At 41.0% G+C, this 60,948-nt stretch overlaps 1 protein-coding gene across 1 annotated transcript; it reads right to left on the bottom strand.

Moving 5' to 3' along the window:
• Positions 1–374: 374 nt before the first annotated feature.
• On the bottom strand, positions 375–53,947 carry ACBD6 (acyl-CoA binding domain containing 6). Its single transcript, XM_063428311.1, has 8 exons — positions 53,501–53,947; positions 51,659–51,723; positions 48,205–48,301; positions 28,576–28,664; positions 26,498–26,603; positions 25,192–25,281; positions 11,139–11,169; positions 375–755 (listed from the first exon to the last, which is right to left on the bottom strand). The coding sequence occupies exons 1-8, from the start codon at positions 53,702–53,704 to the stop codon at positions 565–567; spliced, it is 873 nt and encodes a 290-aa protein (XP_063284381.1). The 5' UTR covers positions 53,705–53,947; the 3' UTR covers positions 375–564.
• Positions 53,948–60,948: the final 7,001 nt, after the last annotated feature.

Genomic DNA, 60,948 nt, shown 5'->3' with positions numbered 1-60,948 from the left:
TCAGTGTCACATTCTAAAAATGTAATGTAAAAACACATGTATTCAACTCAAACCAGTGTCAAAGTCTCCTCCATTACAAAGGCAATGGCAGTACTCCTGCAGTAAACAACTTAGAGTTGGCAGATGCCTGTGACCTGATAAATACACGAGGCCTGACCCTACAAATGTGGAACCACTAGGCCAATTTTGAGTCCCAACCGAGGGGTTAAGAAGCAATGCTGTAGAAGGAACTGGCACATGCAATTTTCAGCCTTTCATGCTGCACAATTACCTGTGTCAGTGAAATTCAAGAGAAGGAAATACATTTCTCTTCATTTGCACAAAACTTAAAATAAAATAACCGCAATTCTCAGTTTAAAATAAGACAACCAGAATTTTTGCCAGTTCGTATTTTATGCTCCGAAAACGAGCAAGCTAAAACCAAAACAAAAAAAAGCACTCGACTTCTTCATATGTTCTTACATACAGAGTTACAAAAGGAGGCAATCAAGAATGAAAGAAAACAAAAACGAAAGTCCTAGAAAATGACTAGATGAGGCCTCAGGTGAATTTGCAGGATGAGATTTATTTTGGGATTTCTGAAAGGCTGGGGGGCTTGTCGTGTTCGCCGTAGGAGGAGTGCTGTAGCAGCATATTAGAGATTTCTTTGCTGTCTGTTGCCTCGTGTGGCTGAAAACCATCGTTGTCAACGAGAGAAGGGTCAGCACCATGGTCAAGGAGAAGATCGACTATATCCGGGAACTCACAGGCAGAGGCTGCAGTGGAGAGAGATTTATTAGAGCATGCAACATCCCATAGACAGAAGTCATGTTAATGCTGTGAGAATCTTAAATAAATCATTCTACAATGAAACCAGCGGTTTGTTTTTTCTTGAGTTTCTAAGCATAAAAAAAGTAGTCATTTTAGTTATACGTAAACAATTTCTATTTGGATAGTGTGCAATAGAACAATGCCATGATTAATTAATAGAATTCCCCATTACACTACAAAGGAATAAATAACCCGTTTTACCATTTGTTGACTGTATCCCCACTAAGTCATTGATGGAGAAGCTGTACACGTCTGCTATTTGTGCAGTCTCTCTCATGATGCTGGCTGAGTATCATGGGAAATGTAGTCTATATCTAAAATGACAAGGTTAGCCATCACTGCCCAAATCGGGCCCAAACCAAGTCGCTTTTGAGCTACTTCTATTAGGTGTTAAAAGGCTTCAATCTCAGAGACACATCTACTTATGGAGGGTTGTTTGTGCTGAACTAGGCTGCCCTTAATTTAAAAACAAAAAACAATTACAAACTGGCGTGTAAATTTCTGGATTTAAAGGGACACTATAGTCACCAGAACAACTATAGCTTAATGTAATTGTTCTGGTGAGTATAATCATTGCCTACAGGCATTTTCATGCAAACACTGCCTTTTCAGAGAAAATATCATAGTATAGTAGGCAGCACTGCCGTTCAGCGTCTCTACTCTCTGCATGAAGACGCATAATTTTGCTCCTAGAGATACATTGATTCAATGCATCTCTATAAGGAAGTACTGATTGGCCAAAACAGAGTTTGACCTGCCCCATGCCGATTTCAGCTGGGATTGGATAAAAATTGATGTCACCAAGGAGGCGGATCGTGGGGCGGGGCCAGCATTGGCAGACCTATACAGCGCTGGAAATAAAGTGAGTTTTCACCTTTTCTAAGGTAGCTAAGCCACCAAAATGGTGGATTAAACACTATAGGGTAGGACATACATGTTTGTGTTCCTGACCCTATAGTGTTCCTTTAAGTAAACTAAAGGACAGGATCACAACTTTTAAATGTGAAATTTCTAGGACAGCAGTGGCGAGACCAGCACACGGCAGGACAGTGGCGTACACACGATCCATGGGGCACTGGTGTGAAAACTGATCCTGGTCGCAGGGGTCTGCAGTGCGGCCGGGCCCGTGCGAAAACGGATCCCGGTCGCAGGGCTCTGCAGGGCGGCCGGGCCCCCTGGAGTGACGGGCCCGGCCCAGCTGCGACCCGACACACACATACAGACACATACATACCAACACACACAGAGACACACACACACAGAGACATATATACAGACACAAACACACAGAGACACATATATATCGTAAAGCACTACGGAATCTGTTGGCGCTATATAAATGCCAATAATAATAATAATAATAATAATAACAACATACAGACACAAACACACACACAGACAAACATATACAAAATATTTTAGTCACCCTCCTGTTTCCTACCTTTTAGATGCAGGAGGGTGACTTCCGTGGGGTCCAGTGGTGGCTCAGCCTGATGGGAGTCAGAGTTCCCACTCTGACTCCCGCGCGGCTCCTGTTGTAAGCTGGGAGGAGTGACGCGCTACCCCTCTTATGTTACTTAGTGCCCCCACCCGTCGCTCATGGGTGGGATGCAATAGGTTCCCTTCCCCCTTGATACTTAGGGCCCCCACCTGTCGCTCATATGTGGGGGGCCGGGGGGGGGAGACAATAGGTCCATCCTTGATACTTAGGGCCCCCACCTGTCGCTCATATGTGGGGGCCGGGGGGAGACAATAGGTCCCCCCTTGTTACTTAGGGCCCCCACCTGTCATTCATGGTGACAGCACGGCCTCGAGTGGGGGGACACTATGTACTCCTCTTCGCTCATTAGTTCAACAGGAGTGTTTTTTTTTTCTTACAAAGACATACCCCTACTCGCGATATAGCAAGTAGGGGCAGAATTTACGAATACTAAGTAATCTTTACTTAGTATTAGTAAATTTGGCTGATACCGTGGGAATTAGGGAGCTATCTACTAAGCAGCAGCCACAGTAGTTTTCTAATGAAATTTCAAACCGAACTAGAAGTACCAAATGTGCCCCTAACATGAATGAACAAACTGTTCTCGTTCTGTTAGGACGAAAATCAGTAGTTTCGCCAGTGTTCTGTCTATATGGCAGGACGTTTGGCAATAGAAAAGAGGCATTGCGAGATCACGGAGGAAATTGTGGGAAATTGCTCTAGCCAGAGGAAATGGAGCACACTTTGCTACTCCGCTGGTCAGGCGTAGGACAAATACATAAGACAAAATAGTTCCTACTTTGTCTTATGTTTTAAAGAAAACTAGAGCAGACAGGAAGAAATGAAGAACAGATCCTGAGAGAGGAAGAGGAAGCGAATAGGGAAAGGTAAGTTCGGCGTGTCGCTTTAAAGGATTTCATTTACAGTGGAAAATGTTTCCACTTTATTTTTCTGAATTTCCATTTTACATTGCTATGCTTCCATGAAAGGATTAACGTGTGTTTTTGATCAAATCATTTAGGGTACAACTTGAATTCCACTTATTAAATTCCATAAACTGCTCATGAGAAATTTGTTGCTTTAGCTATCCTCGCCGGTTTCATCAGAACTGCTATATATAGACACACCAGCACCGCCTGGGATTTAACTCATAGCAGATGACATCTTTAAAAGGCTCCTCAAACATTACTTCAAATATTTTTTTGGAAGGTAATTATGTTTTATCTAAGAAAGGCTACCACTTCAAAACCAAGATTACATTTCTTTTTAAAAAGTGATGACATGAGGGATGCATTTTCTCCAGCCTCCTCCTGCAACAGATGGGGACAATTCTGATCTCAACCCCTCTCACAATACAAAAATAAAACAAAACATCTAGAGACAGCCAATTTCCACTGGGAAATGTTGAGAGCCATTTACAGCCCTCTCTCAGGGCAACTCATGAATGGAGGAGGCAACCAAGAGGGAGGGAAACTGATGGGCGACCTTGGATGGTCTTGAGAGGAAAAGACGGATTTACAGACATTTTACACGGAGTCTGACCTCTGATATTACCCGTAGCTGTCAGGTGGCTGATAACTCATGTGAGAAGAGCAGCAAACAGCACAGAATAAAAATATATACTTGGGGGCAGGCAGATGCTGAGTGGGAGTACTTTAAGCAGACAGATCATAGTATGTGAAGATTGGGTCACGGTGTTAACGGTGTGTATAAAACACCAATGATCTGTGTCTGAAGCCCTGCTACAAATCTGAAAATTAAACTCATGCCCATTTTTTCAACACCTCTTTCAGTGCAACAAACCACATATTTCAGATTGACCAATAGAAACTCCCTCAATAGTAACAACCCAATCTTTCCACCATGGCCCCTGCAATGTGGCATATTACTGATTATACCGGGCTTGGTGTTGAATGAGAACTATTAGTGTACAATCCTGGCAAATTCAAAGAACGGGACACAAAATTTGTTTAGCACTTTGCAACTCATATACCTCTAGGAACATTTCAGCAAGACAAACGTTTCATATCCGTCCAAACAAAATGAGCCCAAAAATATACCGGTAATAAATAAATAAATAAATAAATAAATATACATATATATGGCGGTCATTCCCGCCAATGGAGCAACTAAATGACCTCTATTTGTCTAAATATACATAAGGATTAAGGAGAGAGCACAGGTAACTTTTTCTTTTCTTTGGTTTCTACTATATATTGGGGCTGATGTGTACTGTAGTCATTGCTGCCGGCCCAGTAGTGATGGGAGTGAGCGCATGACTTATCTTTTTGTATTTGTATTTACTTTGTATCACACAGCCTTGTTACAATGCTGCCGCCCATCCCATGTGTTCCCTATTAAGGGTTAATAAGTATATAAAACATACCCATCTCTGTCTCATTAGAGATATCTTTGACAGAAGCTTAAGGAAAGAGGGTGAAAGGTCAGTGTTGAACCTGCTTTAGGGTCAGTTTAGGACCCGTTTTAGTGGGGTGTGCCTTGATGTTGGCAGGCGGGCATTCCCTCCAATGGCCATTGGAGCAACTAAATGATCTCCATTAGTGATGTCCCGAACGGTTCACCGGCGAATAGTTCCCGGCGAACATAGCTTGTTCGCGTTCGCCACGGATGGCGAACATATGCGATGTTCGGTCCGTCCCCTATTCGTCATCATTGAGTAAACTTTGACCCTGTACCCCACAGTCAGCAGACACATTCCAGCCAATCAGTAGCAGACCCTCTCACCTCCTAGACAGCATACAATTTAGATTAATTCTGAAGCTGCATTCTTTTTTTTTTGGTGTGTGTTTATTATACATTATCCCCCATAGCCAGTAACCTGTATTTATTATACATTATCCCCCCATAGCCACTAACCTGTGTTTATTATACATTATCCTCCCATAGCCAGTAACCCGTGTTTATTATACATTTTCCTCCCATAGCCAGTAACCCGTGTTTATTATATATTATCCTCCCATAGCCAGTAACCTGTGTTTATTATACATTATCCTCCCATAGCCAGTAACCTTTGTTTATTATACATTATCCTCCCATAGCCAGTAACCTGTGTTTATTATACATTATCCCCCCCCCCCCATAGCCAGTAACCTGTGCTTATTATACATTATCTCCCCCACAACCATTAACCTGTGTTTATTATACATTATCCTCCCATAGCCAGTAACCTGTGTTTATTATACATTATCCTCCCATAGCCAGTAACCTGTGTTTATTATACATTATCCTCCCATAGCCAGTAACCTGTGTTTATTATACATTATCCTCCCCATAGCCAGTAACCTGTGTTTATTATACATTATCCCCCACATAGCCAGTAACCTGTGTTTATTATACATTATCCCTCCCATAGCCAGTAACCTGTGTTTATTATACATTATCCCCCCATAGCCAGTGACCTGTGCTTATTATACATTATCCTCCCATAGCCAGTAACCTGTGTTTATTATACATTATCCCCCCCATAGCCAGTAACCTTATCGTTGGACCTAGGCAGCATGATGTCTTAGGCCGGCCCAGAGAGTGAGTGAGTGAATAATATAATATATATGTTCAGAAACATATTAGTAATATATGTAAATCGGGTTCATGCAAAGAGGGTATTAAAGAAAAACACACTTATTGCATCAAATTTACAAAGCCAAACTTTTAAAAGCTTTCCTCATTTCTTTCTCGGGATGAGGAATATATCGGTTGTAGACTGAGGATTTCCATCTGCCCAATCTTTTAATAATATGCACTGGAGTGTCAGTGTTGAAGGAGACCGAAGCTGCCCCTATTCTAAATGAAAGACCCGAGACATGGATACAACCCAATCTTAGGAGTAGTGTTCTGATGTAGAAGATGAATTTAGCCGTAGTCAGAGGGATTCAGTGAGAGTAGTGGTGAAATGTGTGTGGCATGACTGAGTGTGGGTAAGTAAGAGTCAAGTATTTTAACTGGGCACTAGTTCTAGGTGGGATAAAGTGGTATAGCGGATGGATGAGTAGTTTGGTTCGTTTTAGAGGTTTGTAGAGAAATATATAGTGATCATGATTTTTAGTGATATCCAATATTTTTAAGGTGGTCTCAAACAAACATAAGATGCTATGTAAAATTTGTGGGAATATCGAATAGTCGTGTACAGTAAATCAGAGAGGGCTCAGAATATCGAACCATCGATCGGTAACCTGGATGAAGTAGGGGGTCTGTTTTATTAAATACGCGGTATATGCTTTTAATGGGATAGGACGTTAAGCAAGGTGTGTGATTGGGATAAGTGGTTGTGGCTGTATTTACCTTATCCTGGGACCGACCTGTCTCCTAAGCTTGAGCCGCGCGTGGCTGGATCACTCCTGCCTCCACACGAGCCGCATGCGGCTTGATATCCTCTTCTGACTTAGCCGCGTGCACTGACCGCAGTGATCAGTCACGTGGCCCGCCTGGCACTACGAGCACGGTTCGAGTCACGAGCTTGCTCTTAAAGGGGCAGTGGGAGCAAAAAGTTGATTCAGGCTCCCATTGGCCCACGTCATTCCAGCACCCCCAAACACAAACGTTTTGGGGGCGTAGGCATGACGTGGGCCAATCAAATATTAAAGGATATTTAAACTTCCCTAGCCCTATCCACTTTGTCCTATCGTGGTTTCTGTGTCAGTACCCTTTAGTGCGTTCCTTGACCTATTTTGTTTATTTTGGTATTGACCATGGCTTTGTTCTTGACTCTGAATTTATCTTTAACCCTTTCCTGTCTTGTTTGCCCGTGTGACTGATTACCATCTACCCGACTCTGGCTTGTTCTCGTTTTCGTAGTCTCTCTGTTACCATGACCTCGTCTCGTTTCTGATTACGCTTTATCTCTGTCTGACGTTTAGTCTGGCCATTCTAAGTCCAGGTAATAAGTTATATCCTAGTCTTGTCCCTTGCTATCCTAAAATCTGCGTGTTGGGGTATTACATTATGACATTATGATAGGACCATGGGCCCTGCAGGTATAGGACAGCAAATGGCCTCCTATGAGGCAATATTTTAAGAACAGGATCCCCGTATGGACCAGATTGCCCAGGCCCATCAGACACTTTTGTCCAGAAATGCTTATTTGGCCCCTGAGACACTGGTATGCGTACCATCTCAACCCGTACCTCCCATTCCAGAGGCATCTATCCTGACTAGAGATGTCCCGAATAGTTCGCCGGCAAATATTTCCCGGCGAACATAGCTTGTTCGCGTTTGCCACGGATGGCGAACATATGCGATGTTCGGTCCGCCCCCTATTCGTCATCATTGAGTAAACTTTGACCCTGTACCTCACAGTCAGCAGACACATTCCAGCCAATCAGCAGCAGACCCTCCCTCCCAGACCCTCCCACCTCCTGGACAGCATCCATTTTAGATTAATTCGGAAGCTGCACTTTTTTTTTTATTATTATTATTATTATTATTATTTTTATTTCATTTTTTTTTAGACAGAAGTGTGTTATATTTGAGCATGCTAGGCTGAACGTGCATATATCATGGCTAGTTGCACTGAGGCTATGAGTATATAGCAGTACATTGTTGTGAAAGATGGCTGTCATGTTTAGGGTGTAGCTTGCACGTTATCAACTGTGTATTTATATCAGCAGCTCCACCACTAGTTATAAATCAAGTGTGAGTCGCCCCATGAGATGAGACTTGTGAATAACATAATACATGAACGGTTAAGGTAAAGGCATGTAAGGAACTACGACAATAAACTCTTTAGGAGGTGAAATAATGACATGTTTAAACGCTTGCTACTTTACGATTAGTTAATGTGCAGAGAGCAGTTCATGTGATCAAAGGCATGGTGTGGAGGATCGGCTATAGTGGGACATGCTTCGCAGGCTGTTTACTGCTTGTGCTCATCCGATCCCTTCTGGGCGCCAGGTGCAGATCCTGGGAGTCCCTGATACCTGGAACAACAACGGCAAGTCTCTGGCTGAGTGCCGGGTTCGCGGCTTGAGGTGGTGGAAGCTTGTTTTGTCTGGTGGTCGGATATGTCCCGGTGGTGCTTCACGGCCCGGTGCGGGATTGTGGTGGCGAGTGCTTGACGTGGGGCAGGCTCTGCATTTCTGTTTGTGCCTCCGGTCCCGTCTTCGACGCCTTTTGCGTTGGTGGATTTTAATGGGGACTGCTTCGCTTAGCTGTGGTGGAGCTTGTTGGGGCTTCCTGCTTGTTATTTGCTTCAAAAATTGATTAAAGAGTCTGTCCGGCTTAGACTCAATATCCTGCCATGCTTTGCTGGTACCAGGAGGACACGCGGCTGCCGCCATATTGGGAGAGTTGCAGATGAGTATGTCAGCCTGGGCGGCTGTGCTCTGTTCGTCCATTAGCTCCAGACAGCCTCTCAGAGGTGGACCGGGATAACCCCCACCGGTCCGAGGGGGGGGGGGGGGGAGGGGTAACGGAGCTCCTGCCGGGAAGTAGCTTCTACTGGGCATCCCAGGATCAGGAGATCGGCCGCCTCTCCCGCCGGTGAGCACCAGGCCACACTTGCCACGCGGAGGTAAGTAAGACTCTGTCGAGTTGCTGACCGCTATTAAGCATGTCGGGTCGGTCAGGTAGGAGCAACATTGCTGGGTCATCCCCTTCTGGGGTGAAATTCGCTTGTTGATAGCTGCTTAAAGTGAGATATTTAGGGAGCTCGCACGAAGTGCGTCTTTCCTCCATGACAGCTAGGCCCTGCCCCCCGGAAGCTGCATTCTTAGTGAGAGGAGGGACAGTGTAGCTGCTGCTGATTTAATAGGGAAATCGATAGCCAGGCTAGTGTATTCAGTGTCCACTACAGTCCTGAAGGACTCATCTGATCTCTGCTGTAAGGACAGCACCCCAAAAAGCCCTTTTTAGGGCTAGAACATCAGTCTGCTTTTTTTTTGTGTGTCAGGCTCACAGCGTATACTGTGCCCACTTGCCCAGTGCCACCACTCATATCTGGTGTCACAATAGCTTGCATTTAAAAAAAACTAAAACTTTTTTGACTGTAATATAATAGCAGTCAGTTTCCTTCACACGTGTGCATTTCAGGGCCTGCCAGGGCACAGTGTCACACCAGTGCAACTCATATCTGGTGTAACAGTAGTGTACATTAAAAAAAAAAAAAATACAGGGGGCTTGTTGTCACCTTTCGGGGACCCTTGGTGTTGTACGTGGCTGGGTGGAGGAAGAGACCTTCAATTACATCAGTGAGGACAAGGAACGGGACATGGCTAGCTTTGTATCCAACCTTGTGCAAATGGGGAATTTGCGGTTGTGCAAATGGACTGTTTGCGGTGCGTTAAACGGGGAGTTTGGTCTGTCACTGTGAAGCGGGCGTAACCCTTACACTACCTGATCGATACAACATCATACCTGATGTTTTTAAAGCACGTTATTCCAAAAAAATTAGGAATGTTAGGCGATTTATGCCCTTTATGGATTAAAACCAGACTCTGCATCAACTATGTAATTTTCCATGGGAGTTTTGCCATGGATCCCCCTCCGGCATGCCACAGTCCAGGTGTAAGTCCCCTGAAAACAACTTTTCCATCAATATTGTGGCCAGAAAGAGTCCCTGTGGGTTGTAAAATTTGCCTGCCCATTTAAGTGAATGGCGGTTCGCCCGTTCGCGAACATTTGCGGAAGTTCGCGAACGGAAAATTTTATGTTCGCGACATCACTAATCTCCATTTGTTTAAATATACATAGGGATTAAGGAGAGAGCGCAGGTAACTTTTTCTTTTCCTTGATTTTTACTATATATTGGGGCTGATGTGTACAGTAGTCATTGCTGCTGGCCCAGTAGTGATGGAAGTGAGCGCAGGACTTATCTTTTTGTGTGTATATATATATTATATATATATTTCACACTTTTTGCATATATATATATATATATTTCACACTTTTTGCTACTCAAAGCACAACAGAAGGCTATACTTCCCAAAATTCATCACTGCTAATGCCTGCTCATCTACCCTTATTAGCCACCAAATCTCCCACAGACACCATGGTCCCTTTCCTCAACAGTCAAGATCCTTCCACGATGCACTCTCAGAACACCTCGTCTGCAGCCACAATTTCTCCCACTTAGACCCCTCCCTTCACTCAGTCACTTATACAACTCCCTTAATATCTAACAAACCATCATCTACAGCAATGTCCCATCCCTCTCAATATAGAATAGATGATTGCACCCTCAGCATGTATGCCCTTATTCCTTCAACAGCCCAAATCCTCAAGCTATACTTCCTCAGCCGTGCCCTCTACCACAATATCCAACCTATCCCCTCAGTCTCAATGACACCCCCTTCAAAATCCAATGTGCTTCTAGCAACTATCTCACATTGTCACCTGATGCCTCCTAGTGGCATCCTCCTTCAGATAACTGCCGCATGCCTCCATGCCCCAGTTATACTCACTAATGTACCATGTTCCCTTCTCACACCACAACTACAGTATAGTAAACTAAAAAAACTAAACAAAAAACATCCCTGAACAGCCACAATGCATTACATAATATTCAAGTCCTCTCCCCCAATAGCTGCCGTAATCCCACTATACCAACAATGCCCCCCCCCCCCCCCCCCCAGTCTGGAATAAATGCCATCCCATTTCACTTGCAAATGGTTGATGGAATTGTTAAGGCAATTCGATATTAAGGCTTCTTGGTTAAACGAAGGATTAAAACAAGGGATAACTGTTAAATTATGGATATTTGAAGGGGTACCTGGGTAAAATAGAGCAATGTTTAGAAGATGAAGGGGAAAAAGTTTGAGAAACATTGAACTGAAAATACTGCCATTCAATTCATTATAGATCTCACACTGCACTAGTGGAAGGATGCTTTACTTACCATAATGCAGAGGTGTCTGTCCTTCAGAATCCTAGAAGAGAAAAAAATCCAACAACACTGATCAGCCACATTGTAAAGGTCAATCAAGAAAAACTAAAACATATTTCTCCTTAAGAACATTTTTTTTTATTTTTTTTATATGGTTTATTTTTTTTTGTTAACATGTTTTGGAAAGAGTAGAGGCAATTCCAGTGAAACTATTTTGTACGGGGAAAGGCAAATGTCATTCCATTACACAAGCTTAGTGACAAAACTTTTTACATTTATTATTTTCGATTAAAATATTTACCAGGAAAGATACATTGAGATTTCTCGCATTTTCAAGTATGTCCTTGTGAAGTAAAATGTGAATTTAGTATAATCTAGAGTTTACGAACTAGCTACCCCTATTAAAGGGACGCTCCAGACCCCTAAAGCACAAGAAGTGTAGATTGCAATATAAGTTGTCAATTACAGTCAGGGAAAAAAAAGAAAGTACACCTTTTTTTTTTTTAATTCTACGGTTTTACATATCAGGAGGTACTCTGTCCCTCATCAGCAGGGCTTAAAATGATTAACACATGAAATAATACACTGTCATGATTTATTTAGCAAAAGTAAAGACAAAATGGAGAAGCCATGTTTGAGAAACTAAGTACACCTTTACTGCTTCCAAAGAATTAAGAAGCCAAGTAGCAGACAGGTTCTGCTAATCAAATGCCTTTGATGAATTGATCATCAGCAAGTGTGACCACCTCTTTAAAAGCTGAAGTTTTAGCAGTTTGCTGGTGTGGAGGAGTCAGGTGTGTGTTAACACAATGCAAAGGAGAAAAGACCTCAGCAATGATCTTAGAAAAACGATTGTTGCTGCCCTTCAAACCAGGAAGGATTATGAGACCATTTCCAAACAATGTAAAGTCCATAATTCTACAATGAGAAAGATTATTCAAAAGTTGAAAACATTAAAGACAGATGACAGTCTTCCCAGCAGTGGACGTCCCAGCAAATTCACTTAAAAAGGTCAGACCGTGTAATGCTCAGAGAAATTTATAAAATAAACCAAAAAATACGAGTTACATTTTAGATCTAGAGGCCTCGGGTAGCATGTTAAATGTTAAAGTTCATGACAGCACAAACGAAAAAGACTGAACAAGTACAGTTTGAGAGGTTGCCAGGAGAAAGCGTCTTATTTCTAAAAAGAACATGGCTGCACGACTTAGGTTTGTAAAGTTGCATGTGAACAAACCCCAAGACTTCTGCAACAATGTTCTTTGGACAGACAAGACCAAAGTGGAGAGGTCTGGCCATAATACACAGCATCATGTTTGGAGAAAATCTACAACAGAATGGCTGAAAAAGAAAGAATCAAGGTGTTGCAATGGCAGAGTCCAGACCTAAACCCAGTTGAAATGCTGTGGCAGGACCTTAAGACAGCTGTGCATAAACCAATGCCAGCAAACCTCAATGAATTGAACCAATGTTGTAAAGAAGAGTGGGCCAAGATCCCTCCACAACGATGTGTGAGACTGATAAAGTTATATAAAAAATTATCACTTCAAGTTATTGCTGCTAAAGGTTGTTCTACAAGCTGTTGAATCATAAGTTGTACTTGGTTTTTCCAACACGTCTTCTCCATTTTTGCTTAATAAATCATGACACGGTGTAATATGCCATGTGTTGTTCATCTGAGGTTGTATTTGCCTAATTTTAAGAACTGCTAAGGAACAGATGACAGTTATGTCCTGATATGTAAAACCATAGAATTCAGAGAGGAGAGAGAGAGAAGAGAGAGAAGAGAGAGAGAGGGGGGGGGGGGGGGGAAGAGAGTGTGTGCGCCTTGTTACAGCCCCCATGGCTGTCAGTCAAGCAACTGGCCTATTACTTCCTGGTTGCCTTGCAAAGGCTTCTCATTGAGTTGCATTGTGAAATCTGTAATTGGTCAGCTACAAAAAAGAGGAGAGTGTGCAAAGGCTTCAGACAGGAGACAAGATATACACCCAATGGGGGAAATAAAAAGCAAGGGAGGGAGCAGAATTTCCCTTTAATGGAGATCTCCTAAAGCTTCATAGGAGTTGCAGTACAACAACGATTGTGTGTTGGCTATTCCTAGCACAATCCAAGAATTCTTAATGCATGTTGGGGCCCTGGGGGGTGGGGCACATGTTTGGACGTAGCTCTGTGACACATCACTAGTTCAAGCTGCGAGAAAAGGCAGATTTTTCCACTTTATAAATCCTGCCTTAATTACGACACCAGTCACATTCTGTTATTGGCCGACAGGTTAAGAGAGAAGTAATTAAATACTGGTACACCCATCTGTATCTATGATTTCCCAGCCAAATGCAGATATCAAGAGCATGAACAGGAATCATTTCAAGAGTGCAATCTCATGTAGTTTATTTAAAAAGGGAATGGAAATGTGTTTCATAAAGGCATATATTTCAAATTTCATCAGGATTTTAGTCCACTATCTATGGGACACGTATATTACTTTATGGAAACCTGTCCAACTAAGCAAGTCTCATTATCTGAAATTACCATGACAACACAAATATATCATCCTTTTGATAAAATAAATCATTCCACTACATCTGTAAAAATATATAAAATGGAAAATAAAAATAACAATGTTCCATCATAAAACAGAAAATAAAAACCAAAATCTGTTAATTTATAACAAAGCAGATGATTTGGAGATTTCCAGTCAGCTGTAGTCACAGCTTCGTTATTTTAGCCTGAATTTTGCAGTTATGTATTTAATTCACATCTATTTACTGTTTAGTAAATAAACCCTCATGTATTAGCAGCAAAGCTTAGGAATTGGAGAAGTTCTCAGCCGAGTACTGGCCACCACTTTAGTTCATAGTGAAAACTAAACTGACAGCGATCTTAAGAGGTTGGGTCCCAGGAGGCTAGATGCAGAGGGTAATGAATACAAGAGATACACAAATCTGCAGAGAGTGCTTCTGTGCACCACCTGACACAGCAAGCGACAAGGGGACAGATGATTGGGATGGGAGGAGAGGCTCGTGTGAGCCCCCACACAGGTTTAGCATCTGAGGCCTGCCACACGCTACTGATTAGATTAACATCTTAACTACCAACAGATGAATAGCGTGGGCCTGATGGGATCACTGAAGGTAACAAATGTCTTGCACGGTCTCTGGAATTATCCCCTTGTTGCCATGGATATGGCCCATGAATTCCACTCCATATTGTCACAAAAATAGTCGTTACATGAAGAATAATGGTACAGAGAAACATGACAGCAAACACAAATTCATTCTTACTTAAGCTTAAAGGGTTACTCAAAGCACCACAACCATTACAGCCCGCTGTAGTAGTTATGATGTCAGGAGTTCCCTGGCGCCGTTCCCCGGCAATGGGGCATTTTCCAACAGTTTGTCCTATTACCTAGTTCAGGTTCCTATCCTCCCGGGTGAGATGCACCTAAATCCTGCCATTGTGATCTTAAAGGGTTATTGCAAATATAATGACCATTTCACTGATTCGAATTAAAAGAAGCAATTTCCCTCCGGGTGTCGTGGAGATCATACTGTGTGAGAGGATCTGGGTGAGCATCTTATGTGAATCTGTTGGATCTGTAACTCAACTGAAGCGCAGATAATCAGCCTGCGTTTTTTGGGTGGCTTTGATTTTAGCAAAGCTTTTCGCGATAAATTGCAATGGGTTAGAATTGGGGGCATAGAGGGAGACTATTGTGAAAAAATATTGGTGGAGCAATCCAAAGATGATCAAGAGATGGCCTGTTTTGTTGGTGTACTTTGCATCTAGCATGAGTGACTAGTCTTTATGCCAGAGTATCGATAGACTGCAACTCTTAGATGGTGAGTAGGCATGATGAGGGTAAAGGATGGGGGGGAGGGAGGGTAATGACAGTTTTGGTAAATATTTTTGCAAAAACTAGTTTCTTGGACACAGAAAATAGAGGCGCCAGTTTTTTTGTTTTGTTTTTGTTTGTTTTTAAGTCGTGGAGGAGCAGACTTCTTTTGTGTGGGGTATTAAGACCCCTGCAATTAACAGAGTAAACCAAACTGTAGCCATATTAGTGGATACATGAAGTGCAGTCATTGTCATAGTCTTGAGATGTGACCAGTCCACGCTGCAGGATACCATGGACCAAGGGAGCAAAATAAAATAAAAATGGCTTTCAGATGGGTAGGAGAAGGCCATAATGGCACGACAACATGGTCGTTGGGAGAAGAGCGAAAGTGGGCTCCAGATTGTGGGAACCAGACATTTGGAAATGTCTTGAAACATAAGAGGTATAAGATGAACAAAAACATAACTTAACTAATACATGCAGTGTATGACTCTTTTTAGAGGGTATCATGTCCAGTATAATAGAATCTGTAGGCAGACATGATAACAGTATTTGTAGGGTAAGATGCTTAAATTTAATGCCAGCTTAGGCCAGAGGTAGATCATATGTGGGCCTGTAAGAGAGTAATGAGGGGAATTCTGTTGTGATGAAAATATTACACCTCAACGTTGTAGATTGCTAGCAGGGTGTAATAGTGCTATAAACTGGGTTCAATGCCTCATTGCAAGCATTAGGTCCAGAATAACAGCGGTGTATACAATTATTACTGCATACTGTTGGTTTATGAGAACCAACTATAGAGTGGTCAGCAAGTGTAGGGTAGAGTGTGTAACTGGAATGTCAGAATAGGCCAAGGTTAGGCCTAATTTATATAATAATAATAAAAAAAAACATTCCTAAAGGCTATAGTTACATATTTATGCAGTAACACTAAGTACAGGAGCCCTGGTGGGCTTCACCTGGTGGAGGTCCTGCCATGTTACACCAAGAGCCTAGTGAGGTAACCCAAGTGCTATGCCACCCTGTAGGCATGAATAGACTGGGTGACCCGAGCAAGCTCCTTTCGTCTCACAATCATGGCGAACAATAAATTGGATAACAAGGATAGACTGGTGAAGGGGTCTGGTATGAGCTTCAAGATCATAGAAGACTCACTAGAACATCTTGGACTGAGTCTTTCGGCAGGTCTCGAGGCTTGGGGATTCTATGAGCCCTATCAATACGCCACTCTGTTACATGTAGAGCAAGTACTAGAAGTTTAAACAGGGATGTCAAAAGGTCATGAAGGCCCTCGTGGAAGACAGATTCAGGGATCCCACAGATTCTTATGTTTTTCTTGTGGGATCTCTCGTCTGCAACAGCCACTGGCATTCGGATTCTGGTGCACGTTGTTACGTGCACTCTAGTTTCCAATGAATGAGGTCTGTCCTTTCTCCCCCAGGGTCTGGTTGTCGTAGTGCACTGCACCAAACAGCATCTCCTCATAGAGATGCATTCAATCAATGCATTTATATGAAGAATGTTAATCGTCTCTATGCAGAGAGTGCAGATGCAGAATGTGAGTGCTGCACATTATGCAGCATTGACCCAGGAAGCACCTCTCGTGGTAGTCTGAGTGACTCCCACTAGAGATGTCCCTAGGCAGCAATGTAAACACTGCCTTTTCTCTAAAATGTCTGCATGGGCATACTATACACACCAGAACAACTACATTAAGCTGTAGTTCTTCTGATGACTTTAGTGTCCCTTTAACCCCTTAAGGACCAAACTTCTGGAATAAAAGGGAATCATGACATGTCACACATATCATGTGTCCTTAAGGGGTTAAAGGTTACTTGGAGTGTGGCCCTGGTCCTGCAACATTTTATGACTTCTTTTTTGGGGGGTGAAAAGGTGGTCAGATGGTTGAGAAAGAATCTCAGACTCACATGCAGTGCACAATTGAGGGGAGGACATAACATTTGGTTGCCCTGTTGCCCCCACACATGTTCTTGTTTGGGTTGCAGCTAACCCTTTCAGCAACATACACAGACTCCAAGCAAAATGTAGACATTTCTCGCCAACGGGTAGGTTGGTGAGTAGGTAGTGAGATTAGGACACCCCTCTCCTTTTAATACTAGTGAGCAAACTGTAACCTGCAGACGATACGAATATTAATTATTTGTAAATATAAACCATGAAGACTTCTTAATTAAACATACTTAATACTAGTAAAAGTAAATACAAGTAATACAGTTAATCCAACTTGTGGCAGGTCTTTCTTTGGCCTTGTGGAGGCACTGTAATGTTCCACTGGTTTATTGTGCTTCGAAGGCATATTGCGGAGTCTCTGTGCTGAGGGGACACTGTTGGTGGTAAAAGGTAGCTGTACTGCAAGATCAACAAGCTGTTAAATAGTCATTATGGCCCAGTATTGCACAAAGCTAGGGAGACATTTGTCTGCTCCCTACAGTGTCCAGGACATGCTCCCTCAGAAATTATTTTTTTAAGCCAGAAACCGCTTGTTAGACCCCCAAAAAATATGTGACAGGGGAGGTTCAATAATTTGGATTTCCCAAATTGCATGCACAATGTCAATTTCCAAAGGTTTAGCATTATCAAAACAATTTACGGCTTAGTAAAAATCAGAATCTACTTCAGTACCATAGTACTAATAAATATTAGAAGAAATATGTTTTTTTGTTTTTTTTAAATATATTTCAAATACTAAAAATAATGCAACATTTAACATTAATCTGTAATGGTCATTCCATTAGAAGCCACAAAAAAAGAAATCTGGAGTAAAAAAAATGAATAAGGATTTTCACATCAATATATTCTCATCCAAGAAGCAAAATGTGCAGGCAGGCTCAATAAATGGATTGTTAAATGGTACAATATAATATTTTAATGCATGGGAGGATTTTTTTTTGGAGGAGGGTTTATTGAAAAATGAAAAACCATTATATTAAATGCACACATTTATTGAAGAACACTTGGATAACAAGTTCAGATAGGTTTAAAAATATGATCTGTGCAAAGTGTAAGGCGTATGTAGCAGCAGCCCATTTAAGCATGTTTAGGTGAGTGCAACCACTCCCCCCCCCCATGTTTTTTATATATATATATATATATATATATATATATATATATACATACACATACATATACATATACATACACACACACACACACGTCATCTTTGATCATGTGGATCTAATTTTTACGCTCCACGGCAGAAAGATTTGGTTTATCAAAACGATTTTCTTAAAAACTTAAATTTCGGGTCCTTTGACACTTGCCCGTGTGGCAGTTTGGCTTGTGTGAATATGGTCTATTAAAATATTTCGATAAACAATTCGCACAATCAAAAAGTGTACAGCAGTTTCCAGCTTAAAACAAGAAAATTGTCAATAAACATTGTCAATTTTTTTTTTTTTTAAAGTGTACAGCAAAATACACACACACAATATCAATATTATGTATTTGTTTTGCAGTACACTTATATGGCACATATTCCAGACATTTAGCTCACAGTCTGCAAGAAAATGTAATAAAAAAATTGAAGAAAAAAAATAAAAATCTTTATTTATAAATTATATATATTTAAATAGACAATCTATGTAGATTTTTTTTTTTTTTTTACTCAATCTGTGAATAAAATAAAAAAAAAGGCCAAAACTCTGAATTCCGAAACAAACAAACATGTGCTAGTGGTTTGCTCGGTTATTCGTCAGTAAGGCGCGTCAGAGATACAGAATTCAAGGAACCGCCAATTCATGTGCATTTTTTTTCTTTTTCTTTTATGGACAGGAGTGGATGTGCAGAAAGACATGGATCAGTAAGTTTATCTAAAGCTCTTTTAAACTTTTGCATACGCAAGTCATCTGATAAAACTGAGGCATTCATTAAAAAAAGCTTCTTAGATCACATTTTTCAAGGTTGAATCTCTTCAGGGAGACACAATGACAAAAATGTTGATCCTGAATATATTGGGAATATCAAGAGTGTTGATGGAAACAGTGTTTCTACATTCTAATTCTTTGAGTGCTGCCGGGCAAGTCAAGTACCCAAATGTTTGAAACTGGATAAGGAGATCAAATGTATAAAAAAAAACAAAAAACATAGAAAATGGAAAAACACCAAAAATTTGTAGAAACACACACACACAAAAATATAAATAACTTGACCACAAACCTTAAATCACTTCCCTTCTCAGATCTAAATCCAGGGCACCGAGTGGGGGCCTAGGATCTGTGAGATGAGGAATAGGACAGGTGGGTCCTGAGAAGAGCAGACTGCAGCTTTTTTAAATACATACAGAAATAATTAAAATCTAAGGGGTTTAGAAGGGTTAATCTGCTTTGTATAATCTGAAGCATAAAGCCAGCACAATCGCAGCTCAGGACCGGCTGTGCCATATCAGAGGCGGGAGCAGAGCGGGTGGGGGAAGATAAAGGGTGTGCAGAGGATTAGAAGAGCCTGGAGAAAGGCAGGGAGGCCTATTAGTGCTCACATATTAGCAGTGAGATTAAGTGGAGGGTTAAATGCTGTCACTGGTAAAGCAAAGTGTTTGGACGAGAAGGTGGTTTGAGTGTAGGTACAGGGGAAAGGATGTATTCTGAGTATAGGCACAGTGCAATGGAGATCAGAAGGTATACAGCTAAGTAGGATGTGGGGGGGGGGGGGGGAGTGGGTACTGCCTCCTACTTAGGAGTTTCTGCATCAGGTTGAAGGGTCAAGCGGAGAATAACTTTCATTCTGTGGCAGCAGAGTGCTCAGGGTTTGCTGATGGAATCATGGAAATTGGATTGCACCCATTTACCGTTCTGAAGTAAAGGACTGTATTCATCCTATTATGGGGACATTGCAAGATCTCTTCCATTACTCTCCCTCAGCCCCCACACAGGTTCTTGTTTGGGTTGCAGAAAACCCTTTCAGTAACATACACAGACTCCAAGCAAAATGTAGACATTTCTCTCCAACTGGTAGGTTGGTGAGTAGGTAGAGAGGTTAGAACACCCCTCTCCTTTCAATACTAGTGAGCAAACCGTATCCTGCAGACGATATTAATAATAATGATCTGTAAATATGAACCGTGAAGACTTCTTAATAAAACATACTTGATACTAGCACAATTCCTGCATTAAAATGCCTGGGATAGAGAAACCGGATTACAGGTAGACCACTGCCGTCATACACAGTAAATCCAATTTGCATTACACACAAACAGGCCACCTGATATATTTTTACTTGTTGGGCTTTTTTTTTCTACCTCTACATCAGTGAAGGCAGTTAGTAACAAAGTTATTGTTTGTATAGATTATAGATCAGGTACGGGATGCTGGGGAGCATTCAGCTACTGAGGAACTACAACTCCTATGATCCTTTGGTTGGCCAGTCAAAGGCTGACCAATTGTTTAGGAAAATAAATGTGCTTCTATACAGTAATGGAGGTGCTGCAAGAGGAGCATGGGTAACACTGCACTGATTTTCTAATATTAACTTTTTGGATCACTGGAATCTGATTGGGCTTAAATGCACTATAACCATTTAATCTTATTGAATTGGTTATAGTCCTCGGGTACTGCCCCTCCATTTAGTGTTAAAAAAACATTTTCAGCACGGTGATAGGCTGAAAGTGGTAACCTGACAGCCTCAGCCGCCCATTACAGATAAGGCTAACACTCCCTCATTAGCCCAAGCAGCACAAGGGGGGTGGGCTGCTGGGTACGGTTTAGCATTAAAACATAAAAAAATGGTTTCACGCTGAATGGAAGGGCAGCGCCAGGGGATTCCAGACACTAACCAGTTCACAGAGCTGAAGCAGTTACAGTGCCTACAGTGTCCCTTTAATGGTTTGTAGAGGGCACGTTGTAATGCACTGTATTGTAGTGCATAATCAACCTTTGGCACTCACTATTCTCATGATGCTCTGCTAACTGGACAACTAGATGAACATCAGAGATACAGTCCACAAGAGCTAGATGGCCATACACAAGTCATTATTACTGCATTATTATTCAGACATTAGTTTACTATCAAACTGAAGGCTATGCCACATCTGTATGCAATATATGCATTCAAGAGCTCATGGAAAAAGAAAGCTACAGCGATAAAAGTGCAGAAAAGGGATAGGGGTTGAACTACAAATTCACGTGTGTCATGTCTGTGCAGGATACCTACCTCTAATAACCATGTATAAAAATAATAAATAAAAAGAAAAAAGTGCTGATGGTTTTACGAAGCTCTTGTGGAGTGTCACAGTGCCTGTTTTGCAATTGCCTGTTAATCCTCTCAGAGGGTTTCCTAATCTGCCTGTGAGATGTCAGAACAGAGCTCACAGAGGAGGAAAGCACAAGGAGCTGCAATGGTTATTGGAGTGAGGGTCTGTACTAAAAGGATCAGGAGGTGCTGGCTGAAGAGGGGAGGAGGGGGGAGTACTGGGGATAAAGCTGGAGGTCTAATCAAATCAGCTGAGAACGCTGCAGTCTCTCAGCAGTAACCTTGCCAATCAGAGAGGCAGCGGAAACATGCCTAAGCACACTAATCCCAGGGTGTCCTTCAACCCACCCAAATCACACAGCAACCCCAGTGTGCCTTTAATTCACACAATTTCATGCTATCTTTATAGATCCAATACAAGCAGTACAATTTATTGCACCTTGTGCTTCCGGAGGCATAGAACCGGTTAACCTGCCTCTATTAACCATGTCACACTACAAATTCCAGTAACCGTAAATGCGTAATCTTCTATACACACGCTCACATAGAAGGTGACATTACCAAACCGTGGCACACGGGACAGCTTTATCATACAGGGAGAGTGTGGCCTCCCACCTGTAGGTCTAGCTCTGCCTGACTGCATGCTGTGAAGGTAGATGGGAAGTGGCATGCAGTCCCGGAGAGACATTTATGGTTATTGATCTGTGGTGAGAGCAGTGGGGAGGGGGAGATTTCTGCCCTCAATTAACTTATGAATCTGAATCCGATACAGCCAGAGCTCTGACCTCGTAGCTTACTCTGCCTGCACGCATTACAGTTACCAAGAACCCCTCCCGGACATTACCCTATCTGAAAAACAGACTTATATCCTGACTGATAGCCGGCCTGTGGCATCACTCACATACTGCCAATACCAATTTACTTGACTAATATGACATCACGTATCTGTATAAGAACAGATGCCAGGCTGTGTGGGGGTCTTTCCTAATATTTAGTGAATCATGCCATGCTAGCCTTCAATATACATCAGTCAACATATAATTAGCTTGACCTTTTTTATATCATACTTACCAATTACTAGTGTAAATCTACATAAAATACACAGAGAAAAGGCCTCGATATGAGAACCTTTATAGAAAGCTGCCTATATATTGCACGGGAATTTCTCTGCAATGCCAGCACAATCAACAGATAGTTACCACTGTGTCCACTGGCACCAGGCATTTATAATTATAAAATGTGTGTATTCAGGAGCATGAGGCTGTGGGCATCTGTCTGTGTACATAGGAGCAGATTGCAGGGTGTATATCTCTCTCTTTATATCTATCTGTGTGTGTACATAGGGGCAGATTGCAGTGTGTGTATATCTCTCTTTCTATATATCTGTGTGTGTACATAGGAGCAGATTGCAGTGTCTCTCTCTCTTTATATCTATATGTGTGTGTACATAGGGGCAGATTGCAGTGTGTAGATCTCTCTCTCTCTTTATATCTATCTGTGTGTACATAGGAGCAGATTGCAGTGTATATCTCTCTCTCTTTATATCTATCTGTGTGTACATAGGGGCAGATTGCAGTGTGTGTATATCTCTCTTTCTATATATCTGTGTGTGTACATAGGAGCAGATTGCAGTGTGTATATCTCTCTTTATATCTATCAGTATGTGTACATAGGAGCAGATTGCAGTGTCTCTCTCTACATAGGAGCAGATTGCAGTGTCTCTCTCTACATAGGAGCAGATTGCAGTGTGTATATATCTCTCTCTCTTTATATATATATCTTTATATATATATCTGTACATAGGAGCAGATTGCAGTGTGTATATCACTCTCTTTATATATATGTGTATGTGCATTATATTTCTATGAAAGTCAGTATAAATTCATACATAGAGGGCAATAGAGATATAGTCCATGCAGAGATGCTGGTGCTGTTTAAACGCACATAAAAAGTGAATATATCCATCCACACAGTGCAGTGTAGGAGTGCATATGTGCATATAAGCCTGTGTAAGCATGGATGTGTATAGGTTGCAGTGTGAAAGACGAATGAATCATTAAAAAAAAAAAAAAAAAAAAAAGTAAATGGAATAGGTATGCATACATATGCCTTATATATAAACATATATAACCCATTCATTTTAATGATGGACCATCACTGAAAATAAATAAATAATTTGTTTAGACGCTCTCATGATTGCCTGCTTGGGATAGTGGAAGTAGCTCAATTTTCCAGTGTGGGCCCACAGGTTGGGAACTACAGTTTACAGATTGTAAACTCATCGGAGCAGTGGGCCTGGTTAATGTGCGCATGACTTGTATGTAAATGAGCTGTGTAATATATAACCTCATGTAACTAATCAGCAAATATTTCATCCGAGTTTGGCCTTTCATGAAGCGTTTAAATCATACAAGGGTTTTATTCACCGAACATTGAGTGGGCTTATTCACTAAAGTGAGAAATTAAAGATCAAAATAGCCAAACTGGAAAAACAAAATTCTCTAAGTCCGCTGTGCTTTCAGTTCAGCTAATCTGGTCTTAAATTTAAAATTCACTTTGAAAAATTCTAAATGTGGTACATAAAAGTGTCAATTGCATCTACTGACACATGTTGGCTATTCCAGCCTGACTTTCAAAATCAATATATTTTAATTCAATACAATTCAGTATATTTAACATACAGAATCCAGCACACTCACTGAACACCAGCTTCAAAGCTCACAAAATGTAATTATATATATGTATATATTTTAGAAACACCTGACCGTGGCAAAAATATTGAGGAGATTTAGTGGTACAATATTTGATTACACATTGCATAAGCCAACCTCAACGCCAATGTACACCAATGAGTGCAGCCTTCCGGGATAGATGGATAGATAGATATATACACGCACACTATTGCTTAGGTAAAGGCACTATTATCTCATACACTAGGAGATTTGTAAAAAAAAAATATATATATATATTTTGCCCGAATGGGCATTTTGCTGCAGTGTTCATTTTACGATTGGCATTGAATATGTTAAGGGAGCAAGTAGCGCCGAGAGCTGAAGGTCTCAGTGCGCAGGACGTCTCAATGTCTCAACTGCAGGTTGTTGTCAGTAATGAGATGGATTTGGCAATGGATTGAGCGCTCAATAATAATGTTGTTTGTGAGAATCTGTCCCAATGGAGACGCTCACTCTGCTATTTATTATCTCTGGATTGTCTTCCACTGAGAGCTTCTACCCCCCTCCCAACTTCCATCTACTCTTTGGTTTCCTCCACACTAATGCATATTAGGGTATATTCGCTAAACAGCGAAATCTAACAAATTAAAAATCTAACTGTAAAAGTCAAGCATAGCACTGGCTAGAGCAGTGTTGGAAACACTTTATAGTTCAGCTGTTTTGGCAATTCCATTTTTCACCTCTCTACAATTAAAATTTAATAAACAAACCTCACTGTTTATAAAATCTTTTGGTCGTGTTTTAAATTGGTGGCTTCAAGACTTAAACTATTTAAACTTAAATAATACAACTAGAAATGGCTTTAGATCTTTTTCCATTTGTTTTAGTTCCTGTTATCCAACCAAATGTTGTAAACTTCAGTTATCTTTTAGTTATGAATCCACAAGTGAATCAGTGCATTATCAGATTGCATAGCAGATATACAATTTATGGTCGATATCTTGGCTATTTAGTATACTTCAAATATTTCCATGAGGCCTGCTGCCATTACATTATGACTGTATATCCAGAGATACTGACTTATTAATGTTATCCTTTGGTGTATATGTTAAAATGTTATAAGAAAAAAAAGCCACTCCATTCATTTTGGGGCAATATTCTGTTGGTTTTTATGTATGTCATGCTCAAAGCCTGTTCTGTTCATTTTTTCACGTGAGTTTGTGTCTGTGTGTTTTTTTACTTCTGTACATCAGGTATATCCCTTTCCACACCCAAGTAGCTTTCCAATACCTTCATGCACTATATTTAGTGGATTCTTGTTGGACGCAGATACATTTTCTCTCCTGATTCTTACCTGCATATTAATGTGAGCATTATGAAATAGAAGAACTGACACTAGCTCCCCGAGGCCCCGATCGCAAGCCCAGTGCAGGAGGCTTCGTCCCTACAAATGAAAAAAACAGCAGGTTACAGCAGATTCACTCTAAGAATGTGTATCTACCTACTTTGAACGAAATGGTAATTTGCACAAATATGGAGCACCTAACCACCAATTCTAGATTCAACAAGAGCAACATGCCTGATTTTCAGAGCAAGTATTTAACTGGGTGTTAAATACTTTAATGCCTCAAATCACTTGGTCTATACATTGTTGGTCTACTCTAAACAATCTTGGTCACACAATATCTTGGATATAAGTTTATCAACTCAGCTGTGAACACAGAATATTAGTGGACATCTTCCATACCATACTGGTAGCAGAATTATGTATGGAAAAAAGCAGCAACTAACTAAAAATACCAACTCACTGAAATACATGAAATTTAATACTACAATGTTAATAGACTCGTTACAGCATATGCCAGAGATTTCACTACAAGTCAGTTTCGGAAAATGTAATTGTAATGTAGAAAAACGTTTTTAAGAACATGCAGCTACAACAGGCATCATTAAATGCACAGTCTTTACATCCTTTGGTGTATTAACCCTTAAAGACCAGGGTTAGGTAAATGCATTGTTAAACGAGAGTCCTGATATGTTGCTCACTTGCAAAGGGTTAGGTGGGGGGATGATCAGATACTGGGTAGCTGAGTGCATTGCACAGACCTTTAGTAATACTATGACTGTCAAAAGAATGGTGTACCATCCGCACAGGAGTAAATTCCCTGTGTCTCGGACTTTGAATTGGTAATTACAGTCCCATTCTAATACACTCTGTGAGCGAGCCATACTGACAGACGTAGAGGAGGGGGCATCTAGAAGTGCAGGAACACGCAGTCCAAGTGGCAAGTCAAAGGAACAAGATATAGAACAAAAATATGCTGGTTGCAAGCAGAATATGGACAGGTTTAACGTTAGTAAAATAAAAAGGCGAAACACCTAGTTTTATTTAATACAATATGCCTAATATGTCAAGACACACATCAAATGTGGTTACCTCGAGCTGCATTTTCATAGGAACAGTTATTGCACTGGTCAAAACCACAGTAATGCCAAGAGCCATCAAATACATTGCAAATTGTTGGTAAACCAGATGGGATGATGTTTAAGGATGAGGAAGTGAATGTAAAAAACACTTTCATTGGGTAGAAAATGCAGGCTGATAAACAGAGAGAGTTTACGAGACCGGCATGGCATGGAAATGAGACCTAGTCACCCACCTCCTCATCTGCTACGTTAACGTCAATAGCCCCAGTAGCCAAAGCTTGAGAGACTCGTGTGATGTCATTTTCTCTGCAGTAATCAAATATGTTCTTATCTTCCTCCCTAATAAGTAAGAGGAAAAAAGAGTGTTAGCAGTAAGCCCACAATGTTATATACATAGTTAAGGAAAAGTAGATTGCAGAATGTTCAGTAAGACCCAAGTACAGAGAAATTGTTGTGTAGGACATGTACAAAAATAATTTGTTAAAGATATGCATATAAAATTTAAAGTCAGTTTTCGTTAGCGCACAGATTTCATGAAGCGTTCTACTGTAAATCATTTTTATTTCACAATCAAAGACAGTAAATGAAATATACATTAACGAAGAGGGGATTGGACAGAGATTAGGTTTGGAAATAAACGGGCAGACAACGGCAAGGTTAAGTAGTGGCCCTCACACAACTTCATCCTCTTGGGAGCTAGTCACATCACCTGTAATTATTCTTGGTCTTTAATCAGCCGGTGCTCTGCGGCACTCAGGGGCCAAGAGCAGCAAAAGCTCATTAAGAGCAGCGTCCGCACCCCTCCGTTGTGCACTGAGCTTTTAATTGCTTAGTGTTATTAGGCAGCAGTGCGAGAGGGATCATTTTCATAAGAATGGGGTAGAACGGGCAGAGGGGGGCTGGAGTCCCCAAGGTGTGCAGCACACACATACCCTGCGCTCATGCAATTATTCACACCAGCTGAGCTGCTCTATGGCTGCATGATCTCAGTGCTGAACACATTGCAGGAGGTATGGGGGGAATGTTACCATAGGGGATATTGAGGCACACTCATTGCCAAGTTGAAAAGGAAGTATGTGTGGTTCACAGATTTCTTTGCTTCTTAACTACAGTTGTCTGCTTCAGAGTTTATAATGGCGTATCTTATTTTAGTAAATGTGAGCCTCAGATGTGGAGACCAGTTTTACTGAACTTTATGAGATCAAGGTAAAAGCAGTTAAATCTGAGGTCCTCCTTTAACCCCTTAAGGACACATGACGTGTGACATGTCATGATTCCCTTTTATTCCAGAAGTTTGGTCCTTAAGGGGTTAAGCTCTCGGTTACAGATATTCAGTATAATATTAGTGACATAGGTCTTGTGTACCCTATGCACACAACAAGTCACTATGATGCTTGCACATGCTGTGCAGGATCACACACAAGGCAGCCAATTTTAAAACTTCCATAAAGAGATTAGGAAAAACTCAATGTTGGCAGCAAATATAAGAAATTGGTATAAACTGGTATAAAAAAACCAAGACTAAAAGGGCTTGGAGTAACTTTATCTCACAGTGTACCATTAACACATGAGCATTTCCTGCTGTAGTGTTATGTTTCGCATTGTGTAGCCACATTAGTGTGTCTAAAATTCTAAATGGACCCAGTAGGGATCACTTGAATGAAGAATTGTACTGTTTTGGGGAACCAGAATGCAAAATTATTAACATATAGTGTAACGCACAAATGTGAAAGTTGTGTATTACACTATAATGCACAACTTTAGCATTTCAAAGGTAAATAACCGAATACAGAACAAAGGTAATTCAATTACAGATTCAGATTGTGCACATGACAAATCCAACATGTGTGTGCCCATGTCTGTGGATGATATGGAATCTGCAAGTCTGTGCACATTTCTTTAAAAGCAAAAGTCTAACTGCCTGACCACACAGACTGACCCTGTGATACTTTATGCCCAAACAGTCCATTTATCTGGCAGAGTAACTAATCAATTACAGAGCCCATCAATCATCGTTGGTGGAACTAGTCGGGCCTGAGATGAGAGGAGAGGACAGATGGCTGCACGAGTGAGTAGGATTAATTCAATTCTGATAGATTACTGCAAAGCCTCATGGGATAGAGGAGAGCAAGAGGCATAGTGGAATGTGGGAGACCTGTGACGTGGAGAGAATTAAGGAACTATAGAAAAAAAAAATACATATAATATATAAGGAAGCTGTGATGAGATCAAATGCAGAGAAAACACAATACACAAAAGACAAATTTGGAAATGGGTTAGATCATCTAAGGAGAGTCTTTACGATCATTACCTAATAGTCTCTTGAGCATGGTAAAGACAGCTGACTACAGGACCTCCAAATGTTTGCGTTCTTACATCTTCAACATTTTCCTCCAGTGCCTGGTATAACAAAGAAAAATAAAAGTAATCCCATGAAAAGGGCTGCTAAAAGAACATAAACAGAATAACAATTACTGACAATACCCAACTCTCCCTCTGCATTTATCCTCAAGTAGTTGCAAAACTTCAGGCTTTCAATATCTACTCACAGGAGCACAGGTGGACCTGTCAACGAATTACATTAGGGATTGATCGATATTGATTTTTTTTTCGAGCTGATACCGATCATCTGTGAACTTTCAGGCCGATAACTTACCGATACCGATATTCCCATAGGAAAGCATTGAATAATGCGTTTTCTATGGGGAAATCCTAATGCGCGCTCGACTATTTCCGCACACGCATATTAGGCCCCCCCCCCGCGGGGAAGGAGCCTAAGCAGCGCTGGACCCAGAACAGGTAAGTGACAGAAGGGGTTATTAACCCCTTATTCACCATGGGGGGGGGGGGGGGGGGGAGAGGGGTGCGCTATAGTGCCAGGAAAACGAGTTTGCTTTCCTAAGATGGCACTATAGTTTCCCTTTAATTTGGACTATGTGCTGCCAGTGCCAAGTTAACCCATTGGCCATAATGCAGAAAAACATGTGTCCACCATCTCATCTTCTCTGTATGATTTGTATGATGACCATTTCTCAGCTCATTTTAATTAATATTTCTCCCAGCAGCAGCATATATCCAGTACCAAGGGGGGCTTGTTATTATCAATTGTATAGTGCCAATATATTACCCAATACAATACCCAGGGCTTTATTATCATTTGTATAGTGCTAGTATACTACCCACTCCCAGTGCTTTATTATCATTTTATAGTGCCAATATACTACCAAGGGCTTTAAAATAGTTTATAACATAGTTCCAATATGTACCCAGAGCTTTATTATCATAAAGTGCCATCCACCACACCACCACCCCCCTCACTGACTACCAGGGGCTTTATTATCATTTATAAGATAGTGCCAATATATACCCAGAGATTTATCATCATATAGTGCCATATACACCACCACCCCCCTCAGTGACTACCAAGGGCTTTATTATCATTTATAAGATGGTGCCAATATATACCCAAAGCTTTACTATCATATAGTGCCATCCACCACCCTCACTGACTACCAAGGGCTTTATTATCATTTATAAGATAGTGCCAATATATACCCAGAACTTTATCATCATATAGTGCCATATACACCACCACCCCCACCAACTGAGAAACTTGGTTTATTGGAGTAAAGAAATTTACCTTTTACAGACCAGAAGGATACAATTGGCAAACCAAGTGGCTCAAAAGCGGCATAGCAGACTAGACGGCAGCCAGAAAGCACTACTTCAGACCCGGGTCTCCAGTTCCTCTCTAAAAGTATTGTGATTCGCACGCCTTGTTTTGTCGCGCGGAGTGTTGTCACGGTAACCGACGGGAACGCTTTGACAGCCAGGGTTTGTGAAACATGAGACTTGGAGAGGACGACAGATTGAGCGCGCGCTGGACTCATTATCGGCAAGATTATAGGCTGATACCGATAATTTTAAAAACCCTGAATATCGTCCGATAAGATCGTCAAAACCAATAATCGGTCGATCCCTTAATTACATTATTATTATTTATATAGCGACATCAGATTCCGTAGCGCTATCAGATTCCGTAGATCGATGATCCACTTGTGAAAACCAGAAATGTTTGGAGATGCTTGGGGACAAGCATGGACAAATAATATCCTAAATCAGTCTTGACAGCTCTCACTACAAATTATTGAAGGCCACCAAATCCAAATAAGGGCAACATATCTCCAACGTATAGAATAATTCCCTTTGGTTTAGGGATCATGCCAAGTAACACAACATCATCCAAATTCCCTGGGACTAGTTTTAACATTGTTGAATTATTTGGCAAAGGACCAGTATATGCAACCAGATCCCTCCATCTTAATGAAGTGGTCAGAGAGGGGGGAGGGCGGGGAGTGGCCCAGGAGTTTTAGTCCTGCAATGTAAAACACTGATGTTTATTAGATACAGCACGTTTTTCATTGCAGGGCTAAACACACATCTAGTGGCTACCTTCCTGAATTGGTTCTTCAATCAATGATTCTGATATTGATCATTTGCTTGGACAGTGGCGATATTTTGATGTTCATGCACGTCCCCAATTCTTCTCTGCTAGAAGCATTAGATTGGACGAGTGCAACAATTAAATCTGGGTAAAGATATCCTCAAAATGTGAATTCTTCACAAAAGTTCAAGCCATGTAGGAAGAGACAGGAAGCCCTTCCATTCCATTGTAGATCAGAAAAAACCTGTACCAAATTATCATTTGGAGCAAAAATGGTTACCAACATGGCTTACTTACCAGCCGATACAAATGCTACATGTATTAACTACTAGTGGCCAAGTCACAAGGCACTCCATTCTTCAGTTTACAGATAATTCTGCAGATTTTTATGTACATCCTCATCACTTCTGACATCTCACGCTCTGTTTTGTTCAGCTTCTCTAGACATGCTACTTATGGTCTAATGTAAATTTTTTTTTTTCCATTGCCCTATCTTATTCTGGCTTACGTCAGCTACAGGGACATGCAATAAGCCACTTGTTCAAGTTCCGAGTGGTATTAATGTCCAGCAGATGTCCTGCATTTTTCTACACCTGACCTACAACCAGCAGACAAATTGATTCTTTATCAGCAATCAATGACTGGATGCAGCTTGAGCACTTCAAATTTAATATGATTAAGGAGGATTGTTTTACTCCCTCCCAAATCATATTGATCAGTGTACAGACACCAAAATTATACCGAATGAAATACATATATTATTTCATGCATGTGTGTGTGTGTGATATGCATTAACAAAACAAAAAACAAAACAAAAAAACAGCCAAATGTATTACATCAAACTCCGTTCCTTAAGGAGCAGCTTAGACATTGTTAAACTAGGTTTGTAAACATTAAAAAGTGCAAACACTGTCAGGGTTATTCACAAAACTGAGAATTGTTGGGAATTCTCCCAAATTGTTAGTGAATAACTAATACTCTTGTATGCATGTCCAAATGTGCAGTTACAATTGTTATCTGTAATTTTGTAGGGCAAGGCAACAACGTGAATCCAAGAATCCTAAAAAAAAATGAAAGCTGCAACAAGGCATACATGACCCCGGGCTCTCTGAGACTGACTGGGAACTGCATATCTAGGCTGTAGCCTCTAATGCAATTTCAAAGACAAAGAAAGGTGAAGTGTTTGCTAGAAACATGCCATCTCTCTGTGTTCTAGAGACATCTGTAAAACAATCAACATTTGTTCTTGTGGTTTATTATTGTCCCAACTCCCCCTTCCCATAATGAAGTAGACACTTAACACACCAAAATAAGAAATATTGAGATATATCAAAATCTGATGTGTGCTTACCTCCTAGACATGAGCTGTTCGAGCATATTACTTAAAGAGTTACTCCCACCACCATGACCACTTAGTAATTTGAAGTGGTCATTATGGTAGAAGCCTGATTGTGCAGTGGATCTCTATGAGATGCCTGTGATTGGGCTAGAAGTTAGGATGCGTTGCTGTAAGTTAGACAAGTTTAAAATCTTCTTTTCAGATAGTTAATCAGGAGGAAGGCCTACTAGTAAGGCCCCATATGGTACTGTCTATTAAACAAAATATATTTTTTAGGTTTGGACTAACAATTAAGTTTTTTTTTTTTTGTTTGTTCGGGGGGGGGTGGGGGTGGAGGATAAAAGAAAATGTGACAACTGAATTTTTTTTTTAAATAATTTTTTAAATAAAAGTTGAAATGAATAACAGTAGTCTATTTGGTGGGTAATTCGTTTTCGAGTTGCCTAACCAGTAGCCCTATTTTTCTCTATATTTCCAGGGGTTATGCCCCAGTGTATCCTATAACCACCACAACACTGGTGGATGGATTTAATCCATTTCCTTCCAGTGTTGTTCTTTCTCTGATATCTGGCACATCTTGGAAGCCATATCAATATTTCCACAGTTTATTTGTTCTCTGTAGCATAGCCTGCTGGTATAGCTATGATTCTACCCCATTAGGTCCTTATTTTTAAAATTGAATTTAAAGTTTAAATTTAATTGCACTTGTATATTCACACCTTGTTTTTTCCTCAAGAGGGATTATTAAAGAGTTTTTTGTTTTTTGGCTACCTGCATGTAAGAATCCCCCTAGTGGGTATCTGCAGTATAAGCCTTTTGTTCAACATAAGGATAACAAGGTCTATTTGGTGGGTAATTAGTTTTCGAGTTGCCTAACCAGTAGCCCTATTTTTCTCAACAGTAGATATCAATTTCCATTTCACTGATCATGCTATACTTTGCAATATTTTTATAATGACCACTGACCGTCCAACTACCTCACACAAATCAAAAACTGTTTGCAATTAGCAAACAAAACGATCCTTTTAAAAGGCACTGGTTGATCAAGGTCTGCAAATAAGAAATATAGTGTGGCTTATCACATGACCAGAAATAGCCAATTTTAATTGATCAAACTAGTAATCAGCTGGGTTAGCAAAGGAAAGGGAGCTTATATGGGAAGGATGAAAAGTGTGTAGTAACAGGGAGGCAGTGAGGTGAGAAACTTAACTGGGAAGTATGGGCAATGAGAGAAAAGAAAAAGTGTTCATCTGGTAATTGCTTCGAGAGAACATAATGAAAAATGGTCTTGAGCACTTTTAGAGCCATTATCTGGTAACAGAGGACGCAAAACCGAAATCAATAAAACATAGATATGAATATAGCTAACCTGGAAAATACTTCTATCTATTTTTGCCCAGTTTGGTAAACCTGGCTTACCCCAATTAACAATTTATGAAAGGCTCATTAAGAATGGAACCCCAATATCGGCCATCATTTACCCATTAAGGCCATCCCTGCATTTTGCCACACCTATGTTTGTGCCTTGGCAGTACTACAACCAAAAATATTTTTGCTTTGCTCAGTTTTATACGAACAAGCTGGCTCCCCTAGCTCCCTGTCTGGAAATCTGTCAGACACTAATTGACTGTGACAGGACTTAGTACATAGAGAATCAGATATAAGAGGCTTGTTAGTGTCTGCAGTAAATGCAGTCCCTTCCCGTCTTCTTATGTAGACAAAAACAGGTGGTAGCAAATAACGTACAGCCAGAAGCACAACTAGGGCAAAGGCTTATGGAGAAATTATTAGGATGTTTAAGCTGTCCACAGATGGGTCACGTATTGAAGATGTTTAAAAAACAAACAAAAAAATTAATAAAGAAAAAATAAATAAAAAAAAAAGAAAAATAAGCCAGCAACATGTTTTTATTTGTTTATATAATGCATCAGCACTTTTAGTTTCTCTTTTCAATAAAAACAATACCGTTTATTGTACAGTAGCAATCTGTGTTTTCCTCGCAGATAGAGTATATCAGCACTCGATACATAATGCCTTTTTCATGAAACGAAATTCCATATCGTTTCAGTACTGTGTGTTTAAAGTTTCACAAACTTTGATTAAAAGAAACGGATTGTGTTTTAGCCCTCAAATACTCGAGGATGTCACTGTCCCAATTACATTGTACTGTACAGCACAAACTTTATGGAAAAACTGCCGTCCAGCCAATTAGTACTGTCCATTAGGAACGAGAAGAAAGTCTTTTTTTCTTCTTTTTTCAAAACCACACTATATTACTCTGGTAGATTAATTATGTCATAAAAACCTCACACATATACGTTTATATACATTTATTTTTTGTTAACAAACATAATACTTTAAACTAGGCCAATTTCACAGCGAGTACATATAAACAGATCTTGATTGTCCAACACATTGTTAACCCCTTAAGGACCAAACTGCTGGAATAAAAGGGAATCATGACATGTCAAACATGTCATGTGTCCTTAAGGGGTTAAAGGACTATGTCACATTTAAACCTCCAAGCTGTAGCAAGTAGCAATGCAGAGATGATTAATTACATTATGAATGTATTTAAATAGGTAATTTGGGTAGTAGCCACAACTCATGGCAACAGTGCTAAACAAGGTTGCAATTGATTCTCGCTGCCTAACATAATACATGAAACTAAATAAAATAACATTATTTTGAGATAAATATATATATATAGGTCTTGTATCATTTCGTTCAGAACTTAGTAGGAAATATGAGTGCTTTAAGTTGATTTTATCAGATACACAATGAGGAGGCAGTGAACACGATCTAACTAAAACAAAATCCCTTCTTATGCATAATGCAGGATTAAACCAAGTGACGAGTAGAACATAGAATAAGGTAAAACCTCATGTTTACTTGAAACAAATATAGATCCAGCCCAATAAATGAGGACTGATGTCTTCCCAAATGCTTACCTTACTGGGGGCAGCCATCTTGACCTGATTTGCAGGATTACTACTCCCTATTAATGTATTCCACCTCTTGGGTGGCATAGTATGCATCCTGGTAGCTAAGACGCAGGACGGAAAAGAGGAAAAATAATCTCTGGACTGGCAAATGAACAATTACTAGCATTATCTACCTGAAAGCAAACAACGCACACAAAAAAACCCAAAGGCAAGTGTGGAGTTTTGCAGACGTACAATAGTCAAGAAAGGAAAAAAAGAAAGAATAGAAAAGAAACGAAAAATAACAGTTTCTAAAGATACATTTAACAAGAAGAAAAATTACAAAAGGCTAAACACTAGCAACTTTCAAAAAAAAAAAAAAATACACATACTTTTTCCATTTCTACGAGAAGACTCTAATTCTCTTTTTGGAATGCATTTTCTGCTGAAACAAACACATGTAAATAGCATTCCAAAAGAAAAGCATTGACTGCCACTTTCTGGTGTTGCATTGTTATTATTGAATTAGGTTTTTATGCAGGCTAGCTAAGTATGACACGGGTACCGATCGCTCTATAAAATCAGCTTTCTTCCTCAAGTTAGAAACTTGACTAGTACAATGTTTAAGAAGACGCACCACGCATTAACAATGACAGCTAGCACCATATTTCAAGTGTCCATCTGCAGCAGGACGACGGTGCAATAAATAAAGCAGGGCTGTAAATTCCCAGTAAACGGGACATAAAAAGCAGCCTAGTCAGGTGAACAAGCACTAGCCAAGAATATGACAGCAAACAAGAGCACGTCAGCACACACAGGACTTTTTAGTTTTTTTTACCTCTAGTATATATGTTAGCAATCAGAGTGGGCTTTTAAAGAAGCAAATACCGCCATGATATTTGATGTTGCTGGACATCAATTATTAAAAAAATAAAAATAAAATTTATACTCCTATTGCAAGAACTATCCTCTCAAACCACATCACTAATCACCAGTACATAAATTTGTCCGCGTAAAGGGACATTTGGTTGTAGTGGTGATGGTGCAAGGAGGCTCTGCATGCTGTCCCACTGTTTTTTGTCAAGCAGTTTGTAAGGTGTTTAAAAATGGAGGATTCACAGCAGCCAAAGCACATCTGTGTAGGACATACTGACAACAAGGTATGTAGCACAAATAAAGGATTCCTTTAAAATGTGAGTTGCAGTGATGGACTGGTTTCTTTATGCCTACCACTAGCTGAGAGAGAGAGAGAGAGAGAGAGAGAGAGAAATACAATAAAGCTGTGCAGTCTCTACAGACATCCCTTGTGACAGATGTTACTAAATGGCGTTCTTATTTTATGCAAATGTACGTCTGCTCAAATCTCTCATTTACATACCTGAATACTAGAAGCCAGGAGCTTGCCAATAAACTAGCTCTTGGAATCATATCTACAGGTTGGATGTAAAGAGCATAGAAAAAGGGGGCAGCGTGTAACTCCTTACGTGCCAAGGACATCACTACACAAGCACTCAATGCCAGTAAATATACTGCAGTCTAATCTGTTAATGGACACCTAGGAAGATGGTTATACCAAACCACTAGTACAAGCAGAGAGAGATCTACCGCTTGTGCATCTTAGAGGAACATCTTGTACAAAAATTAATATAGGGCCAAAAAGTGACCACAGGCAAATGTTAAGAGCATATTACACTGCATGTATAAAATTTAGTAGTATTGCCGCCAACACAACGTATAGATGAAATCTCATGGTTTTAAAATGAGAGACACACTACATTTTAGAGAAAGAGGAGTCCAATTTAAATTTGCCAAAGAAACACCAACAAAGAATGAACAAAACCTTTCAGCTCGCCCTATGGGATGGGACGCACACAGAAGCATATCAATTAGACCTGTGATCACTTGTGCCATTGAAGAATAAAACAAATCAATGAACATATCATGGCCCATTCTCTAATGGCAGTCCAGATCTAAAAACACCAGGCTCTGTCCAGGGTGGAGATTAGTCAAGGACAGCTTGCAAAGTAGGATGAAGCAGACATTATTGCCCTATGATCAAGAGTGATATTGCTACTTGGATATGTTTCAGGTAAACATTCTAAAATTCTTATCTAAATAAAGCTGGCTTATAGATATGATATTTTTCTCTTTTTAATTGCATAACTTACATCTAGGAACCGGAAAACCAATTTAACATGGTTCCTAAACCTTTTGTGTTGAGAACATTGTACATTTTGGCATAATATTCTAAATAGTTATAATTCTGCCCAATTTAAAAAAAATATTGTTTTGATATCAATATACAAAATATTGCATTACTGAAGTAGGTTTAGGTGATTTTTCCTTATGACAGATCCAAAATAACAATGTGGAGGCATTGGAACAGGCTTACAAACAGGAGAGCAACTAAAACAGCAACTGGACAGCTAGCCAATAACTGATGTGTAGGAAATTAAGCTGCAGTGCCCTTTGGCTAACTTTTTAACAGACATTAACGCGTACATTTTGTGATAGTATAGGGTAATCACTGTGTTCTGCCCAGATATTTAAACAACCTCAACTCAAAACTCATCTAATGAGGTTAGAAATAAAAATTTTGGGTCTAAGTCCTATTTTTGTTTTAGAGAATCCTTAAAATAACAAGTTTTCTGGACAAAACTATGTCTGCATTTAAAGACGAACACTCTAATTCTATTTAAAGGAGCATACCTTACACCTGTGGACTAAACCACCTAAACCACGTTCCCCTTATACAGTGTACAGAGTGCTTGGTTCTTTGGTTTTAGAATGAATTGCACACCCCCCATTACTGTCATCATTGGCCAACTCCTTTCCCCCCTCCCTCTTTGCTTTGATTTGTATTCCTACCATGCTGACACCAAACCCATAATTCAATTAGTTGGAGAGCAATGGATCCCCCAGGAGAAGCGTTCTCCTGGCCCAAATCCCTGCATTTCTGTAGCAGATGACAGAAGTAGGGGGGAGGGGGGGGGGAAAACCGCCCCAGCAAAGGATTAAAGGATGCAATGACAAGGAAGGTATGGCAGTGGTGTTGTGTGTATGTGCGTGGGAGGGGGTGTGCATCAAACACAAACAGCCCACTTCCCATATCAGGTTTTGCTAGTTCCATAGGGAAGGAGGGAAATGATGTGCACAAACCAGAGATGAGCAGTTAACAAAACACACAGAGACAACTTACTCCCTCTGCAACCATAACACATTAATTTACAAACTGCTCCCTTGGGCAACAAGAGTGAAGTATCAATGCTAAAAGGGAAGGGGGGGTGAGGGGTAGCAGCAGATGGCTTAAACTTGTGTAGGATCGTTTTCTGGATTAAAGAGCAGTGTGATCAGAGCCATTGCGTATCAAGAGGACAAGCTGAGCCACATCCTATTTGGGCTATAAAAGTCAAGCCTAGCTATTTCTTACATCACACGGGAGTCTCTCTCTGAAAAAAAGATAAATAGGCAATACCTTGACTTGGAAACTAGCAAAAAGAGCTTGCAAACACAATACAAAAAAAGAAAAAATTAACACGAATCACACATGCTGTATAGAAATGCTTAGAATATGGGTTAAGCAAACATAATTTAACTTGTTGCTTATAAGAGATGTGGTTGTATAGCTGTACAATTTTTTTTACTGTAAATTCAAGATGAAAACTGCTTATACTATTTTTTTTAATACAGGATTCAATTGTTTTAGATTATTGTTTAGATAGAATGTTGCTTTTAACATGATGATTAATTAGGTCATATAAGGATCTTTGTACTATGATGCCAATTGACAGTTTTTCCTCCCCCAAACATTAAATAACCAGTCAGACTAAATGAAAAGACAAGTCTTCCCAGCATAGTTTGGCACATTAACCAATTAGTCCTCCACGGTGTAACAAAATCAATCAATTATTACCAATGATTGCAGGGTCAAGGGTTAAAGCAACATACTGCACTTCAGAGACCATGCAAAAGTTCTGATTTGTCAATTGCATCTATGTAACCGTGGCATGTTTTTGCATTTTTACGATTTTCTGGAGTAATAAAATTTAAATACTGGAGAATGTGTGTATTGTAAAATATATACCGTATATATGCCCATCTGATGTCTTACAAAAGCAAGATATTCCAGGAGAAAGAACCGCTGTTCAGATAATGCCTTTTGTTTATTATGCTATGGTCTCTAAACTACATAAATTGTAGTGCATGAAAAACCCCAGGAGCTATGAACTGTTCGAAATGGCTAAGTCAAAGTATTTCCCCATTCTAATGCTTAGTTAAATGATCCCTAAAAAAATCCTGGCCATGTCTCCATGCTGTCTAAATTAAGAAGTAGTATCCACATTCTGGATAACCGCATATGCCAATACAAAACAGTAGCGTGGGGAGGGGGCTGGACCATTGGGCTGACGTGATGCCATCTTTCACAGCTCGGATCTGGAGTCTAATAATTGGCAGCCATCCTGCTTATTTACAACTGCTCTGATCACTTACCGCCGCTCTTTGGTATTAAATAAGTTTACCCTTTAAGAACTCAGTTTACAACCTCTTTGGCCTACTGCTCACTGTAGGACCTATAATTTGGTTGAAAAGCCATGGTCTCCCAGAAAGCGCTTTCCAATTCTGATCGATATTGCTGAAAACAAACTGAGACTGAAGGCCTTCCCCCCCCCCCCCCCCCACCACCACCACTTTTCTGACCAGTGGTAGTTATCCCAATCTCCTTGCCTAAGTTACAGTTTGTTTAATATTTCATTTTGAAGACGAACTGTAAAACTGCTACGCCCGATTTCTCTTCTAAAAGGAAGATATTGGAGAGATGATCCGTTAGATCGCACCTGCTACCCACCTATAGTCCTAGAGACTGATGCCTTCTTACTGAGCTGCCAGATGTGATCGGTGATGGAATGCAAGAGACATAACTTAGTAACTTAGAGAATAGATGCTTTCTTATACCACTTCTATACTAGGTATTATATTTTTCTCTTTAATCCACAATATATAATTTTGTTGCAATCTGTGCCAATAGTCTTTTGCATTATATATTTCCCTGCTGCTTATATGTACTTGACATGTCATATTACGGTTATTGATGACACATGAAACTCATATAGCTGGACCTGGCACCCGTTAATGATCGTTGAGCTATTCATAGTTGGTGCACTAAAGAAGATTTTAGTAACTGGTTAAAAATGAGATACTGAATCATCAGGGAATGAGTTTGAAAAACTTGCTGGGTTACTTGTTGTAACCTTGTACCTCTGACATCTAGTAAACCTTCTTTTTATATTTATTATCAATCTTTCCTGGTGACATTATAGAATATCTCACCCCCTATTCAATAGGATTCCTTATTGGTCACTTGGGGGTACGTCACTAGAGCAGATGGATGGGGTAAATCTTTCCTCCCTTGCCAGCCTGCACTGTATTAATTACAGCGATTTTAAGGGTCAAAGCACGGCTAGGTTGTGACATTATATTTAAAGAGCAAGCATGCATTCGAGCTGCTGGGAGGGATTTGTATCTGATGTCATGCATGTTAACAGGTGTCCCAAAACAGTAATAAAAAGCTCCCCTACAAAACTTTCTACACTTGCGACCTACAAGGAATACGCATAAAGCACAATTTGTTGATTTTGCCATTAATTATAGCTTTTTAGTGTTATAAATTTTTTTTGATTACCCCTAACAATAAGATGGTTTATATAGCACACGTGCCTTTAATGGCACCACATATCCAGTAAACTACCAATTGCCACAGATCCACTCCACTAGAATGAAACAAAATCATTCTGAGTACATAACTGTGAATGTTAACTATTATACAATAATTCTTGGCATATTCGAAAACCACTTGCCATGATTACATAATGTTTTCACAGGATCTTATTACATCCAGTCTACCGATACCTACTGTGTAAAAAATATATTTGCAAACAAGAAGCATAGAATAAAGATTGTGGAGTTTCTCTGCACAGTGTAACTAATGTGAAATAAATACAAATATAAAAGGGGGAAAAAAATACAACACTGATTTCAAAAGGGTTTGTAGTGAATAGAAATCATCAATTGAAAGATGTATGTTCTAAAAAGATTTTAATTTCTTCTAACCATTACCCACAGGCTAAAATATATGAAATATCACGTAGTGAAACAAATCTGTTTTAATAGGTCGGTTCAGACTCCTGTAGGGCAGGCCTGTGCTCTACGTTATAAAATTTACAGTATAGCAGTTTGGATGACATGTTATTTTAAAGTGACAGCAAAGCCTCAAGACAACTGTGCCCCAGAATGCATTAGTATCATATTAAAGAAGGCGCAGGTAAACATTTAAAAATAAATAAATAAATAATAATAAAAAATAAAAAAATCGGTCGGCCAGTGGATTTTATACTATTAGTTTACAGTATGTTCTTGTCAATTTTCTTCCAGGAGAAGTTGGATGCTGTCGCTTTGTAAAGAGTCTGGTGTAAATTATTTTAGGAAAACATTACTCCTCCCACCTCAAATTTCATCAAAGCATCACTGCCCGAATGAATCACTAACATTCAGCTAAAGCATCCTACAGCAGTTCATATAGCATAGACCAATGGCACCAACAAACGGTTTTTATACAAGTTTAATAAAATTGAACACTGAACTTGAAGCTGAATTCAGATTAGCATTTTACTTTTGCACACTCATGTTTTGTACACTGGCAAAGACAGCTGACGTTAAAAAATAAATTAGTGGAAGAGTAAGATCCATCATGGGAGCAGTAAATTCAATGCTATGGTCCGTCATCAACCCCAGAGGATTTGGGGTTTTAATTTTGGGGTAGGGAGTAATAGGCTCCAACATGCTTAATATACACTGCTCAAAAAAATAAAGGGAACACTTAAACAACACAATGTAACTCCAAGTCAATCACACGTCTGTGAAATCAAACTGTCCACTTAGGAAGCAACACTGAGTGACAATCCATTTCACATGCTGTTGTGCAGATGGGATAGACAACAGGTGGAAATTATAGACAATTAGCAAGACACCCCCAATAAAGGAGTGGTTCTGCAGGTGGTGACCACAGACCACTTCTCAGTTCCTATGCTTCCTGGCTGATGTATTGGTCACTTTTGAATGCTGGCGGTGCTTTCACTCTAGTGGTAGCATGAGACGGAGTCTACAACCCACACAAGTGTCTCAGATAGTGCAGCTCATCCAGGATGGCACATCAATGCGAGCTGTGGCAAGAAAGTTTGCTGTGTCTGTCAGCGTAGTGTCCAGAGCATGGAGGCGCTACCAGGAGACAGGTCAGTACATCAAGAGATGTGGAGGAGGCCATAGGAGGGCAACAACCCAGCAGCAGGACCGCTACCTCCGTCTTTGTGCAAGGAGGAACAGGAGGAGCACTGCCAGAGCCCTGCAAAATGACCTCCAGCAGGCCACAAATGTGCATGTGTCTGCTCAAATGGTCAGAAACAGACTTCATGAGGGTGGTATGAGGGCCCGACGTCCACAGGTGGGGGTTGTGCTTACAGCCCAACACCGTGCAGGACGTTTGGCATTTGCCAAAGAACACCAAGATTGGCAAATTCGCCACTGGCGCCCTGTGCTCTTCACAGATGAAAGCAGGTTCACACTGAGCACATGTGACAGACATGACAGAGTCTGGAGATGCCGTCGAGAATGTTCTGCTGCCTGCAACATCCTCCAGCATGACTGGTTTGGCAGTGGGTCAGTAATGGTGTGGGGTGGCATTTCTTTGGGGGGCCGCACAGCCCTCCATGTGCTCGCCAGAGGTAGCCGGACTGCCATTAGGTACCGAGATGAGATCCTCAGACCCCTTGTTAGACCATATGCTGGTGTGGTTGGCTATGGACTGGCCCGCCCGTTCCCCAGACCTGAATCCAATTGAGCACATCTGGGATATCATGTCTCGCTCCATCCACCAACGTCATGTTGCACCACAGACTGTCCAGGAGTTGGCAGATGCTTTAGTCCACGTCTGGGAGGAGATCCCTCAGGAGACCATCTGCCACCTCATCAGGAGCATGCACAGGCATTGTAGGGAGGTCATACAGGCACGTGGAGGCCACACACACCACTGAGCCTCATTTTGACTTGTTTTAAGGACATTACATCAAAGTTGGATCAGCCTGTAGTGTGTTTCTCCACTTTAATTTTGAGTGTGACTCCAAATCCAGACCTCCATGGGTTGAAAAATTTGATTTCCATTTTTTTTTTTTTGTGTGTGATTTTGTTGTCAGCACATTCAACTATGTAAGGAACAAAGTATTTCAGAAGAATATTTAATTCATTCAGATCTAGGATGTGTTATTTTTGTGTTCCCCGTTTTTTTTTTTGAGCAGTGTATTTCTATTTTGCTTGATTAACACTGGAACGATTGTTTGTGGTATAAATATATGGCACTTTTGAGAAACGTAGATCTCTTGAACATAGTACAAAATACCTTTACCACCGGGTTGTCTGCAAGCATTTGATTCTGATGCTTTGATCAAAAGAAAGAAGCGTCTTAGGTGTACAAATCAAGTCTGTACAAGCAGATCCTTGATTAAGTGGAGGAATGCCAAACATGGTATTTTTAGGATAATACATTTTGACCATACAACACCCACACAAGTAAGTCCACAGTGAAGTACAATATGTAAAAACAAACAATACTGTCTGAATCTTATTCATTCAATTGTACATCCTCCATACTGTACTGCAGGGCTGCCAACCACTGAAAGGCATTTTACCAACAGTATATATTAAATGCAACAGTGTAGCTGATGGTGATTAAAAGTGATAGTGAATAATTTAACAATGGACACATTAAGCTTTCATTGTTTTTTTATATATATATATCCTATTTATATGCTATAACCATTGTATCTTTTATCAACATCGGAAGAATCAAAGGATGATTCAACTCTGCTCGTCTAAGATTCTGAAGACAAAATAGATAATTATTTACCTCTCTATACTAAAATACATTTATTTTTAAATTAAAGACACTAATACGAATGTCAATAAGCAACAAGTTGTGGTAGTTGACAACTGTAAAGCACTTAGAGAATGCACGGACATACATGTGTGTATACATACATACGATCTCTACTTATACATACATATATACACACAAAAATACAGTTTTGGATGACAATAAAATATTCAGCAAATAAATACAGGAGCATCAATGTCAACATCTATCACTCAAATGAGAGACTCAAGAGCATTGTTAAAGAGAATGTACGACAGAAAGCTGGAAGGGATATCAAAGCATTAAAAAGGATGTTATACAGCCCCCTGCAGGCAAAACAAAACATAACACAGCACTACTAAGCAAAGTGTGCTCATACAGTGTTAATGTATTTGGATGGCCTTGGAGCAGCACCTAGAGGACTTATGAGGTGGTGCAAGTTAAGAAGATCAGGCATGCAAGGGCTGTACATTTGAACCTTGCCAGACAACAGAAATTATCTAAGTAAAGGATTAAAAGAACAGCTTCCTAGCGGAGGCAGCAGTAGCAAATGCTGTAAGGAATTTTAAAAATGCTCATGGCTCAGGCCATTCTGATCTTAAAACTAAGAAGGGGATATTTTCTTTACCCACACTGCTATTTCTGTTTATATTGGTCTCTATATTTTATATTAGTATTTTACTTTTACCGTTTTCCCAAGTCTACATTCTGTCATTCAATAGTGATGCTAATAATATTTTAATTGAATAACAATTTTCATTAAAATAATTGGAATCGATGATTCAATAACATTTTTCAAGATATAATCCTCAACAAATGGCCTTGAAAATAATGACAACCAAAAGCTGTTGAGAAGCCAGCCAGGCAATTCGTTAAAATTTTTTTTAAAAACCCCGATGGGGGTCAGTAAGTTCTCCACTTTAGTACAACGGAGGTTATACATCTCCCTCTTGCCGCCAAAGGGAGCAAGTCTGCTAAACAGCGGGAAACTTGCACAAGGGGTATAGGGTTCAATTTAAATGAATAATTTTTCCACACAAGTCGCGACACAAGAAAGACTTGCCTACCAGAGCTCTCTGATTGGTTGTTTACGAGCTCTGGACAAACTGCACAGCTTGGGGAAGCCATTATAAGGGCTTTTTCCACTAAGCAAGCTCAGTCTACACTGAGCCTTCATGGCAATGGTATGTCCACCTACTTGTATATTTAATTAGAGCCCTGACCCACTGCCAATGGCTTAGAGAGGGTAATTAGGTCACCTTGTTAATAATTTATCCCTATACCATCTTCCTTTTGCCCCTCCCCTTTTCATTATAATTAGAGTCCCCATTAAATATTAAATAAATAGCTGGAGGTGTGTGTGTGTGGGGGGGGGAGGGGGCGGGAGTAAATGTATTTTTTTCAATACATTTATTGTACAATCTTATCAAAGATCTTCTTAAAGGGACACTGTAGGCACCCAGACCACTTATGCCCATTGGAGTGGTCTGGGTACCAACTCCCACTACCCTTAACCCTGCAAGTGTAATTATTGCAGTTTTTTATAAACTGCAATAATTACCTTGCAGGGTTAACTCCACCTCTAGTGGCTGTCTACTAGACAGCCACTAGAGGGCACTTCCTGCTTCATAGCACAGAAAACCTGTGCTAGAGCGTCGCTCAATTCCCCATAGGGGAGCTCTAATGCGCATGCGCGGTCGGTGGGCGGGATCAGACTCGCCCACCGGCCGATGTAATGCAGAGGAGGAGCGGCGGCGTGGGACATGTTGCTGCCTCTGGTAAGTGACTGAAGGGGTTTTCACCCCTTTCAGCAACCGGGGACTGGGAAGGAGAGGGGACCTGCAGTGCCAGGAAAACGGATTGTTTTCCTGGCACTGGAGTTTCCCTTTAAGGAAAAAATTATTATTTTACTAAAATGTTTTTATCATGTGGTAGTGAATCAACGTACTCACACAGGAGTTCAAACAGACTTAGTAGCTCATATCTGAAACATATCCTATCAGAGCATATTTTGTTGCTCCTTATTTCTAGACATACATCATGCTCCTTTTCAGACTCCCTCTCTGCTCCAGTCGTCATATTCATGTTTCAACCCCGTGGTTGAAACAACTGAACAACTCAACGAAAGCTGAGTGAACAGACCTTACAGTATTCAGACAGTATACAAACACAAACTAAAACTTTCACCACTATTCCACAACGTGAATTATACTTATCTATAAATATGAACAGCTTCACGCAGATCACTTGCTAGATAGTGATCTTTACACAACCAATATATACACAAAATAGACTGGGATTCAGCGGATATAATCTAAAAACAAAAAAATAAACAGAACCTAGTGTAATACAGTTATGCATAAACACACACACTGCTAAGGTTGTACTCACAAGAGTTATAGCTTGAAAGCGCTCCAAGGATGCCTCCCCCGATGTAGGAGGTGGGCTATGTTGTTACGGTTTCAACTTCACGGTCCCCGAGGAAGTCGCTTAGGACCATACTATTTTGTCTTTATAATTTTATTGTCATGATAAAAGCTGCTTAAGAAGGGGATCATAGCCACCCACCTACATCAGGGGAGGCACCCTTTCGATCTCCAACTCTTGAGTGCAATCTTAGCAGGGTGTGTGTGTGTTTATAACTGTAACTGTATTACACTATGTTCTGTTTATTTTTTTGTTTCTAGACTATATCAGCTGTATCCCAGTCTTTGAATTTTCAGAAAGTGCACGGGCTAGGTGCATTTAACAGACCACAGTGTTTCTATGCAAGAACATGGTTGTGACAAACGCTCTTTACGATGGACATTTGCCACGAACTCTTGGAGGAGTGTGGAAGCTGGCCTCCAGCACAACGACTATAGTCCAGGTCGGAGACCCCGCTCGGGAGTTAACCTCCCCAGCTACCATTAGCAGCTCTCCCTGGGTGCCCCCTGGTTTGGCACTTTCCCTTCATTCGAATGGAACCGAACACTAGCTCCCTGGTGGCTGTTCGCATATAGAAACCCTGAATTGTCCTCAGCGGTATTTAGCCACGAATGTTATGGAACTGTTTTCAGCATGAGGTGACCGTGCGGTTCCCGGACAACTTGGTCTGGGGTTTTGAACGACTTTGCAACTGCCAGGAGAGCGCTTTTTGGAGGGAAGGTGCGTGAGACTAAGGGGCACAAACGCTATCTAAGAGCCAGCGGAGCACCCCATATTTCGGACACAGGAGCTCCCGAAAGTTGACCAGCCAAAGCAGAACTTTAACACAGTGGCGTTTCGCCAACACTGCATGGATCTCAGCACTATGTGGAGAATTTGGGAGCTCAGATCAGGGCTATTTGGGGATGTATTATTTGTGGGGTTATTGTATATTTTTATGGTGTTTTGGGGTATTTTTTTATGTTTTATATCTTTGTGTTTGCCTCTCTTTTCCTGGGAGATAATTAGCTTACCAGTCTTTAATGCAATTATCTATAAGGCACAGAGATCTTAGGGAGGGGCTTGCATTGTACTGTGTGGAGAGCCCCTGCTGGGTGTTGTGTATGTAAGCAGGCAACTTGGCCATAATAGAGCAGTTCCTTTTCACCCTTCACTCAGTCTGGGTTAGTGTTTGGGTGGATCAGCTATACTCCCTGCAGGAGAGCTTAATCACTTGAAGCTGTACCCAGGAACCTGTTCCAGGGCGGGAAGCGACGGAGAGACGCCAGCCAAGCTGCAACAGCTAAGGGCTGAAGCACTACTGGTGTCCAGAGGAGAGCTAGGAAGCAAGCTTGACAGAGGTACCCAGTCAGGGTGCCAGGCGGTCCGTCACAATGGTAACATTGATATATCTCCATTGTGACAAATTTGATGAAATAAAAAAAATAAAAAAAAAGTAAATTCTCCATTTGGTTGCTTCCATTGCTTGTGGATGCAATTCTCTGGCACACGCAGCACTGAATTAATAAAATCAGTGGAATAAAGTTACCTAACCAGTTTTAGTTTTGATCTGATTTTCTTTTGGGTGGGGTTATGCTGCAGTTTTTTTTTTTTCTCTTTGCAAGAATAAGACAAACTATGAACATGCATTTGACATATAAAAGTTTGTTCACTGGACACTGAAATCCGATTTGAAAACTTTAGACTAAAACAGCCGTGACTAAATTTTCACTAGTTTGTTAATTATTTAGTGAATAATCCCTAAAGCAATTTTTTTCACAACGTTAAATGTACATTGTAACCATGTACCTGAAGTGGTTCTTTTAAACTAGCAATGTAAGATTAATGTTAGAAATGGATCTTCATACCTTTGGGACCCAGTCAGGATCCAGTTTTTTCACGGCGCTGACATAATCATGCATGGCCTGCTGACGGCTACAGTCACCCAAAGCTTTCCATGCTTCCCTAAGGAGAGAAAGGGGATAATGATAAATATTGGCATCGCTCGATAGGGTGTAAACAATAAGGTTTGCTCAGTGGAAATCTTTTTCTGCTACAATAAAAAAGTAAATAAAAAGTCTTCCACTGCTTCAAAAGTTTCCTGAAATTTCATTTTTTCACTGTGGATTATACACATTTTTACCAGGTCAGAAAAGATGTCTCAAATTTGCAGTGTCTAACAATTTGTGAAAATGATAACTTGATAATATTACACAATAAGCCTGAATCAGACATTTGGGCTGTACATTGACAGCTAACATTGAAAGGATAAAGGTTAGGAAAACAATATATAATTATAGAGATTCCGAGTTACTATTGTGGATCACCTGAAAATCGCATGTTGGACTTTAGAAAGACTTGTGCACAGAAACTGAGAAATCATGTTTCCACAACTATCCCAGAATTGTCCACTTGATGTGGAAATGAGTACACACGGACAATGTGTTTCAAATAACACCCAGGTTTTAAAACAGGGTCAAGCTAGGATAGTTGTGAAAACATAACTTCTTGGGAATTTCTGTGCCCAAGGTAGACTTTCCACAGTCCAAAGTGAGATATGCAAGTGATGCACAACAGCAATGTTCTATGTGCATTGAGAGAAGATTTGTTGTAGTTGGTCTAACCACAAATAATTTGGCACCAAAATTTCTAGTCAGGGTCAATCTGGTGTGCAATAAATATACAAATTCATATAATTTACATGCCTCGTGGGCGCTGCCATCTTCTTCCGGACAGGAAAAATACTGAGACAAAGTAGCCCCTACTTTGTCTCAGTATATATATATATCTTTTGAGTGTTGGAATTTCAGTCAAATTCGAACACAGTCAATATGAGTTTTTCATAAAGATTTTGTCTTTATGAAACATATTTTGTGGGTGGTGGGGTGTGACAGTGCAGCTTTAATTTGATTTGACTTTCAATTGAGGCCATTCTGACCCTTCCCCTACTCATTTCTGAACCCGGCACCAGTGCAATCTACCTTTTCCAAAGTTGTGCCAGTCTCTCTAGGTCTTCATTCAGTGTGCCAACTAACATGCTGATGGAAATTGCATTTTCTGCCCTTTCTTGGGTATGCATGTCATTTGACACACATGCCACCTGTGTTGACACGTACAACCGCACAAATATCAACACTGAGGATCCATAACATGCTGCTCCCAGAAGTGACGCAACACAGGAAGTCAGTACAGGTTAAAAAAAATAAGAAAGTTGACAAGGGCCGTGGAGGTTTACTAAATTAACTAAAGCTCAACTCATTGTCATCTTTTTTTTTTTTTTTTTTTATTTGTATTTTATTGCGTTTTCTCACACAAAACACACTTGAATCACATTATGAGAGAAAAATAGTGGCAAAGATAACGGTTTAACAACTGCTTAATCCAGTCTATTCATATAGTATTACATCTATGTAGTACATCTTTTGGGGTTGTTTCAGTAATTGTTCTTGTGGGGAGCTGTGTCAAAGGTTGGTATATGTGTAAGTTGCTGTTGGCTTGGGGTCTCCCCTCCTAACAGGGTCTGTTACTTGGTGGAAGTAGGGTTTAAACACCAACTATATACATGATATATTTTCTACGTTGCTCTTAAGCTAAGGAGAAGTATGTCAATCATGTGTCTATTGCCCTTTACAGTCTTACCCTCCCCCGTCAAGCGAGATTTGTATCAGGTATCTCTTGAAAAGTCTCCCCGGAACCTGTGTGGATACCGGGCGGGTCGTGTACCGGTTGTGTGGTGTTCCCTGCTCCTCGGGTGTAGAGTGTTAGCGTTTTGTGCTGATCTTGGCCTTTTGGGCCGGCACTGGATCAGTACTGGACCTTTGCAGGCTGTGAAGGAATGCCGCTGGGTCTACGTGGGGGGTTAATGTAATTGTTTCTCCTCCCTTTTGAGTGACTAAGTAACCCTCCGCTCCCCACCTATATTTAATGCCTGCCTCTCTTAGTTGTTTCGCCACAGGTGCTAGTTGCCTTTTGGCCGCCAGCACCGCGAACGGGAGATCCCCATATATAGCTACAGTCGATCCCTGAAATCTGACACTTTTGAGCTCTCTAGAGCGTGACATTATAATGGACCTAGCTGCAGTGTCCTTAGTGACAGCTATAATGTCTCTAGGGGCCTCCTCTGGGGCGGTTGCGGCTTTTCTGATCCGGAACGCTGCAGTCACCAGCTCCGGGTCAGTGTCTCTTTTGGCTCCCATGTGGTGCAGCAGGCGGTGTAGGAAGGGCAGGAGTTCCTCGCCTGAGATCTGTTCTGGCACTCCTCGAAGTCGGATGTTCTTCCGTCTGTGCCTTGTTTCTAGCACTGTCACACTTCTGGTGAGTATCTGGACTTGGTGGGTGAGCGCGTGGATCTCCTTCTGTGCGGTCTGCAACTCTTGTTCTCTGGCTCTCTCTCTAGCTTCCCCGTCCGCAACCCGTGTGCGCAGAGTCCCTAGTTCAGCCTGTGTTGCTCGTAAGTCAGCCTTCCAGACCTGCCTCATTTCCAAGAGGAGGTCCCTTATGTCCCTCTTGGTCACCGGTGAGGAGTCATCGTTGGAGCTCGACTCACGGTTAGTGCAGCTTGCAGGGTTAGTGCCGGTAGGTTGTTCCGTCTCTTGTGATGCCTCAGAGGCCTCGCTGTCACTCAGCTCCGCAGGCGCCATCTTGGGAGCGACTCGTGGAGTAGGTCTTTCGAAAGAGAGCCTGATGTCGGGCATATTGCGGGATTTCTGCGTGTACGTTTTTTTTGTTTTTGCGCCCCATCATGTTGGCTGGGTGGGGGGTCGTTGCTTGCTGCTTTTGGAGCTTTTTAAAGGGTTTTGTCCACTATTATTTAGTTTTTTCGGCGGAGCTCCGTCTAAGCACGTCTTGCTTGTTACTCAGTCAGCCACGCCCTCCCTCATTGTCATCTTTTGTCAAGCTGCTGTTTAAAGAAATCTTGTCCCTATTTTTCCTAAATCAGAAGTTTGTTTGTTTTTCTTCTTTAAACAGGGGCAAGATTTTGGACATATAAATAGGGAAAAAAACAAAAAAGTGACAAGAAGCTTTAAAGCAGCATTTTCATGGCCCTCTCCAAAAAGCTTTATAAAATATTCACATTGACGGTGTTGGAATGTCACTGAAATTCCAATGCAGTCAAAAGATATACTGAGAAAGTAGGGACTACTTTGTCTTAGTACAAAAGGCAGAGCTACCGCTGTCAAGTTTTATAATTTCCCTCTGCCGTCACTAGTGATGGCTACAGGGAAAAAGTCAATGTTGGGGGTCTTTGCAAATTATGAAAAGACAGTGACAGAGCTGCTTTACTTTACAATAAGTGAAACACTTCAAATCCTCTTATCTTACCATTTTTTCTTCCCTTCATAGTCAAAGAATCCAGGTTTGGCAGTTGTGCACCTTCCCGCTTTCACCTGAAAACAAACAATAAAACATATGAAATCCAAATATCCAAATCTACAGGCAAACTAAGAGGGAATAAATGGACACTACTAACTGCAAATGATCAACCTGATACACTATATAATAAAGTGTGACAATGGAATCCTACAGAAGAAATTTAATTTGTGTATGGCCTTCTTCGCCTTTTGGCTCTGTCAATAATATTTTGTATGTCCATTATTTGCCAGATATCCCCACTCTTTGATTGTAAAGTGCTGCAAAATATGCAAATAGTGCTTCTGTTTAGTAACGATTTGACTTCTTACCTGAAATAAATTATTTTATTACACACGCAAACGTTACAAATACATAAATTGGTCATTTTCACCGATGACAGAACCTAACTTTCTAAAGAGCCCCTTTAAAAAAAAAAAAGCAAAAAACATAGCAGTAGTCTATTCTACAAAACCATGCCACAAGGTTCTAATCAAGAGACACCACATGTCCAAAACTATTTTCAGCATAGAATGTAACAGATGTTTGCAAAACAAGCAGCAACAAATCCTCTATATTAGAAATGCATTCTTGATGTCATAAACCACAGATAAGGAAATCTGAAATATGCAGCCAGCATTGAAAGACAGCAAAATAAATAAACCATCTGGCCTAAATATGGCATTTCAGTCTTAGGTGTCATATTTGGGGTGTGAATGCATTGATTCTGCTGCATTCGAACAGTTTAACTCCGAAGGTTGCGCTCAAGTGCAGGATCTCCCGGTCACCATTGACATCCAGTTTCTTCAGTGCTGTTTCAGAAAGCGTGGAGCGTCGCCAGACAGAGGCGCTGCTGATTGGTTTAGAGTGGTGATTTGACACTCTAAGAGCCAATCAGTACTTCCCCATTCATAAAAATTGTGCATTTCAATTAAGTAATAATTAGTATTATTTTGTGCATTTATATAGCGCCAACATATCCTGCAGCGCTTAATAATATTAATGTTATAATTAACAATATTTAACAATAAATGAGACAAATGCAAAGTGTTACTTGAACAGTAGGTTGATGAAGACCCTGCTCAAACGTGCTTCCAATCAAGAGTTATGGCACCCATACAGCTCCTTTAAAGCACAGCTTTTAATTTTGCATACCAAAGAGCTACGTCACTCCTGATTTGGAAAATTGCAGAAGCTGCTCCATGGGAGTGAGTGCTTGCATGTCCACATGTGATGTTTGTTGCTGGAAGTGGTTGTGCACACTCAGCAATAATCCTTACAAATTAAATTGTGCTCACTCCCTTAGAGTAGTGTGTGTGGAAGTCCTTCATTGCCATGTAAAGCATTTTGCGCAGCACTGTGTGTGCCAAGAGCTATAAATCCGTAGCTCACCGACTGACAGTGCTTTAAAGCCCTATTATATCAGTTTGATAACAGTTGCCCACCCTAAAGTGGTCTTTGCACCATAACCACTTCAATAGGATGAAGTATATCCCTTTAAGCATTAAAAACACATACATGGGATGGAAAAATATAATAAAAGTAATTCCCATCACACTCAGTCAACTATTTCAGTATGCAGGGAACAAATATCCCATAAATCATGCAGTGCCCATTTCAGTGTTTGGGCAATGATTCCTACAATCCCTGGTGAGCTGTAAGTGGCTAGGAGTTGCCCACCCCCCCAGCACTGCCAGCCAGCCTGCCCTGATTACCTGCTTGTACCTGGCATACAGGTAAAGGAGCTGCTCTGTGCAAGCCAGGTGGGCTAGTTTCTGTCGTCCCCCCACATGCCAGCCTGCCAGCCCTGATTACCTGCTTGTACCTGGCATACAGGTAAAGGAGCTGCTCTGTGCTAGCCACGTGGGCTAGTTTCTGTGCGTGCTGGGCCGCCTGCTCAAACGTCACCCTGAGCTCATCCTCCGCCTTCTCCTCCTGGAGGAAATCCGCGATGTCCCCGCAGCCCCCCGAGCAGACCTCTCCGGAGCTGAACTCCTCCAGCACCTCAGGGGCAGCCATGGCAGGGGCCCTCGGTAACAGCACGGTGTGAGCAGGGGATCCGGGGCTCTATAGCATGGGACACCCTCAGTAACCAGCCGTGACTCTCGCCCTGTCCGGGGGCCTCTGCTTTACGGTCTGAGTATCACCCAGTGCTTTGTTTGGCTATTGTCATGGAAAATCTTCCTTTCCGTCCCATCCCAAGCAAGGTCCGTCACTGTAAACCTGACGCGGGGTACAAGGGACGCGAGAGAAACGTTCCGCATTGGAAGTGGGGCTTGCTGTGCACAATGCACTGCTGGTAGGGTTAGTTACCAAGTCTTCTATTCTTCATTTGACATATAACTCTTATACACATTAGTGGGCTGTGCATGAAAAATGCTGCTCTGAATTTCTGCAGATTAATTAATCCATGACTCTGAAGAACCATGCAGCATATAATTGCTGAATACTGGTGGGCTGTACATGAAAAGTGATGCCCTGAATATCTGCAAATAGGAAATTAATCCATGATTTAGAAGAACCATGCAGCATATAATTGCTACTTACTGATGGGCTGTACAGGAAAAGTGCTGTCCTTCATTTTTGCAGCTAAGAAATTCATCCAGTGCTTTGCTCTCTCCTCCAGCTCTGCTTCACTCCTACCTGATATTTCCTATCCTAATGTTTCTAATACCCCACCTCCTATAGACTGTAAGCTCATTTGAGCAGGGTCCTCTTCAACCTATTATTCCTGTCAGTTTTCTTGTAATTGTCTTATTTATTGTTACATTCCCCCCCCCTCTCAAAATATTGTAAAGCGCTACGGAATCTGTTGGCGCTATATAAATGGCAATAATAATAATAATAATAATAATAATAATCCATGACTCAGAAGAACCATGCAGCATCTAATTGCTACATTCTGATGGGCTGTACATGAAAAGTGCTGTCCTTAATTTATGCAGATAGGCAATGAATCCATGGCTCAGGAAAACCATGCAGCATATAATTGATACATACTGATGGGCTGTACATGAAAAGTGCTGTCCTTAATTTCTGCAGATAGGAAATTAATCCATGACTCAGAAGAACCATGCAGCATATAATTGCTACATACTGGTGGGCTGTACATGAAAAGTGCTGTCCTTCATTTCTGCAGATAGGCAATGAATCCATGGCTCAGAAGAACCATGCAAACATATAATTGCTACATACTGATGGGTAGCACATGAAAAGTGTTGTCCTGTATTTCCGCAGGTAGAAAATCAATTCATGACTCAGAAGAACCATGCAGCATATCAGTGCTACATACTGAAAGGCACATTCAGTGTGTTACCAATCAACATGAAATAATGATTTGTTATGACCAGGAAAACATGATGAAAATCTCAACCTTAGAGAGGGTTAGCAGATCCACCATATTTGTTTGCTCACATATTACTTTGCATGCCTTCTAACACTGGGAGGTTCGGAACTGGGACAGAGGAGGATCTATACACCCTGTTCCAAATTATTCTGCAAATTATATTTTTCTCATTTACCTAAATAATTGATGTAAATAACAGTCAGCATAATTCTCATGTTATCAACTATTAAGAGTACAATTCAAATTTTATTGAACAAACATACTAATGATAACAGTATTTTTTTTTTTTTTTAAATTCTTTATTTTGGTAGTGCATTGTTAAGTACATAGGAAACATAAACATGTCAATAAAGAGCAATATAGAGTGTCACAGGAAGTAATATTATACACGTTGAGATTGCTGCACTTTTTTTTTTTTTAAATGGAAAGAAAATATTAATGAATAGTGGTGTTCTGCGCTTTGGGTAGGGGAGAGTGAAAGGTGTATTATCATAGGCTTCGCACCGACTATGGTTATGAGGTATAAGGATTCAGTATTGAGGTGATGAGCCGATTACAGCTTGCTGGTGGGTAGAAAATCTAGACCTATAGATAAGCATGTATGCAGACTGCAGATGCGCGTTAAGTTAGGCCAGTACCTAGGCTGGCAGCTGTAAATGAGCCTATCGGGTAGAGCAGTAAACCATGCTATAGCAGATGTTTAGAGGTGGTACCACCGTTATGAGACCTGTTTTTACGTAAAAGCTAGCTTGGGACCAGGTACAGGTCTTAAGTTACATCTAGTGGTTTCCGCGTTAGGGTGTCGGTAGTGTGAGTGGTGCCCTCGTCTTTTCAGGGAGGGGGTGCTGCCTGCTTACGGGCGTGGCCGACCTCTCGGTGGAGGTGTTGCCCCTAACCAAGGGGGTAGCGGGGGTGGGGAGGGTATTAACGAGTCAGTGACTGAGCCTGTGTGGCTGAAGAGAACCGGACTGGGTCCATGGGAGGCATCACTTTATGGGTGCCTGGTTATGTTATAGTATGTGGAATCTCCCTACTCCTGGGTGGTCAAGGTCAAAGATCGTGTCTTCGTGTGGGAGATTCTGCAGTGATAAACAGAAAAGGAAAAAGAAAGAGAGGAAAAAAAAGAAAAATATATAAAGACATTCGGTGAAAACAAGCGAATAAAGTCATATTGTTAAAACTTTGCAACTCTGCAACTGTGCAGCCTAGAGCTGCTGGTGGAGCAAGTCCCTCAATTGGGTTTGGGTCAGGGCTGGTAGAGTCCCTGTCAGTCAGGTGTCCGGCGGGTCGTTGCTTGCAGGTCTTGGCACAAATGGTATCACTTTGGATGGGTCCCATCCGTGGGTGTGTTTTGGGTCCGCTGTGGCTGTCGTCACCTCCTGTACATCCATAGCTGCGAGGAACGCTGGGATATCAGTCCCTGTGGTTATCTTTCGTGTGATCCCCTTGTGTGTAACTAAAAGTGATCGTGGGGGTCCCCACCTGTAGGGCACTCCTGCAGCCCGCAGTCGGGCCGTGACGGGAGACAGGGTTTTTCGCCACTGCAAAGTGGCTTTGGATAAGTCCTGGTAGAAGGACAATTGTGCATCCTCGAATGTAAGCGGGGTCTTGTTCCTTACCGCTGTCATTATTTGCCCCTTGTCTTGAGGCAGTGCGCAGCGGAGTATTACATCGCCCGATGTTGTGGTATCGGTAGCGGTGGGCGTCGGTAGGCGATACATCCCAGCGATGTTTACTTTTTTAGCGGTGGCGGGTGGGAGCACAGTGGTTAGTAACCTTCTTACGTAGTGTGGTAGTTCCTCCTGAGGAACGGTGGCTGGGATGCCCCTTATTTTAATGTGGTTGCGGCGGTACCTGTCTTCCTGCGTTGCCACCTGTAGTGATAGAGCCTGTTGGGCTGCCTGCAGTTGGGCTATAGATGCCTGTATAGTGGAGGTGTCCTGGCGAAGCTCTTTAACGTCTGCTTCTGTAGCCACCAGTCTGCCTGTAAGTTGTTGCATGGAGGATTTCAGGATGGGCAGGTCAGCAGCAAGTAGGCCCTGAATGTCTTGTAGCATAGTGGATAAGATTAGTAGGTCTTGTTTAGTTGCAGGCTCAGTGTTACCTGCAGATGCTGTGGGCTGTGGCTGTGTGTCCTCTTCTGGGCTCTGTAGCTGGGATGCTGCAGGGGCTGCTGTGTGGGGAGGCCCTGGTGAGGGTGGGTGGTCTGAGGCCGCCATTGTGGCTGAGGTGTGCCGCTGGAGCATAGCTCCGATGTCCCTGTGATCAGGTACATTACCGGGTGTGGGTTTTTGATTTCTGCGCCCCATGGATGTATTGGCAGGTGTTGTTTGGGGCGACCACAGCTCCGCTGCGTTTCCTTCAGGTTCCCCGCCCCAGAGAAACTCGAGGTCGCGGTATGAGGGCTTGTAGTAGGCCCCGGTTTTGCGTTTTGCCTTAAGGTGCTTCGGGGAGTATTGGAAGGGCATCTGTGGATTCAGCGGGGTGTCCCCTGGCTGTGTCTGGTGTTTGCAGGGCCGGATGGTTGCTCGTTTCCGAGATATCGTCGAGATTGTATGTGGATTTGGCGGAGCTGGGAGAGATGGCGTCCGGTCCGGTTCAGTGCCAGGCTCCGCCCCCCAACAGTATTTTTTTTAAACATAAAAAACTTGTTCCAAATTATTCCGCACAGTAAGTTTCAAAACACTTTATGTTGTAAAGAACTGAAAATTGTCATTTGTTGTGTTTGCAGCATATTTACTGAAATCAAAAGCTATTTCAATCAAACTTTTATAACAACATTTTAACTTTTTAAACATTTTAACAGGTCACGTTACAGTTTAACATATGACCCCTTATTTGATAGCAGCTTCACAAGTCTTGCATCCATTGAACTTGTGAGTTTTTGGACAGTTTCTGCTTGAAATTTGTTTGCAAGATGTCAGAATAGCCTCCCAGAGCTGCTGTTTGAATGTAAACTGCCTCCCACCCTCATAGAGCATTTGCTTGAGGATGCTCCAAAGGTTCTCAATAGGATTGAGGTCAGGGGAGGATGGAGGCCACACCATGACTTTCTCTCCTTATATCCCCATGGCAGCCATTAATGCAGAGGTATTTTTTGCAGCATGAGATGGTGCATTGTCATGCATGATGATGATTTTATTACGGAAAGCATAGTTCTTCCTTCTGTACCAGGGAAGAAAGTGGTCAGTCAGAAACTCCACATACTTTACAGAGGTCATCTTTACACCTTCGGGGACCCTAAAGGGGCCGACCAGCTCTCTTCCCATGATTCCGGCCCAAAACATGACTCCACCACCGCCTTGCTGACGTCGACCAACCATCCACTACTCCATCCATCTGGACCATCCAGGGTTGCACGGCACTCATCAGTGAACAGGACTGTTTGAAAATTAGTCTTCATGTATTTTTCTGCCCAATGCAGCCGTTTCTGCTTGTGAGCATTGGTTAGTGGTGGCAGAATGGAAGGTTTATGCACAGTTGCAAGACTCTGAAGGACTCTACACCTTGATGTCCGTGGGACTCCAGAGGCACCAGCAGCTTCAAATATCTGTTTGCTGCTATGTAATGGTATTTTAGCAGCTGCTCTCTTGATCCGATGCATGGATCTGGCAGAAATCTTCCTCAATGTGCCTTTATCTGAACGAACCCGTCTGTGCTCTGAATCAGCCACATGTCTCTTAATAGTGCGATGATCACGCTTAAGTTTTCGTGAAATATCTAATGTTTTCATACCTCGTCCAAGGCATTGAACTATTTCACTCTTTTCAGCAGCAGAGAGATCCTTTTTCTTCCCCATATTGCATGAAAATGGTGCTCTGCTTAATAATGTGGAACACCCTCTTTTAGTAGTTTTTCCTTAAATTGGGCTCACCTGGCAATCTAATTTATCACTGGTGTCCGAGATTGTTTTCAGTGATCAAAAGAGCCCTGAGACACAATGCCATCCATGAGTTAAACTGAAAAACAAAATATTTAATCTTTGTGACACTTAACCCGTTAACGCTGTTATGGCGTTCTTTGCCGTCCCGCATTAAAAGGGCTTTAAAGCCGTTGCGGTGGCATAGAACGCCGTAACGGCTGCAGCCCCCAGAGCGCCGGGATACTTACCTTCCCGGCGCTCCGCTTCGGGAGGACTGCCTGACAGCCCAGACAGTCCTCCCACGGTAAAATAATAAATTGTATTACAACGATGATATTTTAAGTAAAATATGATATAACGATGATATTTTATGCATTTTTTACAAACGAACGGCACTTTTATGGACTATATTATTGTTGTAATATGTTTTACTGTTTTAAAACACTAATATTTGTGTTTAGTGAAGTCTCCCGAGAATAACAGTACCCCCCATGTACAGGTTTTATGGTGTTTTGGAAAGTTAGAGAGTCACATATAAGGCTTGCATTTCATTTTTTTTTAAATTGAAATTTGCCAGATTATGTTGCCTTTGAGAGCATATGGTAGCCCAGGAATGAGAATTACCCACATGATGGCATACCATTTGCAAAAGTAGACAACCCAAGGTATTGCAAGTGGGGTATGTCCAGTCTTTCTTAGTAGCCACTTACACTGGCCAAATATAAATTTTTTGCTTTTTTCACACAAAAACAAATATGAACGCTAACTTTGGCCAGTGTTTGTGACTAAGTGGCTACTAAAAAAGACTAAACATACCCCACTTTCAATACCTTGGGTTGTCTACTTTTTCAAATGGTATGCCATTATGGGGGTAATTCTCATTCCTGGGCTACCACACCGTCTCAAAGGTAACATTACTAATCTGGCAAATTTCAATTTGAAAATGGAACGTTCTAAATTTGACCCTGTAACTTTCCAAAACACCATAAAACCTGTTAACCCTTTAAGGACAGAGCTTCAGAAGCTTGTCTTTCACTTAATGACAACGGCATTTTTTGCATTTTTTGCTATTTGCGTTCAACTGCAATTTGCTTTTTACTTATTCATTGCACCGACACATATTATATACCGTTTTTTAAAGGACAGAAAGGGCTTTAATTTGATGTAACACATATATATATAAATGCTTATTTATTATTAAAAAAATACAGAAATATGCAAAAAAAATGAATTTTTGTGTGTTTTTTTTACAGTTTTTGCAATAATAATGTGTACATAATTAGTGCAGGTTAAGGAAAGTAATTAAAAATAAATTCATTTAGTTGTTCTGAATTACAGAATATATAATGTGTCTGGGATTTTCAGTTTTTTTTGGTAGTTACAGGTCACAAAGCACAAGGAGTAAAATACACTTTTTATGTGGAGCGATTTTAGAATTTGGTATGTTTGTCTTGTAAGCCTAATAGCCATAAAAGAAAACAAAATTGCCACACAAAAGTATATATTTATATAAAGTAGACACCACAGGCTATTTACCTAAGGTTGTTTTGACACTTTCTACGTAGCCATTTTACCGCCAACCTCTGCTAAATATTGGAGTAAAATTGTGTTTTTTGGGGGTTTTCGCACACAAACTTATAACAAAGAACTTCTCATGTGTATTTTGTAAAGTTGGTGTGTGCTATTCCTGTACAAAGTTTTATTATGTGTTCAGTTACTTCTGCTGAGTACAACGGTACCCCCATTGTATGTCTTTGGCACTAGTTCGTGAAGCTACAGTGCCATATAGGAGACCTGTCCTTTTCAGTACTCACAGTAGAATTTTGAGAGACGGATTTAATGAGCCTATGCTTCCATTTGGGGTATTATAACAGTTTGACTGTTCAAAAAAAACCCACAAAGGCCTACCATTTGTAAAAGTAGACACTCCAGGGTATCTCATAAGGTGCATATTGTGCCTTAACATGCCCCCATTTTTTCACCAATAGATGCCAAAGTATGTGGTAAAAAATAATTTTGTGCGTTTTTTACATATGGATTGCATTTGTGCTGGGC

The sequence above is a fragment of the Pelobates fuscus genome, chromosome 7 (genome assembly GCF_036172605.1).
Source record: "Pelobates fuscus isolate aPelFus1 chromosome 7, aPelFus1.pri, whole genome shotgun sequence".
NCBI lineage: Eukaryota > Metazoa > Chordata > Amphibia > Anura > Pelobatidae > Pelobates > Pelobates fuscus.
Note: the sequence above shows the minus strand (reverse complement) of the source record. Positions and strands in the feature narration are given on the sequence as shown.

Coding starts and splice junctions, on each gene's coding strand:
- ACBD6 (XM_063428311.1), bottom strand. CDS start 53,704: ATGGCTGCCCCTGAGGTGCTGGAGGAGTTCAGCTCCGGAGAGGTCTGC. Junction 48,302..51,658: donor TATGAAGGGAAGAAAAAATG/GTAAGATAAGAG, acceptor TTCTCTCCTTAG/GGAAGCATGGAAAGCTTTGG. Junction 756..11,138: donor ACAGACACCTCTGCATTATG/GTAAGTAAAGCA, acceptor TCTCCACTGCAG/CCTCTGCCTGTGAGTTCCCG.